General features: G+C 42.0%; 1 protein-coding gene across 1 annotated transcript; it reads left to right on the top strand.

Moving 5' to 3' along the window:
* The first annotated feature begins 7,627 nt into the window (after nt 1-7,627).
* LOC134358789 (alpha-centractin) lies at nt 7,628-63,019 on the top strand. The gene is made up of 11 exons (XM_063071282.1): nt 7,628-7,745; nt 21,088-21,152; nt 30,847-30,922; nt 32,158-32,283; nt 33,911-34,035; nt 35,931-36,147; nt 43,600-43,692; nt 44,457-44,631; nt 55,161-55,222; nt 56,341-56,381; nt 61,177-63,019. Exons 1-11 carry the CDS (start codon nt 7,698-7,700, stop codon nt 61,277-61,279), a joined length of 1,131 nt encoding a protein of 376 aa, XP_062927352.1. The 5' UTR covers nt 7,628-7,697; the 3' UTR covers nt 61,280-63,019.
* The last annotated feature ends 2,538 nt before the right edge of the window (nt 63,020-65,557 follow it).

Here is a 65,557-nt window from a genome sequence, read left to right as displayed (position 1 = left end):
CTGCTCATTAATGTAAATACCTAATCAGGCAATCATGTGGCAGCAACTCAATGCATTAAAGCACGCAGACATTGTCAAAAAATTTGGTTGTTGCTCACACCAAACATCAAAATGGAGGAAGGAATGTGCCCTAAATTATTTGACCTTGGAGTAATTATTGGTGCCTGACAGGGTGGTTTGCATATCTCAGAAAGTGCTGATATCCTGGGATTTTCATGCACAACAGTCTCTAGAGTTTACAGGGAATGGTGTGAAAAGCATTAAAAAAAATCCAGTGAGTGCCATTTTGTGGGTGAAAGTGCCTTCTTATTGAGAGACATCAGAGGACTATTTCCAGACTGGTTCAAATTGATAGTATTGAATTGAATTGACTTTATTTCTTACATCCTTCATATACATGAGGAGTAAAAATTTTTACATTACATCTTCCTCTAAATGTGCAATCTAAGTAATTTGTAATAAATAGAACAGTCAATGTAGTATAGAGTAAACTATGCGTTACCACAGAGGTGTTCAGAAGAGCATCTCTGAATGCATGGAATGTCGAATCTTGCCGTGTGTGGGCTACAGCAGCAGGCGGTGCCTAATAGACTGGTCACCAAGTATAAATAACTTCACTATAAGTCAGAACAAGGTAAAAATAATTTACCTTGAGAATAGATCATTGTATAATTAAGAACAAGGTAAAAATTGTTAAATTTGAATATAACTGTGACCTCATTTACAATGATTTGATTTTATTGTTTGCTTCAATAATATTTCCAGTAATTTATTTAACAACTTTATTATCTTTTGAGTAAAAAGGTTCCACTTGACTTTCCTTCTTACCTACTAATTTTTAACTCACTAACCTGTTATTTGAACCCCTTGCCATGTGAAATCAATTGCTGAATAGTTAAGCTTCTTAATAATTCTGCAAAATTTAATAAACACATTCTTTGAAAGGAAAACAAGTTCAGACTCTGGAAATTTCTTTAAATGTTTAAGTATGTTGAAAAATATCAATCTTATTGTTTGCCTTTGTACACTCTCAATGTTACTGACATTAGTGTTAAGCTTACTTATAATTAAGAAGGTGCTAGCGTGCCATGTGAGTTAATATTTGTTCTTGAGGACTAAGCAAGGGTGCTACAGTTTCCGCGCATGTTCAGGTTGTCCAGCAGAGTACTCACTGATTTGATTTGACTCATTTTACTGCTTGTTATGCTGTTTCAATGTCCATGTGGCCAAAAAGCTTATCTTTCAATGACTCCAAGCTTCGTGGTCTTGCTGTTTCCGTATTGATATTCAGGTTATCCAGATTTATTATCCACAATTGAATGCCTCATCTAGTCTGTGAAAAACCATTTAAAATACCTATTCCCGTGGACCTAAAACCAGACATTAGCCCTCCATACCCCTCCCATCCATATACTCAAGATTCAAAGATTCAAAAAACTTTTTTGTCATTCTAACAGTACATCAGCTCTGCAGGGCAGAATGAGACAGCGTTTCCCAGGAGCAGTGCAATCATAACATAACAAACGCAACACTAAATAATAAACATAACAATAAACAGTAAAACACAACAGCCACATGTCAGTTAAAATCAAGTTATAATTGTCCAGTGCAAGTTAAAAGTGTCCAAAGCAGAGTCAGGTAGAGCAGCTATTCAGCAGTCTGACTGCCTGAGGGAGAAAATCTATTCAAACTTCTCTTAAATGTTGAAATTGAACTTGTATGCACCATTTGTGCCAGCAGCTCATTCCACACTCTCACCACCCTCTGAGTGAAGAACTTTATCCTCATGTTCCCCTTAGACTTTTCACCTTTCACCCTTAACCTCTAGTTGTGGTCCCACCCAACCTTAGTGGAAAAATTCTGCTTGCATTTGTCCTATCTATATCCCTCATAATTTTGTATACCTCCATCAAATGTCCCCTCAAGCTTCTATATTCCAAGGAGTGAAGTCCTAACCTATTCAATCTTTGCATTTAACTCAGGTAGGTCCCCCAGTCCAAGCAACATCCTTGTAAATTTTCTCTGCACTCTTTCAATCTTATTTACATCTTTCATGTAGGTAGGTGACCAAAACTGCACACAACACTCCAAAAGGGGGCTCACCAACATCTGATACAACTTCAACATAACATCCCATCTCCCGTACTCAAAAATTTGATTTATGAAGGCCAATAAGTCCAAAGCTTTCTTTACAGCCCTATGTCTGTTACGCTTCTTTGAATGAATTATGTACCTGTATTCCCAGATCCCCTTGTTCTACCACGCTCCTCAGTGCCCTACCATTCACTGTGTAAGGCCTTTGTTTGGTCCCGCCGAAATGCAACACCTCACACTTAACTGCACTAAATTACATCTGCCATTTTTCAGCCCATTTATCCATCTGCTCCAGATCTCATTGCAAGCTCTGACGACCTTTCTCAAAGTCCACTACACCTCCAGTCTTGGTATTTCAACGAATTTGCTGATCTAGTTAACCACATTATCATCCAGATCGTTCATATATAGATGACAAATAACAACAGACCCAGCACCAATCCCTGCAGCACTCCTCTACTCACAGGCCTCCTGTCAGAGAGGCAACCATCTACTGCCACTTCTGACTTCTCCCACAAACCCGATATCTACCAACTTACTACCCAATTTACTACCTCATCTTTAATGCCAAGTGACCAAACCTTCTTGACCCATTTCCCATGTGGGACCTTGTCAAATGCCTTGCTGAAGTCCATGCAGACAACACCCACTGCCTTGCCTTCAACCACTTCCCTGGTAACTTCTTTGAAAAACTCTATCAGATTGGTTAGATGCTACCTGCCATACACAAAGCCATGCTGACTACTCGATCCGTGTCTTCCAAATAGAATACAGTCCAATAATTTTCCCACTACTGATGTCAGGCTTACTGGCCTATAATTTCCTGATTTCTGTTTAAAGCCTTTCTTAAACAGCAGAACGACATTGGCTATCCTCCAATCCTCTGGTACCTCAACTGTTGCTAAGAATGATTTAGATATCTTTGCTAGGATCTAGGCAAGTTCTGCACTTGCCTCCTACAGGGTCCGAGGGAACACCTTGTCAGGCCCTGGGGACTTAACCACCCCAATTTGCCTCAGCACAGCAAACACGTCCTCCTCTGTAATCTGTACAGGGTCCATGACCTTGTTGCTGGATTACCTCACTTCTCTGGACTCAGTGTCAGTCTCCTGAATAAATACAGATACAAAAAATTCATTTAAGATCTCCTCCATCTCTTTTAGCTCCACGCATAGATTACTATTCTTATCTCCCAGAGGACCAATTTTGTCCTTTGCAATCTTTTGATCTTAACATGTCTGTAGAATCCCTTAGTATTCTCCTTTATCTGCTAGGCCAACCTCATACCTTTTTTCAGCCTTCCTGATTTCTTTCTTGAGTGTTAGCTTGCATTACTTACATTCCATAAGTACTTCATTTGTTCCTACCTGCCCATACCTGCTATGCCCCTCCTTTTATTTTCTTAACCATTACCTCAGTATCTCTTGAAAACTGAGGTTTCCTAAACCTGTTATTTTTACCTTTCATTCTGACAGGCATATACAAGCTTTGTACTCTCAAAATTTCACTTTCGAAGGCCTCCCATTTCCCAAGTACTCCTTTGCCAGAAAACAATTCTGGTCATTTAATTAAAGAAAGGATGTGGAAATTTTAGAGAGGGTGCGGAAGAGATTTAGCAGGATGCTTTCTGGATTAGAGGATGTCTTTTGAGGAAAGGTTGAGTGAGCTGTGGCTTTTCTCTTTGGAAATCTACATAGTCACAGGGAGAATGTACGACCTCCTTACAGGCAGATGGAGGAATTAAATACCAACCGGTGATTGCTGGTATTCTGGAGTGATGCGTTAACTACTACACTATAGTGCCACACTGTCAATTAGTTTCCAAGCCAAGTCCCAGACCCTTGACTTGATGGGATTTCCCAACATTAAGCTATGGAAGCCACTCTTTGAACCTGCACAAGATCAGAGTGAGATACTAATGGGACCTCTGCTTGATGATGGATGGTTTACAGCTGAGGCACATGAATACGTCTTTGAAGTTCAAAGTATATGTCTTATCAAAGTACATATACAGTACCTATAAAAAGCATTCACCCCCCTCCCCTGGACGTTTTTATGTTTTATTGTTTTATAACATTAAATCTCAGTGGATTTAATTTGGCTTTTTTTTTGACATGATCAACGAAAAAAGTATCCTTTGTGTCAAAGTGAAAACAGATCTGTACAAAGTGATCTAAATTAATTATAAATATAAAACACCAAATAATTAATTGCGTTAAGTATTCACCCCTTCAAGTCAGTATTTAGTAGATGTACCTTTGGTAGCAATTACAGCCTTGAGTCTGTGTGGATAGGTCTCTATCAACTTTGCACATCTGGACACTGCAGTTTTCCCCTATTCTTCGTCACAAAGCTGCTCAAACTCTGTCAGATTGCAGGGGGATCATGAGTGAACAGCCCTTTTCAAGTCCAGCCACAAATTCTCAATTGGATTGAGGTCTGGACTCTGACTTGGCCACTCCAGGACATTAACTTTGTTGTTTTTAAGTCATTCCTGTGTAGCTTTGGCTTTATGATTGGGTTCATTGTCTTGCTGGAAAACAAATCTTCTCCCAAGTCACAGTTCTCTTACTGACTGCATCAGGTTTTCCTCCAGGATTTCCCTGTATTTTGCTGCATTCATTTTACGCTCTACTTTCACAAGCCTTCCAGGGCCTGCTGCAGTGAAGCATCCCCACAGCATGATGCAGCCACCACCATGCTTCACGGTAGGGATGGTGTGTTGTTGATGATGTGTGATGGTTGGCTTACACTAAACATAACGTTTAGTCTGATGGCCAAGAAGCTCAATTTCAGTTTCATCAGACCATAGAACCTTCTTCCAGCTGACTTCAGAGTCTCCCACATGCTTTTTGGCAAACTCTAGCTGAGATTTCATATAAGTTTTTTTCAACAGTGGCTTTCTCTTTGCCCTCTCCCATAAAGCTGTGACTGGTGAAACACCCTGGCAACAGATATTGTATACACAGTCTCTCCCATCTCAGCCACTGAAGCTTGTAACTCTTCCAGAGTTGTCATGGGTCTCTTGGCGGCCTCCCTCACTAGTCTCCTTCTTGCATGGTCACTCAGTTTTTGAAGACGGCCTGCTCTAGGCAGATTTACAGCTGTGCCATATTCTTTCCATTTCTTGATGATTGGTTTAACCGTACTCCAAGGGATTTTAAAAACGCAGACACGAAGAAATCTGCAGATGCTGGAATTTCAAGCAACACACATAAAAGTTGCTGGTGAACGCAGCAAGCCAGGCAGCATCTCTAGGAAGAGGTACAGTCGACATTTCGGTAAAACTTCCGCTAATGCCCCACCTCCCCCGGTACCCCATCCGTTATTTATTTATATACACACATTCTTTTTCTCTCTCTCCTTTTTCTCCCTCTGTCCCTCTCACTATACCCCTTGCCCATCCTCTGGGCTTCCCCCCTCCCCCTTTTCTTTCTCCCTAGGCCTCCCATCCATGATCCTCTCATTTCCCTTTTGCCAATCAACTGTCCAGCTCTTGGCTCCATCCCTCCCCCTCCTGTCTTCTCCTATCATTTTGGATCTCCCCCCCCCCACCAAATCTCTTACTTGACAAACCAAATCTCCCCAAACTCCTAATGAAATATATACAATGACCTGCCTCCTTTATAACTGCATCAATATGTGGCACCCAGTTTAGGTCCTCAGAGATATTGACACCCAGGATCTTGAAATTGCTCACTCTCTCTACTTCTGATCCCTCTATAAGGATTAGTGTGTGTTCCCTTGTCCTACCCTTCCTGAAGTCCACACTCAGCTCTTTCATCTTACTGATGTTGAGTGACAGGTTGTTGCTGCGACACCAATTAGCTAGCTGGTATATCTCACTCCTGTACACCCCCTCGTCCCCATCTGAGACTCTACCAACAATGGTTGTATCATCATCAAATTTATAGATGGCACTTGAGCTATGTCTAGCCACACAATTCTTTTCAATTATCAGCTTTCTCCAATTCTGTTGAAACATCAACAGCCTGAAATATTATCCTGTTTCTATTTCCGAAGAGGCTGACTCCTTGCCCCTTTCTCTTACTCATAAGAAAGGGGGAGTCAATAAGAACAAACAGCCTGCTGGAGGACTCAGTGGGTGGAGCAGCTTCGGGGGCTGGGGGCTGGGGGAGGACAGGACAGTCCACATTTTTATCAAGACCCTCCAACTGATTTCCACCTAAAACACCAACTATCCTTTTCAGAGCAACACACAAAGTACTGGAGGAACTCAACAGGTCATCTATGGAGGAGACATTTTTTCCCCTCCATATATGCTGCTCAACCTGCAGAGTTCGTTTGTTGCTCCAGATTCCAGCATTTTCTTTGAACAGGTTCCATGGTTCTTCTTTGTTTCCTGGCTTTCTGTGGGGAAGTCGAATCTCAGGGCTGTATACTGCAAAAATATTTTGATAATAAATGTGCTTTGAATCCTTTGAATATCCAGCCTTCTACGTATTACTCTGAAACTCTTTCTCTTCACCATTTACACATCCGACTTCAACTACTGCACAGAGTCTTGTCATCTTCGGAATTTTTCAGATGACTCTGCCATAGTTGGATGCATCAGCAAGGGAGATGAGGCTGAGTCCAGGGCTACGGTAGGAAACTTTGTCACATGGTGTGAGCAGAATTATCTGCAGCTTATGTGAAAAAGACTAAAGTGACCCCTGTTTACATCCAGGGGGTCAGTGTGGACATGGTGGAGGATTACAAATACCTGGGGATACGAATTGACAATAAACTGGACTGGTCAAAGAACACCGAGGCTGTCTACAAGTAGGAACAGAGCTGTCTCTATTTCCTGAGGAGACTGAGGTCCTTCAACATCTGCCAGACGATGCTGAGGATGTTCTACGAGTCTGTGGTGGCCAGTGCTATCATGTTTGCTGTTGTGTGCTGGGGCAGCAGGCTGAGGGTAGCCGACACCAACAGAATCAACAAACTCATTCGTAAGGCCAGTGATGTTGTGGGGATGGAACTGGACTCTCTGATGGTGGTGTCTGAAAAGAGGATGCTGTCCAAGTTGCATGCCATCTTGGTCAATGTCTCCCATCCACTACATAATGTACTGGGTGGGCACAGGAGTACATTCAGCCAAAGACTCATTCCTCGGAGATGCAGCACAGAGCGTCATAGGAAGTCATTCCTGCCTGTGACCATCAAACTTTACAACTCCTCCCTTGGAGGGCCAGACACCCTGAGCCAATAGGCTGGTCCTGGACTTACTTCATAATTTACTGGCATAATTTACAGATTACTATTTAACTATTTATGGTTTTATCACTATTTATTATTTATGGTGCAACTGTAACGAAAACCAATTTCCCCCGGGATCAATAAAGTATAACTAATACTATGAAAAGGACAGTCGATGGGTTCAGTTGAACCCTCATCTGAAGTCTCTTGCTTCTTTGGAAATGCTAATACTTTTTTTGAAAGCACAATATCGCAGCCCCCTGCAGCCCCCTGACTGCTGGCGCCGGGCAGACGGACCGTGCTTCTGACGGACAGTCAGCTGGTGATGTAATGCGCCAGCGCAGCGGCGCATGCGCGCTGGTGGCCGGGGTTAGGCACCGTCGGTGCGGGAGTGTGGGATGGAGTCGTACGATGTGATCGCTAACCAGCCGGTGGTTATCGACAACGTGAGTAATCTGCCTGTTGCATTGACTTCAGCTGCTTGCACCGCGAGGAGGAAGGGATTTAAAAACCATGGGCGACATTTATCATACCAATCAAATAAAGTAATTGTTATCCGCCTCGAAACTGCTGGTCGCTGCCATGGCAGCCGCGCCCAGACTGTCATTCATTGGAGCCGCTGGTAAAATCCCCGACCCGCGTTATTATTTTAACATCGGCTTAAGTGAATTATCAATTCATATCGATCATGACTCTTATCTCCCGTTAAACGACGGTTTAATCGTCCTATTTGTTAGTCAGCAGAAAGAATGAAAGCCTGAGGCCTATCTCCTCTATGGTGGATGAGAAGCAGGGCCCGCCCCTTAGTTGCACGCCGGTTGGCCAATTGTGGGCAGCTACGCAATGGCACGCTACGTGATTGGCTCAGGTTGGTGCCGATCGTGATGCGAGGGTTCGACTTCCGCTTGATGCACTGGTGGAAGCAAAACAATGTCAGACAGGGAGGATTGAGGGCGGTCAATATCCATTCAAAGTGGCGTGGTTCCAATGGGGAATGAGTTTATGCCGGAATAAAGGGGGTTCTGTAGTAACGTGGCACACTGACCTGTAACTTGCTGATGCCACACACATAAAAGTTGCTGGTGAACGCAGCAGGCCAGGCAGCATCTCTAAGAAGAGGTGCAGTCGACGTTTCAGGCCGAGACCGTTCGTCAGGACCTTGCTGATGCCAGGTGGCAACTTTTGGACACTTCTTCATACCTACCCTGTGAAGAGGATCCCACACCGGACCATCAGAAAACTGTCTCCAACACCATCACTGACTGCATCAACTCTGGAGAACTGCCATCCACTGCCACCAAACATATAGTTCCCTTGCCCCACACCGCTCACACGGCTTCCTCCTCTGGATCTACACTCCTGACTATCTGGGTAGTTCTATTGTCTCTGCCTGCTGGTGCCCCACTGAACGCGTGTCTTCATACCTCATCTCCAATCTATACCCCCTGGTTCAGTTCTTCCCAGCTACATCCATGACACTTCTCATGCTCTAGATCTCCTCAGTAACTTTGAATTCCCTGGCCCTGACTGCCTCAGCTTCACTGTGAATGTTCAGGCCCTATACACTTCTGTCCCTTATCAAGGTGACTCAAAGCTCTCCACTTCTTTCTCAATAAAAGAACCCACCAGTTTCCCCTCCTCCACCTGGCAGAAATGGTCCTCACCTTTAACAATGTTTTCTTTGGCCCATCCCACTTTCTCCAGACTTGAGAGGTAGCCATGGGTACACACATGGGACATAGCTATGCCTGCCTTTTCTTTAGCTATGTAGAACAATCTATGTTCCTACCCCTCCCCTGGTAATGCTCCCCAAATCTTCTGCTATATTGATGACTGCATTGGTGCTGCTTCATACACCCATGCTGAACTCATCTACTTCCTCTCTTGCTTCCACCCTGCCTTTAAATTCACTTAGTCCATTTCTGACAGCTCCCTTCCCTTTCTTGATCCCTCTCTCTCCATTGCTGGAGAAAAGCTGTCAACCAACATCTTTTATAAACCTACTGATTCCCATAGTAACCTCTTCTCATCCTATCTCCTGTAAAAATGCTGTTCTGTTTTCTCAGTTTCTTAGACTCTGCCTCAGCTGTAATAAGGATGCAGCTTTCCTTTCCAGGACATCAGAGATCCTTTAAAGAACGGGATTTCCCTTCCTCCCTATTGATGCTGCCCTCACCTGCATTACCTCCATTACCCATACACCTGCACTCACCCCATTTTTCTGCTGCCTTAACAGTGGTAGAGTGCCTTGTCTTTGCCTATCACCCCATGAGCTTCTGCATCCACACCATCCTCTGCAATTTCCGCCATCTCCAAAGGGATCCTATCGCTAAACATCTTTACTCCCCCCCCCCCACACTGTAATTCCCTTGTCCACTTGTCCCTCCCCACTAATCTCCCTCCCGGCACTTATCTCTGCAAACAGTCTCAGTGCTAGACCTGCCCATTCACTTCCTTCCTCACTTCCATTCAGGATCCAAACAGTCCTTCCAGGTGAGGTAACACCTGACCTTCGAATCTGCTGGGGTTGTCTATTTGGTCTGGCGCTCCAGATGCAACGGCCTGTTAAGTTGGTGAGACATGTAGTAAATTGGGGTCTCCTTCAGCGAGCGCCTCCATTCCATTCACCAAAAGCAGAACTTCCCAGTGACCAAACATTTTAATCCTGATTCCAGTTCCCACTCCGACATGGCCTCTCCTCAAGATGGGGCCACCCTCAGTTTGGAGAAGCAGCACCTCATATTCCGGCTGGGTAGCCTCCAACCTGATGGCGTGAATATCTATTTTTCTTTCTGGTAAGAAAAATTCCCTCCCCCTCCCCTCTTCTATTCCCCCGTCTAGCCTCACCTCTTCTCACCTGCACCTGGGTCCCCCTCCTCTTTCCCTTTCTCCTGTGGTCCACTGTCCTCTCCTATCAGATTCCTTCCTCTCCAACCCTTTACCTTTCCCACCAATCTGGCATCACCTATCACCTTCTTGCTATTCTCCTTCCTCTGCCCCCCCCGCCTTTTTTTATTCTGGCATCTTTCCCCTTCCTTTCCAGTCCTGAAGAAGGGTTTCAACTGGAAACATTGATTGTTTATCCATTTACATGGATGCTGCCTGACTTACTGAGTTCCTCCAGCACTTTGTGTGTGTGACTCTGTTTGAATGGTGTTTGAAAGCTGGTAAGGATGTAGTTGTTAGGCCAGGCTACCAGTGACACGACTGAAATTGAACTGCCACTAGGATAAGCGCACCTGGAGAGTTGGGGCTACGGGCAGTCCATATTTTTAAAGAAGGCGGGTATATAGCTAAGGGTGAAAACTTTAAAAACAACCTTTTGCGAAGTGAAGGAAAGGAGGGCAAGGAGTTGTCTGATGTGAGAAGTCTACTAAGTCCTTCAGATGTTGATTTAAGTTCTGAGCTGGTTTCGGCTATTACATCACTAGTTGATAAATGCAGAAGTGTATCTGCGAAGAGCCAAAGTTATCGTAGGCTGGGACTGTTCTCTGCAGTCAAGCCCACAGCTGATGGGGAAGAAGAATTTTTGGCTTGGGCTGAGCAGACATCTCAGTTACTGGATGAATGGCAGTGGTGAGATAATATGAAAAAACAGAGACTGTTAGAGAGTTTAAAGGGTCTGGCAGCTGATATAGTGAGGTTCCTAAAGGCAGAAAATCCATTAGCCACATCAGCTACTTACCTGCAAGCTCTGGAAGATGCTTTTGGTACCTCTGAAAGTTCAGCCGATTTATGATAAAGTTTAGGCACACATTCCAGGAGGAAGGAGAGGAGTTTGCTGTTTACTTTTTTAGGGTGGAGAAACTGCTTCACTGTTTGTGCCACAAAGGGGGCATTCATCTGTGTGAGAGAAATTGCTTGAGGATGGAGCAAGTTGTGAAGGGCGCACTGTCACATGACATGATTGCTCTCTGTATTTGAATGACCCACAAGATGCGCCTTCCTCTGTTTTTTACCGAGTTACTCAGAGAAATTAGAGAGGAGGAAAACATGACTGAGAAGCAGAACACTTCCAAAAGCCAAATAGTGTCTTCAGTGGTGGCCTCTGCTGCTAAAGTGACCCCTGATGTCACAGAGATAGAGCTTTTGAGGAATGAGGTGAAACCGTTTGAGCTGAGCTGACTGGATGGATGTCTGCTCATGTTTCAGCTAAATGTGATGTGTCCTTTGGGAAACCTGACCTACCTGTATGAGGAACGCTGCTGAAAAGGGTCTTTTGACTGGCGAGATGACCAGTATTTTCTGTTACAACTGTGGAGAAGCTGGACATTTCAAGCGAGACTGTGAGGGACAGGAATACCTTTGGAAAGAAGTTAGCAGTTAATCAGAGAAGAAAAGAATCAAAACTACGGAGGGACCCAATAAAGGAACGGGCTGGCATCTTGGAAAGAACACGTTCCAATCAGTGTATCAAGGGAAATACCAAAGTGCAAAACACTATTCCTGAAGGTTTGTGGGACCAAGCTCTGATGTATCCATACAGATTGAAGGTATCTGTGCTGGAGCCATAGTTGACACAGGTTCTCAAGTTACTTTATAAATCCTTTTACAACCAGTATTTGATGCATTTGCCGCTAACACCACTCAATGCCTTAGAGATTTAGGGGCTTAGTACTGACAAGTACCTGTACAATGGTAACTCGTCGTTGAAACTGGAGTTTTTGGAAGCAGATGTTACTGAGACTATTGATAGACCAATGTTGGTCTGTCTGGATCTAATGGAAAAAGTTGAAGCCTCCATTCCTGTGGGAACAAATACTTGCGTTATGAGAAGGAGAGAAATGGAGAGAATTTTTTGAAAACCTTGTCCATTCACCCAGTGTTCAAAGCTGCTTTTGAGAAGGTGCCAATTACTCCTAAGCAAATTTATGGGCATAAGTAGAACTGTGTGGTATACCCAGTCTAAACCTGTCATGTTATGTCCTGGAGGAGTAACTGAGTGACAGAGGGCACCCCTTTCCGAGGGAGGTCTCACTGGTTAGCACCAGTGGAGGTTGAAGATGTTCAGCAGCACCTGCTTACACTGAAGGAGGCTGAGTTCAGACAGGTGGCGGGGGATCCGAGTGGCCGGAAGGTTTGAGTGATTGACAGGAGGAGGCATCCCCTGGTACACAGGAACAGTCACAAGGAGTAGCTGAAGATGAGATGAGGAGATCTCAGAGAGTCAGGAAACACCCAAGTAGGCTGGGGTATGATGCACCGGATAAACAAAATGTTGCACCCATCCCATTAGGAGTTATGTTATCTCCAAGTACTAGTGGATTGGTGGTCCTGAAATCACAAAATGAGTTCCAAAGTCATGAGGATATGACTGTTTTTGGTGGGAGAAGATTATAATGTCCTGGGTAAGATTTCTACTGCTATGCTGTGAGGTATAGTAGTCATAGTCATACTTTATTGATCCTGAGGGAAATTGGTTTTCGTTACAGTTGCACCATAAATAATTAAATAGTAATATGTAAATTATGCCAGGAAATAAGTCCAGGACCAGCCTATTGGCTCAGGGTGTCTGACCCTCCAAGGGAGGAGTTGTAAAGTTTGATGGCCACAGGCAGGAATGACTTCCTATGACGCTCTGTGTTGCATCTTGGTGGAATGAGTCTCTGGCTGAATGTACTCCTGTGCCCAACCAGTCCATTATGTAGTGGATGGGAGACATTGTCCAAGATGCATGCAACTTAGACAGCATCCTCTTTTCAGACACCACCGTCAGAGAGTCCAGTTCCATCCCCACAACATCACTGGCCTTACGAATGAGTTTGTTGATTTTGTTGGTGTCTGCTACCCTCAGCCTGCTGCCCCAGCACACAACAGCAAACATGGTAGCACTGGCCACCACAGACTCGTAGAACATCCTCAGCATCGTCCGACAGATGTTAAAGGACCTCAGTCTCCTCAGGAAATAGAGACAGCTCTGACCCTTCTTATAGACAGCCTCAGTGTTCTTTGACCAGTCCAGTTTATTGTCAATTTGTATTTTTATTTTAGCAGTTTTCTGTAAAGCAGTGTATTCTGCTGGTAAGAGTGTTTTGGCTTCGGCTAAAGATAAGGAGTCATGTTGTCCAACTTAGGAATGCTGTATCAGCCGACCAGAATTGTCTTGGTACGTGTTGTAACTTTCTGCCCAGTAGAAGAATCAGGGGAGCTGGGTGGGATCGGATTTCTGAAGGACAGTGGTCTGGTTTGGGGTCTGGGCAGGAGACTGCTGAGCGAGGCACAAGGGAAGATGCCACAGAATGCTATTTAAAGGAGAGACCCCATTATAAGAAGTGCTTTGTGCAGATGAATGGCTCCGAGAGGAAGTGCCATTACTCCTGAGAGAGCCAGTTTGCTCTAGATGGTCTTCGAGGGAAGTTTGAACTGTGGCTGGTGTATTTCATGCAGACCGTGGGTCTGTGTGTGAGTAATGCAATACCCCCGACTACTCCAAAAATGAGCTCTAACATTTATGTGCACATTAACTGGTTTAACTGTAATGGGCCCTTTTAATTTTCTTTTCCTTTTCTGTAACTGCTATGGTTGAAGATTTATTAAATATATTTCCCTTGTAATTTTATGCCAGTGTATAACCTGTTAATTTTCTGGCGAACGGTAACTCTGCATGGAGCAGTACTAACACAGCATCCGCTGTATTCAATGTTCCTTGATGGGAACGTCCCAGCGTTCTTGTTCGGTTGAACCCCAAAGCATACCAACCCTAGACGTATATTGCTTTAGAAAGGAGGCCTTCTCACTGCTGAGTCATGTGGCTATTAGCAGAGTTGGCTAATGAGCCAGGTTTGTATACGAGCCCTTTTGAAGCAGGCAGGAACTAACAACTGTAGCAGTGAGATACTGAAAGGGTCTTTGAATACTCCTGCCGGTTGGTTTGCATGGATACAAAGCAACCACCTAGTCTGCCTTTGGTTTCTCCAATGTAGAGAAGACCACATTATAAACATCAAATCAGAATCAGGTTTATTATCACTAAGGTATGTGGTGAAATTTGTTATTTTGCGGCAGCAGTACAGTGCAATTCTTAAAATATACCATAAAAGATGTTGTGTCCCAACTCTCTATTTGATGTGCAAGCCAGAGTATTACAATATGGAGAGCAGGTTGTTGCCCCTGTAGCAGTCTCTCCCTCTCCATGCAGTTGATCAATCCAAAGGAACGGCAAAGACCAATACAGTTTGGCGTTAGCAGCATCACAGGAGTTGCCAGTCAGCAACTCAACGTTGGGCTGCTTTAGGGACTCCAGCTCCATAGTTTGCCTTGGGGTTTACTCCCAAAGCCCTGAATGGGTACAGCCACGAGACAGTGGAGGTTTGAGATCAAAGGTTTTCATTCTCCAAGATGAGCTGCCAACCATGGGTGATGAGCCCCATCGACCTGAAACGACTGATTTTAAAGAGCCAGTAACCTACCTTTGTCCCTTCCTCTGTCACTAGAAACAATTCTGTCAGGTTTAACGTTTAATAGCCAAGGCCAGGAACTGGACTTGATTGTCTGAGGCTATTTGAGATGCATGCTTTTGGGAGCTTATCTCCACTACCTCCCCTGACTAGGACAACCTTAAGGAACCAAGAAATAAATAAATGTGTATATATATGAAAACATAAATAAGCAGTGCAAAGAAGAGAGCAAAAATAGTGATGTAGTGTTCATTGTCTACTGGAAATCTAGTGACAGAGGGGAAGAAGCTGTTTCTAAAATGTTGAATGTGTGTTTTCAGACTCCTGTACCTCCTCTCTGATGCTCACTACACTAGAGGTGCAAGTGAAGTGCTGCTTCACCTGATTGATGGGAAGGGAAGACAAGGAGTTACGAAGGAAGTAACCAATTCAAAATGCTGAATGGGAGGAGAGAAGAGCAGTGTTTTTCACGTTCTGGTGAAAGGTCTCTGACCTGCACCTTGTCCTACTGACAGTTTCCAGCATTTTCTGCCGTAATAGTAGTTAACGGAAGTTTACTTAATCCTAGTAAAATGTTAACTGTTTTTCTCTACAGAAGTTAACTTAAGAAAAAAAGAAATACAAGAAGAATTATAAGGCCCTTCAAATGGTTTTCATCACCAATTTCATGGCTGATGTTTTCTCTCTGAAGTCCCCTGTCCCTGATCCCCTTGATGTCCAAGATTATTGAACACAGCTCTGAATATTCTCACTGACTGAGTATCCATAGCCCTCTGCAGAAGTGTATTCCAAACATTTACAATCATTTGCATAAAGGAATTTCTACTCTCCCTAGTCTAAACCCCCACTCCAGATTCAGGCTACCTTCTTCAGCATCAGAGTCAGGTTTAATATCACTGGCATATGTCGTGAAATGTGTTGACTTTGCAGCAGCAGTACAATGTAAAACATAACTTTAAAACAGTGAATTACAGTAAATATATATATAAATTAAATAAGTACTGCAAAAATAAAAAAAAATAGTGAGGTAGAGTTCATGGGTTCAGTGTCCATTCAGAAATTGGATGGCAGAGGGGAAGAAGCTGTTCCTGAATTGTTGAGTGTGTGCCTTAAGGCTTCTGTACCTCTTTCCTGGTGGTAGCAATGAGAAGAGGGCATGTCCTGGGTGATAGGGGTCCTTAATGATGGATGCTACCTTTTAGAGGCTTTGCTCCTTGATACTGGATATTACAGAGGCTAGTGGACATGCTGGAGCTGACTGTTTACAACTCTCTGCATATTCTTTTAATCCTGTGCAGTAAACACACCCCCATACCAAACATTGATGCAACCAGTTAGAGTACTCTCCATGGTATATCTGTAGAAATTTGCGAATGTTTTTGGTGACATACCAAATCTCCTCAAACTCCTAATGAAATGTTTAACTTTATGTCAATTTTAAGGCCCTGAGCAGCAATACTTGTGCATATAGAAGTATATAATTAATCAAAAAGTGCAACTTCTGAAAATCTGAAATAAACACAATGTATAGAAAATGTTCAGCAAGTTGGAAAGCATTTATAGTGTGCAATTTAAACATGAGTTATTGTTTCATTTGATGTTATTAAATGTTAACTATTCTGTCCACGCATTCTGCCTTGTCTGTTTTTGTTTATAACTAATCATCTCTCTGTTATGCAATGTTATCGTTACACATTTTTCAATTTTTCGTTCATCGCAGATCAGTTTTAGGGTTTTAAACCAAGGTGTAAATGCCAGCTATGAGAAATGTATAATGTAGCAGCTTTTACTTTAATACTCATGTTTATATCTAGTCTTGTAATCTTTCTGTTGTAAATTTGAAGCTTCTTCTGTTTGGGACAGTTATCTGATGTATATTAATATCCACTGGGAATTCAGGTCAAAATGATCAGATTTATTTCATGCAGAATATTATTTATTGAAATTTTTGTATAGAGATACATCAGACCCTTCTGGCCCAATGAGTTCTCACCATGTGAGAGAAAACTGCAGAATCTAGAGGAAACCCACAGTCATGGGGAGAACGTACAAGTTCCTTACAGACTGCGGTGGGGTTGAACCTGGGTCGCTGGCACTGTAATAGCTCGTGAAATAATGCAAATAGTGTAGAATAAAAAAATCTAGAGAAATTGTTTTATTATAGAGCACTGATGAGAGTGTACCTGGAGTAATGAAAACCATTTCATCATCATCATTGTGTGCCATGTCGTATGACATGGGTGATCATGGTCTCATGAGCATGATTCTTCTTGCCAAATTTTTCTACAGCAGTGGTATGCCATTGTTGCCTTCTGGGCAGTGTCTTTACAAGACATGTCACCCCAGCCATAATCAATACTCTTCAAAGATTGTTTGTCTGGCGCAGTGGTAGCATAACCAGGACTTCTGATATGCATCGGCTGCTCCCATTGCTTCATGTGACCCTGATTGGGGGGCGGGGAGGTGGGGTGCTGAGGAGGTGCTACACCAGTGTGACCTGCAGACTAGCAGAGGGAAGGAATGCCTTACATCTCCTTAAGTAGAGATGCATCTCCACCCCGCCTCCCAGGAAACAGTTTGGCCATCATATTGAAGGAAGGATATATCTATATAAGTGAAGGTCTAGTAAAAGTTCATTAGGTTGAATCTTGGGAAGCAGGCATTGATGTATGAAGAAAGGAAGGGCTGATTGGTTTGTACTTGTTAGTTTAGCAGAATAAAAGGTGATCACACTGAAAGATCCCAAGGATGGATGGATTCTGAATGGATGTTTTCTCTAGTTCTAACTTCCCTTGTGGGGGGTTGGGGTGATGGAGTTTAATTTCGTAGCAGTTAACTGCATAAGATGGGGGTGAGGAATATCTTCTGAAAGTCATGAATATTTGGAACCCACCCCAGAATTCAAAGCAGAGTAGTTGAGGAGTACAGCGAGAGAGCAGGATAGTGATAATGGGGCCAAGGTGTATTGGTCATGAAGTTATGGAATGGTGGAGATGGCTCAAGATCTGACTGGCTTTCTCCTCCTGTTTCTTAGGTTCTTATTTTTGTTGGTGTGAACTAAGGTTATAATACTACATAGTTGACATTGGCTTGAATGACCTTTTGCCCTAAAATATCATTCATGTTACCATTTCTGCTTTCTTGGTTCAGGAAAAAAAAGTGAAGCATGTTCTTATACACCTTGTTTTCCTTTCACTTGTTCAAAGTTTGTGTTACAGACCCTTAAAATAGACCTCGCAGCTCAGCCAGAATAAGTGTGACTGAGGAAATGATTGTGTCTCTATATAGCACAAACCTCAAAGAACAAGGATTGCTGCCGTTTGGAAGCATGCAGTAAATGTTTTTCACCCCGCCTACAGTAAATTAACTGAGTTTGGTATATAAAGAATGTTGTTTGAGATAATTATTTCTAAAATTGCAAATTAATAACTTGTTGGCAGATGTACAGTGGCATCACATCTATATTCAAGAATGCAAATTAGTATAATTGGTTCTTGACTGCTTTTTCATAAAGTGCTAGTATATCATTTTTCTTAAATTTAAAAAGAATATTTTGGCTCTTTATACCTTGGCAATCCCCCCCCCCTCCCCAGCCGCACATTGTTCACTGATCTATAGTTTCATTCAACAGCAACAATCCTTTTATGAGCATCATTCTGGTTGAACATTTTAGATTAGGGAACTGATAATCCATAATCTTCCCCAAGATTCATTAACAACAAGATAGCTAGAACATAATCCTAGAATCATTTCCGATTCCTGACTCTGTTCATATAGTTATGAATGGTAATGTTATAATCCATACTAAATATTTTTTAAAAACACAGAAAATGTATTACAGAATAGGTATTGTTTGATATTCTGGGTACAAATCAACCAAGAGCCAAAAGAAGGGCTTCCCAACAGATCGCTCAGATAATAGTAAGGCTCTGTGGCATAAAAAAAAGGTTGGGAATTCCTGACCTAAAGCTTTATTCCCAAGTATTGTACGTGGTACAGACAAGATCAGTTTCTTAATTACAAGGAATGAATGCATCGTTTGGGGGTTTCAAAGCGCATAGTAAAGTTACAGTCACCATTACTTAAAGTGGGCAAATATAGTAGCTAGTATATGCAAACCTGAAGCCCAAACAGCACAAGATCGACGGATCTGTATGTGAAACTGTTCATTGAAGAGGATTGCTGGACAGCACTTGAGAATCAGTTGTTTCTTGAGCTATGTCTTGGGGATACTATAAATATGATTAGCAACAGGTGAGGCCTTAGCCACACGCACAAAATGCTGGAGGAACTCAGCAGGTCAGGCAGCATCTATGGAAATGAATAGATAGTTGGTGTTTCGAGCCAAGACCCTAATCTTAGTTTAAGTTAAGCCTTAGCCATCAAGAATTTAATACAGTGCTTTCCTGAAGTACAGTTCAGACTGCTCTTATCATAGTGTGGGCAGATGGAAATACTTCAGTCCATACACAATGAAGATGCTGATCTTGTGCTTCTATAGGTTCAAGCTCCCAGAAGTAATATAAGGATTCATAACGCAGAAAGAGGGGATACTGAACTTTAGGAGATGCTCACCCTGAAATGTTGTCTCCTTATTAATTTTCATAGCTGCTGCCTGACCTGCTGAGTTCTTCCAGCATTTTGTGCATGTTGCTCTGGATTTCCAGTACCTGCAGAATTTATTGTGACTAGAAGAGTTTTAAATTTCTATGTTGTAAAACCAAAGCCTCAGCTGCATGTCAAGGTTGGCATTATTTGAAGAAAAGCAGGGAAGAGTCCTAAGACATTTATTCCTCAACTAACATTGCTAAGACATTAGTTATATGGCTGTTAATGTAACTTGGCTGATTTATTTCCTAACATTGCCATAGCGACTGTATCTGAAGACTTTTTTGGCTGTGAACTTGGGCTGAGCTAAGTGCCAAGTAAATCCCTTGGCTCCGCTGAACTGCACTAACTGACTAAATGCACAGCCAGTTTTGGTCCCTTAGTTTTGATGCATTATCGTGATGCCTGGTGAGAGAACTGCTATTTCTTCTTCCCCTCATTGCTAGGTAGATTGTAGATCTGGGTTAACGCATTATCAGCCTGACAGTTGTGATGCTTCAGTGGCATTCTGATATGTCCTGCGGTGACTTACCTGTTAAGAATGAATGAAGGTTTAAGTTCCCAGGACCTGCTAGCAGCTGGTATTCACATACTGCTCGTGAATTAGCAATTTAATTCTCCAGCAGGAGTAAAAAAAATTCAGAGAAATTGATACCCTCCCCCTCCTGCCCCTCATTCTCCATTTTCCTTTATTTAAGTAACACAAATATTTACGGCAGTAAATTTGTCCTGTTGTTTTACTACTTGAAGATTGGAATAATCTTCATCAGTCGTGATTTCACTGTGGGGTGTCAGGTCATCAATATGAAACATTAATTTTCCCAAGGGTTCCCTGACATGAGTATTTTGAACATTTTAATTTTAACCGTGGATCTTGTTATTAAGATGTTTTATATAGTTTATTTCGTGATTGCCAAATGGGCCAGTATTTGTCCTTGCAGCATCTGCCACAAGACAATCTAAGCATAAATAATAGTTTTTAAATTGTAATTAGAGAACCAGTATAATTATTTACTGCAGAACTGAAGAATTTACTATTTTGCTATGTGATTTCTTCTGTTATATTGCTGTCACTTGACTAGCAAACAGTAGGTTTGAGAGCAGACCTACTAAAACGGTAGTATTTTAATGTTAAGATTCACCTTGGAGTTTAATTTCCCATTTGGGGATTAATTTCCTACACTTAGTTCATAAGTTAACACATTTGTGTTTGCTCCTTGTGTGTTCTATTTTAGTGCTGTTGTTAATTAGTGTGATAAAAATAACATACAAAGGAAATTAACTCCATAATGTGCAACTCTCATGACATTACTCCTAACATTACCACTGGTGGTGTCCAAATGATAACCGTCAGAATGTTCCCTGTGCATGGTTTATATTGGATTATCACTCTTGTAACTGTCCTTTCATGAAATAAGTGCAATGGGCTGAATTTTGAAGTTATAATGATAGTGAAACTGGTATCAATTTCTGAAGTTTATTTAAGTGTAATTTATACATGGAAATCCGGAAGTTCCTGTTGTTAATTCCTTGTTCTTGCCATAATGAAATTTTTGTAAAGTCTTTGAAATCTGATAGGGCTTGGCAGAAGGTACAAGTGGATGATGCTTCCCCTGGCTGGGGTGTCCAGAGTGAGGAATCATAGTCTGAGGATATGGAATAAGATATTTAGGACTGAGGCACAATTTTTTTCAAAAAAGATTGGAAGATTTTCATCAGTCATTGGCTTTGAGTCAATCTTGGAATTGTATGTTTTAATGTGTGTTCATACTTTCTATTCCAGGGTTCTGGAGTTGTTAAAGCTGGGTTTGCAGGTGATCAGATTCCAAAGTACTGCTTCCCTAATTAGTAAGTACTTTTCTATTGCAGATTATATTTTTAAAATAGTTTAAATCTGAATTCTGTGAACAATATGGAATGAGCAGGGAAGTTGGGCAGTGGGAGATGGTTGATGTACATTATCTGTGCTTGAAATGTTCTTCACATTCAATGCACCATTTCTGATGACAAAACCTGTAAATCTCACCAGTTGATTTTCACAGATTAATAATAGTTTTTTTGCACATTTTGTAACAACAAAAGAACTTCAGTTAGAAGTTATCTTTATGGATTTTAATTCTTTGTTGTGTATACCAGAAATATTAGAATTTAAAGTTTAATTTTGTGTTTTTCATTTCATTAAGTCATACAAGTTACCACTAATAAAACAAACAGTTAATAAAACAAACAGGAGGACTCCTGCTGTGATTCAAGGGACCAAAGTCAATCTCCTACAGTGTTTTTTTTATCAAGGGAAAAGTTTTGGTCATAATGCCTGCTTAGGATCATTATGCAGTTTGAAATTAAATGATGAATCTAGGGTTAGAGTGGATTATCATACAGTCCATTGTCAAATAAAATTGAGCTTTTCCTTCAGCCCGTAGATGGGGCAGAAGGTGCCCCACTAAATGAACCGCCTGTAGTTTGTGACTGTATGTTGTGACTCAGTGATGGCCCTGAGGTTTTCTATTACATTGTGAATTGTAAGATGGTGGCTTCCAGTAGCCAGTGCAGTTCCCACCCCCAGGAATCTTTGGCTACATCCTTACCTCCTCTCTTTGCCTAATGATCTCTTCTTGAGGTGGAGTTTGGAATTGAGTGTTTTGGGAGTCTGATATCAGGCATGTGAATGATGTATCCTGCCCAATGTAGCAGCTGCCTGTAACTGGGGCCTCAGTGCTGAGGATGTTAGCCTGGGAGAGGACACTGACTGATTACTCTTCCTGTGAAATTTGAGAATTTTGTGCTGATCTTTCCAGCACTTTAAGGTACTTGCGGTAGGTAGTCCAGATCACAAGTAGTCAGTTTTAGACTGGAATCTATTATATAGGAAAACTTGATTTGTTTCAATGACGCAATTGAAGTTATTGCTGTTTGTGACTTCTGTAAATTGTGTTTCACTACCCTGCAACATTTTTTGTCATGCTGAGAAATAGATTGGGGGGGAATTTCTAACATCTTTACAAATAAGAGGAAGTGCTGGAAATCCAAGCAACACACACAAAATGCTGGAGGAGCTCAGCAGGCAAGGCAGCTTCTATGGAAAGGAGTAAACAGTGGACAGTTCGGGCCGAGACCCTTCATCAGGAATGTACTTTTTTCCATAAATGCTGCCTGGCCTGCTGAGTTTCTCCAGCATTTTGTGTGTGTTTCTAACATCTTTCTTCAGTGGGAGCCCATAGATATTTCTGCTGTAGATTGCATTTTACTTAGTACTACCATTCCTATATATATAAAACAAAGCACTGTGCTTGTTTGTCGAACTGGAAAGGATTGAAGTTTTCATTCCATTTGTAGACAAAGCACTGTAGACAATAGTTGAATATTTACTCTGGCTTTTGTACACTGGAAAATGATTTGTGACCCAGAACACAAGTACTAAGGAAAGAATGTTCTTTTCAAAATATTTTACCTATGAATCTTATGTGGTTTGAGTTAAGCTAACTGAAGTAATAAAATGCTTTGCTGCACTGATAGTCAGTGCATTTTTGGTTTGCAGGTATTTTAATAACAGAACAAAAACTTTAATGGGTTCCTGAATCCTCACTACGATTCAGTATGTTAGTGCACATTGCTAGCCATTTCGTAAAATACAAAATATATATAAAATATTCAAGCAATTTCAAAGCTGCAAGCCATAGACCAACTCCTTTGACAAATGGGAAGTTTTTAAAATATACTGTTGTAGCGATGTGCTACACACAGCGCTAGAATAACCACACGGAGTCGGTGAGTTAGAGTTGCGATGAAAGAGATTTATTCAAACTTCGCGGCCCGCTTTAAAGCCTTCCCGTTCCCGCCCTCCCTGGGCGGGACTACTGTGGGGAATACATATTCCCAGACCCTTTCTGCGCGCGGGATTTCCCCCCTGCTGGTGAAGATGGCCTGGCGCCCTTTTTGCTGCTGGCCCTCTGCCTGCGCGCGCTGTTTCGTGAGCCGGTTCGTGGGTGCCAGAAAGTGGGTCGCCACATAACCCCCCCCCCCCAGAACCGGCGGTACCTCCCCCAATGTCCACAGTCTGGATCGGCCTCTGTTTGGGAGGTCTGCCCCTGCGCCGCGGTGCCTGAGCCTGGACCGGTTGCGCCAAGTCCACATGGGCCGGTTTGAGTCGGTCCACCGTGAAAACCTCCTCTCGCCCCCCAATGTCCAGCACGAACGTGGACCCGTTGTTCCTGATCACCTTAAACGGCCCCTCGTCGGGCCGCTGTAGCGGTGCCTGGTGTCCGCCCCGTCGTACAAAAAGAAACTTACAGTTCTGCAGGTCTTTGGGTACGCAGGTCGGGCTCTGTCCATGCTGTGAAGTGGGTATGGGGGCCAGGTTACCGAGCCTCTCCCGTAGTCTGTCCAGAACTGCTGTGGTTCTTCCTCTTGCCCCCTTGGGGCTGGTATGAACTCTCCTGGGACGACCAGGGGTGCGCCGTACACCAACTCGGCCGACGAGGTGTGTAGATCCTCTTTGGGCGCCGTGCGGATTCCGAGCAGGACCCAGGGAAGTTCGTCCACCCAGTTAGGCCCCTCCAGGCGGGCCATGAGAGCCGATTTCAGGTGACGGTGGAAGCGCTCCACTAGTCCGTTCGACTGTGGGTGGTAGGCAGTTGTGTGGTAGGCAGTTGTGTGGTGTAGCTGTGTTCCTAAAAGTCTGGCCATAGCTGACCACAGGCTGGAGGTGAACTGGGCGCCCCTGTCGGAGGTAATGTGGGCCGGTACCCCGAAGCGGGCTACCCAGGTTGCGATCAGTGCTCGGGCGCAGGATTCGGAGGTGGTGTCGGTGAGTGGGACTGCCTCTGGCCATCTGGTGAACCGGTCTATCATAGTTAGGAGGTACTGCGCTCCTCGTGACACTGGCAGGGGCCCCACGATATCCACATGGATGTGGTCGAACCTCCGGCGGGTGGGTTCGAACCGCTGCGGTGGAGCCTTGGTGTGCCGCTGCACCTTGGCCATTTGGCACTGCATACACGTTTTGGCCCATTCACTGACCTGTTTACGAAGTCCATGCCACACGAACCTGTTGGAGACCAGCCGGACAGTTGTCCTGATGGAGGGGTGCACTAAGTTGTGAATGGATTCGAACACCCGCCGGCGCCAGGCTGCTGGGACGACGGGGCGGGGTTGGCCAGTAGCTACGTCACATAGTAGGGTCCTCTCACCTGGGCCTACGGGGAGGTCTTGGAGCTGCAAACCGGAGACTGCAGTCCTGTAACTGGGGATCTCAGCGTCTGCCTGCTGTGCCTCTGCCAGCGCTGCACAGTCCACCCCCTGGGACAGGGCCTGTATGGTAGGTCTGGAAAGTGCGTCTGCCACGACATTGTTCTTTCCAGAGACATACCGGATGTCCGTCGTGTACTCGGAGATGTAGGACAGATGTTGCTGCTGGCGGGACGACCAGGGGTCGAACACCTTAGTGAATACAAAGGTAAGTGGTTTGTGGTCGGTGAACGCGGTGAAGGGTCTACCTTCTAAGAAGTACCTGAAATGCTGGATTGCCAGGTATAGTGCCAATAGCTCCCGGTCGAAAGCACTGTATTTGAGTTCAGGTGGTCATAGGTGTTTGCTGAAGAACGCCAGGGGTTGCCAGCGACCCTCGATGAGTTGTTCCAGCACTCCACCGACTGCTGTGTTGGATGCGTCCACTGTGAGGGCAGTAGAAACGTCCGTTCTGGGGTGCACTAGCATTCGCGGCGTTTGCCAAGGCTTCTTTGGTTTTAACGAAAGCGGCTGCGGCCTCTTCGTTCCAGGTAATGTCCTTGCCCTTACCCGACATTAGAGTGAACAAGGGGCGCATGGTTCGGGCTGCTGAGGGGAGGAAACGGTGGTAGAAATTCACCATACCCACGAATTCCTGCAAGCCTTTGATTGTGTTGGGTCGGGGGAAGTGGCGGACCGTGTCTACCTTGGCGGGCAGCGGGGTTGCCCCGTCTTTAGTAATCCTGTGGCCCAGGAAGTCGATGGTGTCGAGTCCGAACTGTCATTTGGCTGGATTGATTGTAAGGCCGAATTCACTCAGGCGGGAGTAGAGCTGGCGGAGGTGGGACAGATGCTCCTGCCGACTACTGCTGGCTATGAGGATGTCGTCCAAATAGATGAATGCAAAGTCCAGGTCGCGTCCCACCGCGTCCATTAGCCGCTGGAAAGTCTGTGCGGCATTCTTTAGACCAAACGGCATTCGGAGGAATTCGAAAAGTCCGAATGGGGTGATAAGTGCTGTTTTGGGGATGTCGTCTGGATGTACAGGGATTTGATGGTATCCCCGGACGAGGTCTACCTTGGAAAAGATCCTTGCGCCGTGTAGGTTTGCTGCGAAGTCTTGAATGTGCGGCACAGGGTAGCGGTCTGGCGTTGTAGCCTCGTTCAGTCTGCGGTAGTCACCGCATGGTCTCCAGCCCCCCCGTTGCCTTGGGCACCATGTGAAGGGGGGAGGCCCATGGGCTGTCGGACCGTCGTATGATCCCTAATTCCTCCATCTTCTTGAACAACTCCTTCTCCAGTCGGAGCTTGTCCGGGGGAAGCCTTCGAGCACGGGCGTGGAGGGGTGGTCCCTGGGTCGGGATGTGGTGCTGTACTCCGTGTCTGGGCATGACTGCCGTGAACTGCGGTGTCAGTACTGATGGGAAATCCACCAGGACCCTGGTGAATTCATTGTCGGACAGTGTGATGGAGTCCAGGTGTGGGGCTGGCAACTGTGCTTCACCCAGGGAGAACATTTGAAAAGTCTTGGCGTGGACTAATCACTTCCCTTGCAAGTCGACCAGCAGGCTGTGGGCTCGTAGAAAATCTGCCCCCAGCAGTGGTTGGGCCACGGCGGCCAGTGTGAAGTCCCACGTGAACCGGCTGGAGCTGAACTGTAGCCACACCGTGCGGGTGCCGTAGGTTCGTATTGTGCTGCCATTAGCGGCCCTCAGGGTGGGTCCCGGTTCTCTGTTGCAGGTGTCGTAACTCGTTGGAGGTAAGACGCTGATCTCCGCTCCGGTGTCGACCAAAAAGCGGCGTCCCGACTGCTTGTCCTGATGGCCAGCCGCCGTAGCCATCAGCGGCGGCTGGCCCTGGCGTTTCCCGGGAATTTGCAGGGCGGTCTGCAGCGGCGGGCCTCCGTGCCCCACCGCTGGTGGTAGAAGCACCATTGTTCGTTGGGCTCCTCACTCCTGTCGCCGGGTTTTGTAGGCTCTGCTGCCGGGCCTGGTCTGGTCTGTCGTTGGGCACGCGGCTTGGTGATCTGTGCGACGGATGCCCCTCTCTCTTTCCTGGCATTCCACAGCACATCTGCTCGGGCCGCCACCTCCCGGGGGTTGCTGAAATCTGCATCGGACAGCAGCAGGCATATGTCCTCGGGCAGTTGCTCTAGGAACGCCTGCTCAAACATGAGGCAGGGTTTGTGTCCTTCAGCCAGGGCCAGCATCTCGTTCATTTATGCTGACGGCGGCCTGTCTCCCAAACCATCCAGGTGCATTAAGCGGCGTGCTGGTTCGCGCCGTGAGAGTCCGAAAGTCCTTATGAGCATGGCTTTGAATGCTGTGTATTTGCCGTCCTCCGGGGGCGACTGTATAAACTCCTCAACTTGTGCAGCAGTCTCCTGGTCGAGGGAGCTCAGCACGTAGTAGTAGCGAGTGGACTCCGAGGTTATCTGCCGAATGTGGAATTGTGCTTCTGCTTGTTCGAACCATAAATGGGGTCGCAGCGTCCAGAAGCTTGGCAGTTTTAACGAAACTGCGTGAACAGATGCAGCGTCGGTCATCTCTGGTCCAAATATCGTTTGGGCCGTCGGGGTCACCAATTGTAGCGATGTGCTACACACAGCGCTGGAATAACCACACGGAGTCGGTGAGTTAGAGTTGCGATGAAAGAGATTTATTCAAACTTCGCGGCCCGCTTTAAAGCCTTCCCGTTCCCGCCCTCCCTGGGCGGGACTACTGTGGGGAATGCATATTCCCAGACCCTTTCTGCGCGCGGGATTTTCCCCCTGCTGGTGAAGATGGCCTGGCGCCCTTTTTGCTGCCGGCCCTCTGCCTGCGCGCGCTGTTTCGTGAGCCGGTTCGTGGGTGCCAGAAAGTGGGTCGCCACACTGTCTTAATTCAAAATCATTTAATTTCACGGATTTTAGAATCTTTCTTGGCATGAACCTGATGCTTGCTGTACCTTTAAGAGTACTTGTCCTGGACATGAGCAGTTTCAGATTGGCTCATTGGAATCATTTTTGTCTTTTGAATATTAGCTCATGTTCTCTTTTAGGAATTGAGAGTATAATCTAAACTAACATTTCACAGCTCAGTTTCCAGATGTGACAGTAAGCTCTGTCTAAATAATAGCACCCTCAATTAGGTAGACCCTAATGGATTCTGTGATATTTGCACAACTTCAAATGGCCTACTCCTCCTCCTATTTCCAATGTTCTGATTAAAAAGCAGGAAATGGCTCTTTATCTCATTGTGTTTGGGTCATTACTTGGACACTGACGTCAATAATGGTGATCATAAAATAACCTGATTGCCACATGGGAAAGAAAATCACCCGTCTTTACTTGGGTGGTCCTATGCACGTCTTTTACAGCATAATTGCCTTAGTCAACCGTAAAGGCAGTTATGGATGAACAGTGATTTAGCATTGCTGGTAAGGCTAGCTTTGGTGTAATTATTTTTGTAAAGTTGATTTAGAAATGCAGGTTGATGTTATTGGAGACTAATAAAACATGGAGGATTCAATTCTCCTATTTTACCAAGATGAGGAAAGACTTCTTCACACAGAGAGTGGTGAATCTGTGGAATTCTCTGCCACAGGAAACAGTTGAGGCCAGTTCATTGGCTATATTTAAGAGGGAGTTAGATATGGCCCTTGTGGCTAAAGGGATCAGGGGGTATGGAGGGAAGGCAGGTACAGGGTTCTGAGTTGGATGATCAGCCATGATCATACTGAATGGTGGTGCAGGCTCGAAGGCCGAATGGCCTACTCCTGCACCTATTTTCTATGTTTCTATGTTTCTATTTTCCAATGAGCAGTTAGTCCCTTGCCCCATAAAATTGCAACTCTTACCTCTTGAATTAGTTCTTCAACATCCATTTGAAGTTACTGTTGAAACTATTTCCATCACCATTTCATTTGGTGCTTTCAAGATCATTGTGAATTACAATATAGGGTTCTACAGCAAGTCAAAACGTTACATAGAACATAGAACAGTACAGCACAGGAACAGGCTCTTCAGCCCAAAGTGTTGTGCTGAACTAACTAAATTAGTAATCAGATGGCAAACTAAACTAATCCCCTCTACCTACACGATGTCCATATCCTTCCATTTCCCTCACATTCATGTGCCCATCTAAACATTTCTTAAATGTCTTTAATGTATTTGCCTCTACCTTCACTCCAGGCAGTGCCTTCCACATACTCCATTTAAAAAAAGCTTGCCCCTTATATCTCTTCTGAAATTACTCCCTCTCACCTTAAATGCGTGCCCTCTGGTATTTTTTCAGCATTGAGAAGAAAGATACTGTCTTGTCTACTCTATCTGTGCCTCACATAATCTTATAAACCTCCATCTGATCTCCCCTTAGATAATGAAAGTCTGAATACAAGCAACACACATCAAAGTTGCTGGTGAACGCAGCAGGCCAGGCAGCATCTATAGGAAGAGGCGCAGTCGACGTTTCAGGCCGAGACCCTTCGTCAGGACTAACTGAAGGAAGAGTGAGTAAGGGATTTGAAAGCTGGAGGGGGAGGGGGAGATGCAAAATGACAGGAGAAGACAGGAGGGGGAGGGATCCTCCCCCTCCTGTCTTCTCCTATCATTTTGCATCTCCCCCTCCCCCTCCAGCTTTCAAATCCCTTACTCACTCTTCCTTCAGTTAGTCCTGACGAAGGGTCTCGGCCTGAAACGTCGACTGCGCCTCTTCCTATAGATGCTGCCTGGCCTGCTGCGTTCACCAGCAACTTTGATGTGTGTTGCTTGAATTTCCAGCATCTGCAGAATTCCTGTTGAAAGTCTGAATACAGTGGATTTTGGTTAATTGGGGCATATTGAAACCAGTACATTTTGGCCCAATTCACTGAAGTTTCATGGAAATAGTAAAAAAGGTATAAAAAGATAAACTGCTGTTTAACCGAGTAGCAAATTATATGTTTAAGTGAAATATAGAACAAATTAGAACACTTATCAAAACTACTACAGTACCATAAAACTGGGTAATAGTTTTCAAAGCTCAATAGCTCAATAGCTCTTAATAGTTATCAAAGGAGGAATTAACCCACTGTACATTGCTGTGTTCTTTTGATTGACAGTAAATTTACAAAATCAGCGCAGACACCTAGTGCAGAAAATGGACAGCCTTCTCATCCATTCTTTATTTTCATTGTAGCACTCAAGATGATTGTCAATACCTTCAAATTCTTTATAGTTCCTAACTTGTTGAGCAAAACAGTTCTGAATTGTCTTGTTGCTTATTTCTCACCAACTATCAATGACAAAAATCACTTCTTTTTGAACACAAACACGCGTAACTGATGTTATTTAAAAACTCTTCACTCTAAGCATGGTGTAATGTCTAACGGCCACACAATGCACATGACTGACACTAGTTAGAAACTGTTTAGTAACAGTCTCCTGCTCCAATTAAGTGGCATATAAACAAAGGGAATTCTGGCTATATTCTCAATTAATGTTTGATCTTAAAAACTTGTCCCAAATAGGTGTCTGCCCTGCTTAGTTGATGGTCCAATTAACCAAAATGTACTGTGTTGTAGAAGTTGCTTATATGCTATTTAACTCTAAATCCTGGTCTATCAACAAGAATACGGAAGAACAGTGCTAGATTTAAAAAAATGAAGATTTTAGTGTGGTAAATATATATTAACCATAAGAATGTATTCACTAATTCACCAAATCAGCAGTAATCTGATTTCCATAGACATGTTACTAAATATTGATCAATATTGCACCATTAATCTTTGCTGATACTGGATATTCACTTTTGTTTTCCAGGTGATATACTGTATATATTTGTGTAGGTGATCAAAACTTTCATCTTAGTTGTTTGGAGTTAATGGCTGGTTATTTGCAAATTGTATCTTTCAGGCTTTTCTTCCTGTGAAACCATTTTTGTGTGCATGTAGATAAAATTCTCATCAGAGGCCACTGACTTTTGTTTGCTTTGCTCTGTTTCTCCTGTGGAGAAATTAAAAAAACTGTTAAATGCTTTCCCTTGGATGTCAGTCCCAGCTTCCAGATCAGTAAAACTTTGGTGGCCTGGAGTGATGTAATGTTCATGTTTTTTAAATAGTTACTGATTCTTAAATACTGTATATTTTTGGATGCAAATTGTGTACAAGCCTTATAAAATTCATCTATGTATGATGGTATGACATGTCATACATAGCAGAATTTGCACTAGCTCATGAGCATTTATGTCATCAATGAGTCTATGATACTTCTTTATCTTTGTTACTGTAACTTCAGGAATGTTAAAAAAAGTCAAGTTTTTTAAAAATTCAAGTTATCTTTGAAATATTTCTTGCATAGTGTGGGAAGACCTAAGCATGTACGTGTTATGGCTGGTGCCCTGGAAGGAGACATTTTCATTGGACCAAAGGCTGAGGTACTTCTGTGTAATTTATTTCATTTTGCTCAAATAGTCTGCTTTCTGAAGTCCGTGTGTCAAGGAGTACTCTTCCTATTCTGTGTAAGCAAAAGCATTCCTAGGCCAGGTCCCTTAATGAAAAAGGAATTACAATGCCTTGATGATATTAATTTAATATTCTGTCTAATTGTGGTTTTGAACACCAAAACACCAATAAGATTAAATAAATGGGATTTAGATGAGACAGCAAGATAAACTTAATTCATATGTGAGTGAGTGAGAGAGAGAGGGGGGTAGGTAGGGGGAGGAAGATATAGATATTGAGACAGAGAACCAAAATGTTTGATGCATTGTGCGTATAAATCCTGTGTTTGAGAGTGGAAGAGATATATGAAGAGAGGTGGATATAAAAGAGTTTGAGGTGTGTGTGTGTGTGTGTGTGTGTGTGTGTGTGTGTGTGTGTATGGGGGGGGCAGGGAGAGAGATGAAGGGTAGATATGGAGCTCCACGATGCAGTCTGGAGGAGCGGGTGATCAAAGGTGTTCTGGCTTCTGAGCCTATTGATGAAGCTGGGTCTTTTACCATAGTAAAAGAACATTTGTGAATATTTGACTTGGGACCTTTGGGACCTTCCTGTTTGTGAAACTGCTGATGGTTGGTGTACAGTGGCATCAGTGTCAAATGGCATCAAATGTTTCATCAATATCACTTTGCATGATTGGGGCCTTGATCTCTTAATAACTAAAGTTATAACTGGAAGTTTATAGCCTACTTTAGTTTGGTTTAACAGTCTGATTATAGCTGGGACAATGCTGAGAAATTTGGATTGTTAATTCTCCTCCATGTACATCCTTTCTGTATTCTTTGCATTGTTGATGCCTGTGTCCTGAGTCCTGATAAATCTTTCCCCAACTCCAGGCCACTACTCAACATGATTCCTCCATGATCTCCATTTCTTGGGCTCCTCACCTTTCTCTCACTCCCCTGGAGTGTTTCTGGCTTTAAACATCACTGTCTATGAGCAGATTAGACAGATGCATGAAGGAAAATACAATTTTACTCAAGGATCTAAATGAGGAGTGAAAGTGGAGCTGAAGAGAACCTTGTTAAGATGAGCATTAAGCACTATGGAGAAAACAAAAACATGGCAAACTATAACCACAGTCATAATTTTCTCATTCCATTCTAGTTTAAATACTGTTGGAAAAGAAAATAAGTCATGTTTTTATTTAAATTCTTCGTTAATTAAATAGGAACACAGGGGCCTATTGACCATCAGGTATCCAATGGAACATGGAATTGTAAAAGACTGGAATGATATGGAACGGATTTGGCAGTATGTATATTCCAAAGACCAACTCCAGACTTTCTCAGAAGAGGTGAGTTCGATATTCTCTTAGGCTAGTTATTATAGTTTTTATACAATTTGTGTGTGTGGGGGGGGGGGGAATGATGTGGGGATAAGCAAGTTTATTCTGAATCTTGAAATGTTACTTGCTAATGTTGCTTGCAAAGTACATATTTTTAATTTGAGTTCTTAGCATGCTGGAATGTTGAAATTTATAAACATTTGGTTGGATAAATAACATCTCACCAGATTATGCTCGGGTTTGTTCCCACCTTCCAAAGACGTACTGGTTGGTAGCTTAATTGGTCTATGTACATTGTCCTGTAATTAGGCAAGGGTTAAATAGATGGGTTGTTGTGTAGTGTAGCTTTTGGTTCTGAGTGTTATCTCTAAAGTAACAATATAATTAATTAATTTATTATTAGCGGTCTTTGTGTGGCTTATCTATCTTCTCAAAGTTTGATGAATTTTGCATGTGGACACAAATATGTTACTCTCAGGTTGTTTTTCTACTGGGGATTGGCACAATGTTTCCCTTTAAATTGCCATTTTCTCAGTACTTTTTTGAAATTTTTAACTTTGCTTGGAGAAGAGTCCATTATTGTTAGTTGGCTTTTGGCACCCAACCCAAGTTGTCGTAGTCATAGTCATACTTTATTGATCCCGGGGGAAATTGGTTTTTGTTACACTTGCACCATAAATAATAAATAGTGATAGAACCATAAATAGTTAAATAGTAATATGTAAATTATGCCAGTAAATTATGAAATAGAGAGTCATATGAGGGCAGTAGGTATTGGCAACTTTGAATGCTTCATGTCCAATTATGTGCTTCACAGTTGCATATGTTTCAATGGTTATTGTTGGATAAAAATGGGAACTGGAAAGCCAGACTAGATTTCTTTATTAATTCCACCCCCTTGTGTGTCCTGTATCTGTCCCACTCGGTTACATGTGTGACTTGTATATTTGCTGTCTTTGCTTTTGTACTACCCCACCCCCACACCTCTCTCTAATGCACCTTCTTAACTCGTGAGCTCAACTGCATACTTCAAAGAATCTTTTCTTGAATATGGAGTTTTTTTTAATAGCCCTCTTCAGAGTAACATGTAGACATTCAGCTGGAAGTTTATGTGCTGTTAAACCTGGCATGTGGAGAATCAGGTGCAGACAGACGAATACTAATTAATTAGTACCTTTAATAATTAGCTAAATTGGAATGTAACTTAATCATTTACTTATATATAAAACTAAAATATCTCTATCTCCCACTCAAAGCTGCCAAAAACATTTTCCCCACCTAATTCTCTGCTTGGTAGTACAATTGTCTTGTACTTCCTGTGCAAGTCACGCCAACCTGTATGTTCCTTTTGCAATTGTTCAGTGTCTTTAAAAAGTAACTTGATCGTAATTAGTAGATTGAATGAAGTATAGTTGATAGCACTTTGCCTGCAAGAATAATCATTTACAGAGTGGAATCCCCCCCCCCCAGTGAAAGGTATTTAGAACGTCAATTGAATGTTACTTCAATTTTTAACAAGATCATCCAGCAGCTCTTCATTTTAGCAGTTTAATTCATACTATATTAATAGAGCATGTAAAAATACATTTTTAATTGAAGAGACACTGACATGTATTTTGCATTAAATCTTTCCCAGCATCCTGTACTCCTCACAGAGGCTCCTTTGAATCCAAGAAAAAACCGTGAACGAGCTGCTGAGGTTTTCTTCGAGACTTTCAATGTGCCTGCTTTGTTCATCTCAATGCAAGCTGTACTTAGTCTGTTAGTATTTTATATTATGTAGTATACTAAATATTGAAATACAGCCTTTATGGTTTTGTTTTGCTTTCTGTATCATATCATTTGGGGTTTTTATTCATTCCTTGTGTTGGGCAGTGGTACACTCATCATTTTCTTCTTGTACAGCACAATCATTGCCTGACCTTATGGTTATTTCTTGTAAATTATTCATTCAAGGATAGGATGAGCTGATTCGTCTCCCCATACTTCTGCATTGCAAACTAATACTGCCCTCTATTTTGTTACCATTAGCACAGATAAAGCAACTTAATGCTGAAAACAGATTGAACCTGAGCTTTGATATCTTGTATATCAGTTCTTTTAATTAAACTCCATTACAGACTAGCATTAGCATAGAGCAGTATTGCATTGAAAGATGCCCTTCAGGCCATGAGCTGACCTGAACTAAATTCATCTTCCTTCACAAGCTCCAAATGCTTCCATTCCCTGCCCGTTTAATTGTCTGTCTAAATGCAGCTTAAATATTTTTATCATATTTGCTTTTACTACTTTCTTAAATCTGACATTTCCACCTTGGGAGAAACTGTCTCACCATCTACCAGTTGTAAAAAGTTGAGTTTTTTTTTGTAGAATCTGTGCATGATCTTTTGAGTTTTAAATTTGGTTGGCTTTACAATAGGTCAATTACAGATTGTCACATGAATTAAAGATTAAAATAATGTTCAAACATTCATTTATCATGTACTTAATGCCAAAACTTGTCATTAAGCATGTATGATTTAGTGGACTAAAAAACTAAGATGAGATTTAGGCAGTTCTCAGGTTCTCTTCCTGAGAACTGTTCATAACCGGGAAATGAACAGAAATGCCTGTGGTAGATGCAGTAAGTAAAGCTGACAGTCAGTCTCAATGACTCAAGAAGTAAGACTAGTAAGTAAACGGTGCCTGACTTGATCCTGTCCTCAAATGCTGTGCCCAATCTGATCTTCAAGAAACTAAGCTATTTGACTTCTCGAACTTGATTAGTGAGTTGTAGTGTATTCTGCGATTGCTCCACATCCTGTAATAACTTAGATATTCACCATTAATTCCAAATTCATTTGGGGATTTAGGATCCCAAAGGATGGTATACTGTCACTGTATCACTGTATCATTAACCTGCTCAATACCTAATGGAACTTGAAGCTCCAAATTTCTTACCCTGAAAAGAGCACTTTCTAGATGAATCAAGTTGGCATTCAACAGCACAGAATCTTTTCATTCTTCATTTGATAGTTCTAGCAAGGAAGTGGAAGGCTTCCCAGTTTAGAAATTTTTAAGGTTCCTAGGTAGAAATATGCAGTCAAAGGGAAAAAAGAAGTGGCAAGAGTTAATCAAGTTTTATCTGAATCTTCTCCAGGATCTAATCCAGGCAGGGGAAGGGCAGACGTTATCTTACAAGGTGAGGTTGAACAAGTTAGGAGTTCTCTCTTTGGAGTGAAGGAGGATGAGCGGTGAGTTGATTGAGATGTATAGGTTTATGAGAGCCATAGTTAGAGTGGACAGCCAGCACCCTTTTCCCAGAGTGGCAATGGCTAATAACAGAGGGTGTCCATTTAAGGTGAGTGGAGGAAAGTATAGGGGAGATGTCAGAGGTAGTTTTTTTACACAGAGGGGTAAGTTCCTGGAATGCGCTAACAGAGGTGGTGGTAGCGGCTAAGAGTATTATGGGCTGTGTAGGAGGGGAGGTGTAGATTGATTGAACAGTAGGTTTTTTGTAGTTCGGCATACAACTGTACTGTACTGTGCTGAACTATTTTACGTGGTTTTACTATTTCAAATTGTGATTATTGAAGGGCTCCAAGAAAGAAAAAAAAACACACTTCCTACTTATCTTTACTTTTCTTGCCAATGTGTTTTTCTTTACTTTTCTGAAGGTATGCCACAGGTAGGACTACGGGTGTGGTGTTAGATTCAGGTGATGGAGTCACACATGCAGTTCCTATCTACGAAGGATTTGCAATGCCACATTCCATCATGAGGATTGACATTGCTGGACGCGATGTGTCTCGCTATTTGCGCCTCTTCCTTCGAAAGGAAGGATATGATTTTCACACATCTTCAGAGTTTGAGATCGTGAAAACAATCAAAGAGGTAAAACTTGCATTTTTATTATATACATAAATCTGTTTAGTTCAATGGTTCAATTTAATGTCAGAGAATGTATACAGCATGCAACCTGAGATCCTTACTCTTCATAGACATCCATGAAAGAGAGAAGGGAAAAAACCCAAAGAATGAATGACAGAAAAACGTTTGAACCCCGTAGCCCCCTCCCCAGGAGAGACTTCCGGTAGCGCTCATGGAGTGAAGTCGCGTTCTTGACTCGCTCCATTACCTCTGAGTTTTTTCTCTCTATGGTCAGCTATACTTTAATTAACTATTAAGGCATCAATTTTTACAATACTTTGAATTAAACTGAATTCTCTGACAATTGGATGATATTGAGATCGGCTATGTCTAAGAACGGGAAAGACGGCAAGGATGGTAAACCTCCGGTTAAACCGAAAGCTACGGATCTCCCTCCGACTGAATCACCGGTGACTTTGAAAGCGATATCGGAGTTAATTCAGAGGGAAATTTCAACCTCTGTTAGGGAGATGATTCGTACAGAAATTATGGGCTTTGTTAAAGACCTGATTCATACGGAAATCTCAACTAAGTTCCAGAAAATTGCCGATTTAATTGATAAGATGCAAACATGTATTGCGGAACATCAGTCGGCTATATCTGATCTTCAAAAATCCGCGCAACAAAGTGAGCTTAAGATGGGGAAAGTCGAAGAAACAATTAATGTAATGAAGAAGAAACTTGACTTTTTGACTTTTAAAAACTCTGACTTGGAATCTAGAATGCGACGGCAGAATTTACGAATGATTGGCGTCAGGGAAGCCGTGGAAGCTAACAACCCTATGAAATATTTCTCCCAACTTTTAAAAGATGCATTCCCTACTGTATTTCCTGACCAACCACCGCTACTGGATCGTGTTCACAGAATCCCATCATACTCGTCTAGGTCAGATAGACCGAGGCATGTTATCTTACGTTTTCATTACTTTCAAGACAAGGAGAGACTGTTTCGATTCGCTCGATCTAAAGGTTTCATTGATTTTTCGGATCTTAAGTTCCGATTCGTGGAAGATTTCAGTAAACCAATCTGGGACCAACGGGTCCGTTACAGATCCGTGATGTCGGAATTCTATAAGATGGATTTAAGACCAGCGCTGCTGTACCCTGCACGTCTAAGGATTCGCATGTTAGATGGAGCCCTTCGTTTTTTTGATTCTCTATCGGATGCCCAGAGTTATCTGGATCAACTTTCATCTTCAACATCTTAATTGCCTTTTTTTTAAATTTTCTCCGTTGATCGGAGGCTGTGAATTGGTTGGTTTTAACTTTTCTGTGCCCTATTTGGGCAGAAAAGTTTACTTTCGATTTCTTAATATGGCTGCTAAACTTTCTTTTTAACTGCGTCATTTCTTTCTTTTCCCAGGGGATTCTGAGTGGTTACTTCCCTTTTGTCATCTTACGTATTTCCTGTGCGGCCTTAAATTTTGTAGTTTTTTTTAAATTTTATTCTGTTTTGCTTTTTATAATCATTTTATGTTAATAATCCTATTTTTTTTTTGTTGCTGTGTCTATTCATGAGTTTGAGGTTTATTGTGGTTTTTTTTTAATATATACTTTCCGGCTTTTGTTCTGTTCTGTGTGTATTTTAATTGAGCTAACTTTTTTTTACTTTTTTTTTACTGTTTTACAATTAGCTGACCCTTTTCATATTTATACCTTTTTTTTAGGGAGCGTATACCGGAAGTCATGGGGGTAGTTTTAGCGCTTGCTTCTTTCTGGCGGGTCTGCTTTAGATTTCGCCTTGGGGTCTTGGGGTGGGGGGTGGTGGGAGGGGCTTCACGTTTTAGTTTGTTTCTCTTTGGGCTATATACATTATTGAAGTATTGGTTGCGTCCTTTTCCCCGGTATCTTTTGTATGTTCTGTTTCCTCTCCGGGTTTGTGGGTCGCGCCTATTGTCAATCCTCCTTGTTATGGGTTGACTTTAGGATTTATGGAGTCTATTATTAATTTTGTCTCCTGGAATACTAATGGTCTTAATCATCCTATTAAAAGGAAAAAAGTTTTTAAAGTGTTCCGGAGACTTAAAGCACAAATTTTATTTTTACAAGAGACCCATGTACGGAGGGGGGACAGACTACGTTTTTTCAAATTCTGGAAGGGACAACAATTTCATTCGAACTCCAATGCTAAGATTCGAGGCGTCTCTATTTTTATAGACTCCTCAGTTACTTTTATACAACAGGATATTATCTCTGATCCGAATGGTAGATTTTTACTGGTTAGTGGTTTACTATTTAATAAAAAAGTAGTTTTGGTTAATGTTTATGCTCCTAATATGGATTGTCCGGAATTTTATAAATCATTGTTTGATCAGTTTCCGAATTTGAACGAGTTTTCATTGATTTGGGGCGGAGATCTTAATACCTGTTTATCTCCAGCTTTGGACCGTTCGGCTCCTTTACGGACTTTACCTAATAAATCTGCAAATTTGATTAATTTTTTCCTTTCTGATTCTGGGTCGACGGACATTTGGCGTTTTCTGCATCCTCAGGAAAAAGATTTTTCCTTCTTTTCACATGTTCATCATTCCTATTCAAGAATTGACTATTTTTTCATTGATTCTCGTCTCATTCCTTCAGTGATTAAATGTGATTATGATTCTATAACCATTTCGGATCATGCTCCACTTAAGCTTTCTATTAAAATTATGGCCAATATACCAAACAATAGACAATGGCGTTTTAATTCGCTGTTGCTTCAGGACTCGGACTTTGTTAATTTTATGAATGAACAGATTGAGCTTTTTTTTACAATTAACCATACAGAAGATATTTCGGTTAACACTCTTTGGGACACTTTTAAAGCCTATATTCGGGGTCAGATTATTTCGTATTCCGTTGCTTTGAGGAAGAAACAGAAGCAGGAGGAGATGGCAATTGTGGACAAGATTAAAGAAATTGATAAGAAATATGTTATGGCTCCTTCTGAGGAGCTATACAAACAAAGAACTGAACTTCAAATGGAACACAGTTTACTACTCTCGTCCTCGATTGTAAACCAATTAAAGAAAACAAGAAGTGATTTTTATGTTCACAGTGATAAAATTGGCAAGCTGCTGGCTAATCAATTGAAATCTAATTATGTTAAATCTCAAATCAATCAGATTTATAACCAAAATGATCGATTGATATTGGATCATGTGGGGATTAATCAAACCTTTTGTGATTTTTATTCTTCTTTATATCAATCAGAGTCTCCTCGAGATTCTAAATATATGAATGATTTTTTAGATAAGTTAGACTTCCCTCAGATTTCACAGGATATGTCTTCTTTATTAGATACTTCCATTACAATGGATGAGATTAAGAATGTTATTTTTTCTATGAATCTGGGGAAAGCTCCTGGCCCTGATGGGTTTACCGTTGAATTTTATAAATGTTTTGCTTCTTTATTGATTCCTTGGCTCTATAAGGTTTTTGAGGCTTCTTTGAAACTTGGTAAACTTCCGGAATCTTTTAATAGAGCATCAATTTCTTTAATACTAAAGAAGGATAAAGACCCTGCTCAATGTGCATCTTATAGACCAATATCTTTATTAAATGTTGATTCTAAAGTTTTTTCCAAGTTATTAGCAAATAGACTAGAAAAAGTACTTCCTTCTATTATTTCGGAAGACCAAACGGGTTTTATTAAAGGTCGTTACTCTTTTTATAATATTCGTACATTGTTAAATATCGTTTATACTCCCTCACAAAATGTTCCTGAGTGTGTTATTTCTTTAGATGCCGAGAAAGCTTTTGATAGAGTAGAATGGCCTTATTTATTTAAGGTGCTTGAAATGTTTAATTTTAGCTTGAAATTTATATCCTGGATTAAACTGTTATATCACTCCCCTGTAGCCTCGGTTCGTACTAACTCCTTAAACTCACCTTTTTTTCCTCTCTTTCGTGGTACTCGACAAGGCTGTCCTCTTAGTCCCCTATTATTTGATATTGCATTAGAACCTCTTGCAATTGCTATTCGAGAATCTTCAAATATTACTGGGATAACTCGGGGATTAAAGTCCCATAAATTATCACTCTATGCTGATGATTTACTTTTATATATTTCTAATCCTGAGAGATCCATTCCTGCTGTTTTAGAGTTATTAGCACAATTTGGTCTTTTCTCAGGTTATAAATTAAATCTTAGTAAGAGTGAACTTTTTCCGATTAATAAACATCTTCCCTTATATTATAAATTTCCATTTAAATTGATTAATAATTACTTTTCATATCTTGGGATTAAAATTACTTGTAAACATAAAGATTTATTTAAGACTAACTTTTTACCATTAATAGACCATATTACTCAACTTTCATCTAAATGGTTTCCCTTATATTTAACTTTGATTGGTCGTATTAATGCAGTTAAGATGTTTTTTTTGCCAAAATTTTTATATGTGTTTCAGGCATTACCAATTTTCGTTCCTAAATCTTTTTTTGATAAAGTTGACTCTAAAATTTCTTCATTTATTTGGCAGAATAAGAATCCGAGACTGGGTAAAATACATTTACAGAAAGCTAAGAGAGATGGAGGTTTAGCATTACCTAACTTTAGATTTTATTATTGGGCTATTAATATTCGACATATGAAATTTTGGTTACTTGACCGGGACATACTATCTATTCCTAAATGGGTAGCATTGGAATTACAATCTGTTCAGGGTTATACACTTGGTTCTATTTTAGGTTCCTCTCTTCCTTTTGATTCGAAACGCCTTAAGCAGGTCTCTAACCCGATAGTTAAATATGCTTTGCGCATTTGGTTTCAATTCAGAAAATTTTTTGATCTTAATCAATTCGGGTTAGCGATTCCTATTTTAGGTAACATATTTTTTCCTCCCTCTTTTACGGATCGCGCTTTTCAAACTTGGAAGACTAAGGGTATTTTACGGTTTTTGGATTTATTTTTAGATGGTTCCCTTATGTCTTTTGAACAATTATCTAATAAATATAACTTATCAAGAATACATTTTTTTAGATATTTACAAGTTAGAAATTTCCTAAGTACTATACTTTCTTCCTTTCCAATGCTTCCTCCTATATATATTTTAGATTCGATAATTAACCTTAATCCATGTCAGAAAGGTGCATCGGCTATGATTTATAATATTATTATGAAACTTAGGAAAGCTCCATTTGATAAGATTAGGGTAGATTGGGAACAGGAATTGGGGCTTACCATTTCTGTGGATGATTGGGGGCAGATTTTACAATTAGTTAATACTTCCTCTATTTGTGCTAAACATTCCCTAATTCAATTTAAAGTGGTTCATAGAGCACATATGTCCAAAGATAAGTTAGCGCGTTTTTACTCGCATATTAATCCTTTCTGTGATAGATGTTCGGGGCAGATAGCCTCTTTAACTCATATGTTTTGGTCTTGCCCTACTTTGGAAACTTTTTGGAGAGATATTTTCAATATTATTTCTAAGGTATTAAATATAGATATCTCTCCTCACCCTATTACTGCTATCTTTGGACTACCTAAAATTTCTAGTAATCTTTCCCCTTCAGCCCGTAGAATGATTGCATTTCTTACTTTAATGGCGAAAAGATGTATTTTACAACATTGGAAAGAGCTTAATGCTCCAACTACCTTTTTTTGGTTTTCTCAGACGATTTTATGTTTGAATCTGGAGAAAATTAGAAGTAACCTTTATGATTCTTCATTTAAATTTGAACAGATTTGGGGACCTTTTATTCGATATTTTCATTTAATGTAATATTTACCCTTCTTGTTTTTTTTTCACTGTTTTAATGGAGGTCGGGATTGAGGACGTGATTTTAAGTTTAACTCTGTTTGGTTTCAAGTTAGCCCATTGCTTTGCTTTGCTTTTAGGTAGTTGCACGGTGGGTTTTTTTTTGGGGGGTTTTTTTTCTTTTTTCTTTTTTTTTCCATTGATATATATAAAATCTAGTATACTATTATGTTATCTTGGTTTCTTATGCTTAAATTACATTGTTTGTAGTATTTTCTTTTTGGTATTGTTATCTTTTGGAATTTTATTGTACTTTAACATTGTATTAATGTTTATATGGCTTACCTTTTTTGTATACTTACTCAATAAAAAGATTTAAAAAGAAAGAAAGAAAGCCCCCTCCCCAATCCCACGCACAAGCAGCAGCAAAACATCAGCCCTTCCCCTCCCCCAACTTGTTCCAGCAAAAAGCATTCATTCCCCACCACCTACCAAGCAATGGCAAGCCCCCAGAGACTATGATCTATAGACCATCAAAAACCACATCCATCCTAACACCTTAACGTCTCAACAAACCCTCTCTCTCACTAAGGAGGGAGGGAGAGAGATATTGCTCTTGCCACAGCGAGAGGAGAATCCGGCAGCTCGCTGTTCCGATGTTACAGGCTGCAGTGTTGCTTATTTTGAGATCCTCCGACTCGAGAATCAGCAGACTCACTATCGGGGAAGAGAGAGAGAGAGAAACATTCTCTTGAGTGTAGAGGTTTCTGACAGCTGCACCCATTGTCTCGATGTTTGGATCTCCTACAGTGCTTCAGTTGGCAACATCAGCAAGGAATTGTGTTGTCCACAGGGCTGCACAAGGCCGCACCCTGCTGATGGACATCTTCCATGCCGCTCTTGGGTTACTGAAACACAGGCCACTCGGTGAGTTCCGATGAGCAGGAACCCACCGTCCATGAAGAACACAGTTTGAGCACAGCTATAGATCACGTGCTTTGACATGACCCCAGCCACCTTGAAAAGAAAAAAGTACATGAGAACAGAGAAGATTTAAACTCAAACCTGCCTAGGGCTGCAATAACCTCTGGCGCCATCTTTAACTCCTTAGTTTTATTGCCAAGATAACTATTATGGTTAATTTGAATGAAATGTTGGAAGTACATTTTCAGAATTTAAAAAATAATTTATTTAGAGATACAGCACAGTAATAGGTCCTTCCGGCCCAACAAGTCCATGATACCCATGTGACCAATTAGCCCACTAACCCATATATCTTTGAAATGTGGGAGGAAACCAGAGCACCTAGAGGAAACGCACATGGTCACAGGGAGAATGTGCAACTCCTTACAGACAGTGGCGGGAATTGAGCTCCAAGCATTGATGCGATAATAGAATTGAACTAACTGTTAAGCTACCGTGTGACCCAATTGTGCATGTTTTCACTTAAAAAAAAATCATAATGGATCTTTAACATAGCATAAACAAATAATAGTGAACTTAGCCTCCGGTTTGCAAATGCTTGGTTAAGAGTTTCAGAATGTTACTTCAGAAAAAGAAACCAGTTAGCTACCCAGTTAATTTCCTTATTGCAAAACCTAACAACATGTTAAAGAATATTTCATCATGTTGTTGTTCTTTCATTGAGAATCAATGCTTAAAACTGTTGCTTTAATTTTGAATGTGCATTTGATTACTCCCGGAAATGACTGTGGCAAATTTCTCTCCACAGCGTGCCTGTTATCTGTCAATAAATCCACAAAAAGATGAGACTCTAGAGACAGAGAAAGCCCAATACATTCTGCCTGATGGAAGCACAATTGAAGTAAGGCACCATTTTCAGATGTGATTGCTGATCTTGTTTGCTGAAGTTAAATCAAAACAGAAAAGTGACATGGTTTCTACAGCTGATTTCTGAGGCAGATATCTGGGAGTAATTTAAACTGAAGCAGTAGGATATTGCAGTAAAGGTTGTATTTTGTTTTGCATAGATGATGCACAGGGCCTTTTGTGTGCTTATTATGACCTTACATTCTTAATCAGCTCTCCTCCGGACCCTTTGATATGGAGGAATTGTGACCAGAAGATTGGAATCATAGTATCATATTTAAATACCGTGATCTGATTCCCCTTCCAGTTTGTCTTCAATTCTCAGCATAATTGGGTATTTTTACCTTCCCCATCACCAAACTAATTATTTTATGTGAATGTACATGACCATTGTCACATCAGACATTGCTTTTTCAGGTTTGCATGTATTTATCAAAGTGCCCAGGGATTATTATCTACATTCCTTATGTAATTAAGTTCCACGGAGCACTTACAGTACAAATATGAAGTTTGCATCCATGTTGTCCTTCTGATTAGATTATTGGATCTTGCCAGAAATATTTTGTTGTAAATTTTTCCAGATGTAAATCGACGAATGCATTTCTTCCAATATAATCAGTTTCTGGAAACATTTATGTCTCAAATAAAGAGACGTAGCTAACTTCATTCTGACCAGAGTTAATGTCTAGAGAAATACTTCATCTTTATTCTTGCCGTGTCCTGTGTATGCCAAAAATATTAGCGGATATTTCTTTGCAGATAGGACCTGCGCGCTTTCGGGCTCCAGAGCTTCTCTTTCGGCCTGACCTGATTGGCGAAGAATGTGAAGGAATCCATGAAGTTTTGGTATTTGCAATCCAGAAGTCTGACATGGACCTGAGGCGAACACTTTTCTCTAACATAGTTTTGTCAGGAGGATCAACTTTGTTCAAAGGTATGTGGTAGATCTGAGTGGTCTCTGTGTTAACATGCCATGTAGCAAAATTAATCTGTACTGATATCACAACCATTCTTGACCCCCCCCCCCCCGCAAATTAAAATGCTGTATGGTCTCATTGTTATCTGCAGGGGGCTTGAAGTCACACAAATACAGTGCAGAAGTCTTAGACATATGTAAAAAAAAAAGAAATGAAAAGTTTCTAAATGTCAAAACATCACTATAAAGAACAGTAAACAGTAAAAAAACAACAAATCGAATCAATGTTTGGTGTGACCACCCTTTTGCCTTTGAAACTGCATCAATTCTCATAGGTACACTTGCGTGCAGTTTTATAAGAAAATCGGTTGGTAGTTGTTTCAAGCATCTTGGAGAACTTGCCACAGTTCTTTTGTAAACTTTGGCTGTCTCACTTGTTCCTGTCTCTCCAGGTAACCCCAGACAGCCTTGATGATATTGAGATCAGGGCTCAATAGACAATAGGTGCAGGAGTAGGCCATTCAGCCCTTTGAGCCAGCACCGCCATTCACTGTGATCATGGCTGATCATCCACAATCAGTATCCAGTTCCTGCCTTATCCCCATAACCTTTGATTCCGCTATCTTTAAGAGCTCTATCCATCTCTTCCTTCAAAGTATCCAGAAACTTGGCCTCCACAGCCTTCTGGGGCAGAGCATTCCATATATCCATCACACTCTGGGTGAAAGTTTTTCCTCAACTCCATTCTAAATGGCCTACCCCTTATTTTTAAACTGTGGCCTCTGAGTCTGGACTCACCCATCAGCAGGAACATGCTTCCTGCCTCTAGCGTGTCCAATCCCTTAATCATCTTATATGTTTCAATAAGATCCCCTCTCGGCCTTCTAAATTCCAGAGTATACAAGCCCAGTGGCTCCAATCTTTCGACATATGACAGTCCCGCCATCCCGGGAATTAACCTTGTGAACCTACGCTGCACTCTCTCAATAGCAAGAATGTCCTTCCTCAAATTTGGAGACCAAAACTGCACACAATACTGCAGGTGTGGTCTCACCAGGGCCCTGTACAGCTGCAGAAGGACCTCTTTGCTCTTATACTCAATTCCCCTTGTTATGAAGGCCAGCATGCCATTAGCTTTCTTCACTGCCTGCTGTACTTGCATGCTTGCTTTCAGTGACTGATGTACAAGAACACCTAGATCTCGTTGTACTTACCCTTTTCCTAACTTGACTCCATTTAGATAATAATCTGCCTTCCTGTTTTTACCACCAAAGTGGATAATCTCGCATTTATCCACATTAAACTGCATCTGCCATGCATCTGCCTATTCACCCAGCCTGTCCAAGTCACCCTGCACTCTCATAACATCCTCCTCACATTTCACACTGCCACCCAGCTTTGTGTTATCCGCAAATTTGCTAATGTTACTTTTAATTCCCTCATCTGAATCATTAATATATATTGTAAACAGCTGCAGTCCCAGCACTGAACCCTGCGGTACCCCACTGGTCACCGCCTGCCATTCCGAAAGGGACCCGTTAATCGCTACTCTTTGTTTTCTGTCAGCCAGCCAATTTTCAATCCGTGTCAGTACTCTGCCCCCAATACCATGTGCCCTAATTTTGCCCACTAATCTCCTATGTTGGACTTTATCAAAGGCTTTCTGAAAGTCCAGGTACACTACATCCACTGGCTCTCCCTTGTCCATTTTCATAGTTACATCCTCAAAAAATTCCGGAAGATTAGTCAAGCACGATTTCCCCTTCATAAATCCATGCTGACTTGGACCTATCCTGTTACTGCTATCCAGATGTGTCATAATTTCATCTTTTATAATTGACTCCAGCATCTTTCCCCACCACTGACGTCAGGCTAACCGGTCTATAATTCCCTGTTTTCTCTCTTCCTCCCTTCTTGAAGAGAGGGACAACATTAGCCACCCTCCAATCCACAGGAACTGATCCTGAATCTATAGAACATTGGAAAATGATTACCAATGCATCCACGATTTCTAAAGCCACCTCCTTAAGTACCCTGCGATGCAGACCATCAGGTCCCGAGGGCTTATCAGCCTTCAGACCCAACAACCTATCGAACACCATTTCCTGCCTAATATAAATTTCCTTCAGTTCATCCATTACCCTAGGTCCTTTGGCCACTGTTATATCTGGGAGATTGTTTTGTGTCTTCCCTAGTGAAGACAGATCCAAAGTACCTGTTCAACTCGTCTGCCATTTCCTTGTTCCCCTTAATAAATTCACCTGCTTCTGTCTTCAAGGGCCCAATTTTGGTCTTAACTATTTTTTTCCTTTTCACATACCTAAAGAAGCTTTTACTATCCTCCTATGTATTCTTGGCTAGTTTACCTTCGTACCTCATTTTTTCTCCATATATTGCCTTTTTAGTTACCTTCTGTTGCTCTTTAAAAGTTTCCCAATCCTCCGGCTTCCCACTCATCTTTGCTATGTTATACTTCTTCTCTTTTATTTTTATACTGTCCATTACTTCCCTTGTCAGCTACAGCCTCCCCTTACTCCCCGTAGGATCTTTCTTCCTCTTTGGAATGAACTGATCCCGCACCTTCCGCATTATTCCCAGAAACACTCGCCATTGCTGTTCCACTGTCATCCCTGCTAGGGTATTGTTCCATTGAACTTTGGCCAGCTCCTCCCTCATAACACCATAGTTCCCTCTGTTCAACTGTAATGCTGACACTTCCAATTTTCCCTTCTCCCTCTCAAATTGTAGATTAAAACTTATCATATTATGGTCACTACCTCCTAATGGCTCCTTTACCTCGAGGTCCCTGATCAAATCCGGTTCATTGCACAACACTAAATCTAGAATTGCGTTCTCTCTGATAGGATCCAGTACAAGCTGTTCTAAGAATCCATCTCGGAGGGACTCCACAAACTCCCTTTCTTGGGGTCCAGTACCAACCTGATTCCTCCAGTCTACCTGCATGTTGAAATCCCCCATAACAACTGTAGCATTACCTTTGTGACATGCCAATTTTAACTCTTGATTCAACTTATACCCTACATCCACACTACTGTTTGGGCCCTGTGGGTAACTCCCATCAGGGTCTTTTTACCCTTAGAATTTCTCAGTTCTATCCATACTGACTCTACATCTCCTGATTCTATGTCTCCCCTCGCAAGGGACCGAATATCATTCCTCACCAACAGAGCCACCCCATCCCCTCTGCCCATCAGTCTGTCCTTTCGATAGGACGTATACCCTTGAATATTCATTTCCCAGACCCTGTCCACTGGAAGCCATGTCTTTGTTATTCCCACAACATCATACTTACCAATTTCCAACTGTGCCTCAAGCTGATCCACTTTATTTCTTATACTCCGTGCATTCATATACAATACTTTTAATTCATTACTCCCCTCACCTCCCATATCAATTCCTATTTCACTTGGCCATACTGTACGATCCCTTCTTGAGCTTTCTGCTCTGTTGATTCTGCTGTCTTTCTTAACTTTTCTTATTCTCACTTTCCCTTTATCGCCATCCTTATATTTCCAGTTCGTCCCCTCCCCCCCACTTCTTAGTTTAAACACACCCGTGTTGCTGTGGCAAACCTGCCTGCCAGAATGCTGGTGCCCCGCCTATTAAGGTGCAACCCGTCCCTTTTGTACAATTCATCCTTACCCCGAAACATACCCCAGTGGTCCAAGAATGTAAATCCTTGCTTCCTGCACCAGTTCCTCAGCCACACATTCAGATCCATTATCTCCCTGTTCTTGTCCACTCCAGCACGAGGAACTGGAAGCAAACCGGAGATAACCACCCTGGAAGTCCTGCTTTTCAGCCTTCTTCCGAGTTCTCTGAAGTCACGCTGTAGAATGTCTTTCCTCTTCTTCCCCATGTCATTTGTGCCGACATGCACCACCACTTCCGGATGTTCACCTTCACTCTTGAGGATTCCCTGCAATCGGTCCGTGACATCCTGGATCCCGGCACCAGGGAGGCAACACACCATCCTTAAATCTCACCTGTTGCCACAGAAACCCCTTTCTGTACCTCTCACTATGGAGTCCCCTACTACCACGGCTCTGCCTGACGTCTGTCTCTTCGGCTTTGCTTCAGCGCCAATTGTTGACTCGCAGACCTGACCGCCTCTCAGGCTGGCATCATCTTCTGTCCCGAAGCTTCCAAGAGGGAGAACCTTTTTACGAGCGGCACATCTCCCGGGTCTCCTGTACTTCAAGCATCCTTTCCTTGCTCCTCGTCGTCCCCTTCTCTTTTCCAGTATCCTCGGTGTAACGACCTCACTGTAGGTCCTGTCCAGAAAACACTCGTTTTCCCGGATGAACCTAAGGTCATCCAGTTTCCTCTCTAGTGCTGCAACACGGTCCTTCAGGAGCTGAATCTGGACACATTTTCCACAGGTGTAGGATCCAGAGGCACTATCAGTGTCCCTGAGCTCCCACATCATGCACGCAGCACACTGAATCAGCCTAGCGGTCATCTCTTCACCACTTCTCAACCTCTCCAACTGTGGCGTAGTCTCCTCTCTCAGCCTCCTCGCCGAAGACTCTCGAGCCAAAGACTCGCACTTCTCTCGCAAGGCACTTCCCTCGACAAGGCCGCTCCCCGACAGGCCGCTCCCTTGCTTATATCAGCTGATAATTTGAGTTATCTCCTTCACCTGCCGCGCCTCCTCAGACCTGGAAGGTCTGTTTTCCTCGCTGCTCATGACCAGCTTTTTAAATCAGCCGCTCCTGGCTCTGTGGAGCCCATACCATTGTTGCAGAACTCTTTGTTCATCTCTTCTCTGAAGATAGTTCTTTATGACCTTGGCCTTTTATTAGTGTTCTCTAGCTCTTATATAGACAAACTATCACCTGTTTGAGCCAAAAATTCAAAATTTTGGCTCATCAGTCTTGAGCACTTGCTGCCACTTTTCAGCACCCCAGTCCTTGTGTTTTTGCACATAGGTGAGTCTCTTGGCTTTGTTTCCACTTGGCTTTTTGGCAGCAACTCTTCCACGAATACCACTATTGACAAGGTTTCTTGGGACTGTAGAGGAGTGTAGGTGGTTTCTACCTGGAGCAGTGGTTTCTACGAGTTCAGAGCTGATAGCAGGTCTCGACTTCCGATTCAGAAGGGACGTCAGTTTGATGTCTCTCTCAGCTGCTGCACTCAGTTTCTGTGGCCGACCACTGCATTTCCGTCCTCAACTTTGCCCGTTTCGTTGTGCTTCTTCAGAAGAGTTGGACAGCACATCTTGAAACTCTTGTCTGTCACAAAATTTCTGCTTGAGGGAAACCTTGCTGATGCAGGATAACCACATGGTGTTTTCTTGCTGTGCTCACTCTAGCCGTGATGATTTGATCTGCCACACCCTCATCTTTTAGTTTGGTTCCTTCTACCAGTTTAGTTCATTCAACTCGCTATGTTTTTGATCATTTGTTACTAGATTAGATTAGAGTATGAGGACACTCAGTCCTCGTTTATTGTCATTTAGAAATGCATGCATTAAAAAATGATACAACGTTCCTCCAGAATGATATCACAAGAAAACACAGGACAAACCAAGACTAAAACTTACAAAACTACATAATTATAACATATAGTTACAACAGTGCAAAGCAATACCATAATTTGATAAAGAGGAGACCATGGGCACGGTAAAAAAAAAAAGCCTCAAAGTCCCGATAGCCTCATCATCTCACACAGGTGGTAGAAGGGAGAAATTCTCCCTGCCATGAACCTCCAAGTGCCGCAAACTTGCAGATGCAGCGCCATTGGAAGCACCCGACTGCAGCGGACTCTGAGTCCGTCTGAAAACTTCGAGCCTCCGACACAGCCTCTCCGAGCACCATCATCTGCCAAGCGCTTTGACCCCGCCCCGGCCGCCGAGCAACAAGCAAAGCCGAGGACTCGGGGCCTTCTCCTCCAGAGATTTCGGATCACACAGTAACAGCAGCAGCGAAGCAGGCATTTCAGAAGTTTCACCAGATGTTCCTCCATGCTCTCACGTCCGTCTCCATCAAATCAGGATTGTGCACGGCACCCTCCTTGACAAAAGCAGACATCACCACCGGAGTGGCCGCTGCGCGCTGCGTCACGCCACCATCTTCTCCTCCTGTCACTTATCTTTATTTAATCATGCACTGGGCTATATATCTAAAAGGTAAACAAGTTTTTATTTGAAAAGTGATCTATTAATATGTTACTCTCTTTAACAAAATACAAAAAAATTCTCTAACATTTAATTTTTTAGAAAATGAAAATCTAAAATTTACTCTTTTCTACTGACACACCAATGCAGAAGACAAATAAACCATCTAGAATGAAATTTATATTAGAAAATCTGGAGTGCCTAAGACTTTTGCACAGTACTGTGATTGATAGAAGCACAGCTTGCAACAGTAGGGAGTTCCTATCTAGCATTGCAACAGAATGATGGTGCACACACAAACTGCTGGAGGAACTCAGCAGGCCAGGCAACATCTCTGGAAGTAAACAGTCGATGGCTGGGGCCGAGATCCTTCATCAGGACTGGATAGGAAGGGGAGAAGAAAGGTGGGGGGAGGGGAGGAAGAAGTAGGCGAAATTGGGAGGGGGGAGGAGGTGAAGGGCTGGAGGAGGGGGAATCTGATAGGAGAGGACAAAAGACAATGGAAGAAAGGGAAGGAAGAGGAGCACCAGAGGGAGCTGATGGGTAGGTAAGAAAATAAGGTGAGAGAGGGAAACAGGAATGGGAAATGGTAAAGGAGGAGGTGGGGGGGGGGTGCAATTTCCTGTCCCAGTCCCTATTGAATGGTGCTTAAGTGTTCTCTGGGAAAGAATAACCTCTTCCTCCCTGGAATTGTGTATACAATGCTAAGTTTAAACAGTAGAAATGAAAATTCTGTACAAGCTTTGAGCAGAAACTTAAAAATCTCACAGTGCTGATGACTGTAGTCAAAGTGCAAGCAAATAAGTAACATTTCATAACATAGAAGGCGAGGTTTTGCTTATGGCACCTAGAAGGCTTACTGATTTGTGTCTGAGGCTCTGTTTGTGATCTTGCTAATTTTTGGTATGGATTTATTGCTGCTTTTGGTTTCAGAACAATCTGTTAGCTGACAAGCCATCCTAGTAGTCATGATGAAGGAAAATTCTCACAAAGCATGTATAAATCAGGGGCTCATCATGTGACAAACCACACCCAGAGAATTGCACATTGCACTTTCATCGCAACTAGAGCAATGTTGAATAAAAAGTCAGGTGTGATTGTTATATAAAGCACTCTCTACATCTGGTTTTCTTTGGTTCTTGAAGAGGGTTCATTTAGATTTTCTTTTGTCTCAGTTAGGCTGCCTCAGGTGATAGCAATAGTGGAAAAAAATGTTAGCTCAAGCTGTAATTTCTCTCTTGTCTGGGAGGAAGCCAAGTTGTGCGGACAAGAAGAGGAAACTGTGGAAATACTGTTCAATATCAGCAGACAGTGGGAATTTTAATATTTGTAAGAACTAATAACAGATCAACTCCTCAGCTTGTTATCATTTGAACTGCAAATTAAATCCTCAAAGCATTTCTTTAGTGAAAGGATGAAGAAATAAAGGTGCTTGATTTTGCCAGCACTGTGCCTTTTCTTTACACTGCTGTCTTTTGTCCCAACCAGAAAATTTACAGGCTTTTTTTAAGATAGGGGTATTTAGGTAATTTATTGTATTTGTGCCATTATTCATGCTTCAGTATTCACAACCATGTTGGTAAATTGGTGTATTAGTGTAACATGTACTGAGGTGTAGTGGGAAAGCTTGTCTTGCAAGCCATTCACACAGATCAACAGTGATTGAGGTAGTGCAGAGTAAAACAATAACAGTGCAGAATAAAGTGTGTGTCAGATTTCATTGCGCCAAGTATAATATCTGAGCAAATGAATGGTGTTGCCAATTATTGCACCAGCAGAGGCTTAGAAAGGAGATAGGTGGCAAGAAACGTTATCCCGTGGCAGAGGTGTCTAGAATGGGAGGCCATAGCAAATGGGACAGACGAGATCTGACCCGAAGACTGGTTGTCATCTGGAGGGTGGAGGCAGGTAAGAAGCATCTGGATGAGCACCTGAATTACTGAAATGTGGCTGGCTACGGACGTGGGCCCCCATTATATGTACAGGGACCTTGTGAATATTTTTTGGTTTTACCATCTTGTGTAGCTGATTGTTCCAGGTATTTTTACAGTTAATGTGGCTTAATTCCTGACAGGTGTAAAATGTTGCTCACTGCGTTAAGTTAACCCTGCCTTTAGTTGCTTACAATCATTCCTTTTAAGTCCTGGTTGTTATGTCTTTGTTTCTTTGTGCTTTATTTTTGATGCAGTTTAAATTTTCTTATATCTTAATGAGGTTTTCTTTATTTTTCCAGATTATAAAGTTGAGCTGCCACATGGCTTGCTCATTAATCACAACCACTTGTTGTGAAATTTAAGCACAATTATAGCTAAAAGTTTTAAGGAACCGGCTATTAATAGTTATCATCTTTGACAGTTGTTACAGGGAATGAATTCGCCTTGAATGTATTTACATAAAATATAGCACTCTGAGCAAAATGTAAAGATATTTTGTAATTAGTATAGGTCTTGCTGAAGGGACGAGTGTTGTTTTTTCGAGACGAAAATCTCCCATTTTGTCTTGAATAGTCAGAAAGAGTACACCTTTATAAATGTCAGTTATCAGTTTCAATAAAATTAGTGAACAGAAAATCCTGCTAATGCCACTGATCTTGTCTATTCCCAAGTGTCCCCTGTGAAAGTTGTTCATGAGGAAGAGATTGTTTACTTCCAATAGTGAAGGGCAGAGATGTAGGATACAATGAGAGGAAATATAATTAAATTGTAGCTATTCCAGCATAAACATAAAATATGAAAAGATTTACATGGAGATTGTCTTAATGAGATTTATTACCCTTAAGAAGTATGATTCTGATTTTTCTACCATAATAGATCTAACTTTGGCATATTCACCAAAGTAGCTAATACAGGTTAATGATGCAAAAATTAGGCAAAGGTAGTACTTGTGCATAAATCTGCTGTTATCTCATTCTTTCCACTGTGCTGCTAGCACGTTGATGCAACAAGCAAATCAGCACTAGTTTATTATTGTCACATGTACTGAGATACAGTGAAAAACTTGTCTTGCATACTGTTCCTACAGATCAAATCATTACACAATACATTGAGGTAATACAGGGTAATACAATAATAGAATGCACAACTAGTTACCTTACCTACTGTTTAGCACTAGAATTGGGATATTGTGGAACTGAGCAATTGCTCTTCAGTTGCACAACAATGCTTCCCATTGCAGACTCCAAAAAAATGAAAGATTTGTCTGTTTTCTTGAGGGTGTCTTTTTGAGATATATCGTGAAAAGGAATAAAGTAAACAAAATAAACAGAAAATGCTGGTAACATCAATAGGTCCGGTAGCATCTGTGGAAAGAAACAATGAACATTTAAGTCTGAAACCATGCCAGATATCCAGCATTTGGACTTCTAATTTTCATCAGTAAAATTAATTCAAAACGTCTTTTGAAGGCTCTACTTGCCTCTACTTCTATCTTTGAAAATGTTTGCTATTTCTGGTTGCAGTGAGGTATTAGAAAGTGTATAATTCCTTTGTCTGTGTATGCTTTGGGACACTGCAAGCTGTTCTTCCCCCCCCCCCCCCCCCGCCGGCCTTTTCCCATTTCTGTTTTCAGTTATATTAACCTTCTAGACTTCGGACTCTGGCCCTTCACATTGAAGGAATCCTCTTCTAGAAGAACCATTATAAGCTGTGTCCAATAATGAAAGATCCAATAGTATAGTTTGCAAATAGACAACGAGGACACTTTCCCAGTGTCTTGGCTAGTACATATTCCAGGACCGACATCACTGGGACCAGAGTAACAGGTCATTATCACCAAGCTATGTGCATATTAGTTGCTGCATTTCCTGCACTGAAGTAGTAGCCAAATTTAAACCACTTTGGGATGTTTTGAGGTATTAAACCACGTTCTATCAATACAGTGCTTTCTATAAATTGGTTACAATTATATTAGTTACAATCTTTCTTTAGATCTTCAGGAGTTGGACTTGATCAAACTGATTGGTAATATCTGTGAATCTAGTAGTATAGCACTGGACAGTGGTTTTTTTGTTTCCTATAGTAATAAATTCATTTGTTCATTATGTCCTCTGTAGTAAAGTCAAATGTGTAGCAGCACAGACAAAGCACTTCAACCCATTTTATGAGAATCAAAGTAAGAGTTGATCACACAGTTAAAACGAAGACAGGTTTCATTTGCGTGACAAAAAGTAACTTGCTCAATTTATGACTATGTTTCTTTTAGAATTTAGGATGTATTCAGCTGTTCTGAATTATTGATATTTTGTGTCTATAGTTTTCTACTTTAAATTTTCAACATAGATCTTTGATTTATCAGTCACTGTACACCAGGTGTTTGAAAAATCTACTGATGTTTCACTTGTGAGACTTGGTGCCTCATTTGACCTTTCCTGAAAACTATTTAACATTTTTAATTCTCTATTGAATTGCAGGATTTGGTGATAGACTGTTGAGTGAAGTAAAGAAATTGGCACCAAAAGATATAAAAATAAAGGTACAGTTACTGTTCTTGTTAGTACTTGATTCAGTCTCGGGTAAGCTCAAGAAACTGGTATGTGGAGTGCATGGCTCAGATTTTATTAATCCTTGCTGTAAAAGAACAGCCCAACTTCACATAGATTCAGTCTTGGTTCCTCTTTTAATGTCCTGTTGAAAATCATGCTGCTCAAACATATACCGCCTACATGTCAATCATACACGTCACTGCTATGAACTATAACGTATTTTCAACATGATAATTTTGTTTAACGAACAATTAGTGTCGATTTTATCTGTTTCAAATGTGACTGTGCTAACCTTTTGAAGATTAGGCTTAATTATCTCTTTATACAATAGTTCATGATCTCTTCCATCTTTGATTATTCCCTTAACTTACATTGCATACATCTATTATCATAATTGTATGTACTTTCATCCAAGAGTGTTTCTTAGGCATTAAACTCACTCTGAAAGTAGAGGACAGATCAGATCTTGCCTCAAACCTATACAAAGTTGTCTTCTTTATTTTGGTATGAAGTTTAAAGACATTTTATGATTTAATTGTCAGTTAAGGATGCACAACATGCAATGCCCATGTGCTGTTTGTCTTGACCCCCCCCCCCATGTACATGCATGTTTTCTCCCACCTGCCCCACTTCCCCCCTTTGTCTGAACATGAGAACAGGCTGAAGGGCACAGCGTTGTTTCACTTGAATTCATGTTGCCTTTGGTGGCATTACATGAATATCACACAGCTGATTCACCACCTGCCCATTTACGGACTGGAGTTAGGGTGAGGAGGCAACAAACCCAAATGTTTCCCCTTTACATTAATAAGTAGAAATGACTTTCTTTGCCATAATGACATTAGAAATAAAGTTTTTTAAGCATTTTACTTCTAGAGTTTTATAACGTCCAATAGTACAGCGTTACACAAGTGTAAGTGGCGGTGAAGTTTCCTGACACTGTAGTAAAGATTGATAGAATAGTTTACTGCATTTTATTGCAAATATGATTTGGAGAGCTATAGTAGGTCATTGCTAAATTTTTTTGGCAAAGTCCCTTCAGCGTGTAAAATGTTGCAGAATGAGATCTTGAAGTACAATGAAATGGTTTATTCTTTGTGTTTTATAGATTTCTGCTCCTCAGGAGAGACTATACTCAACATGGATAGGGTATGTACACATTGGTAGATCATGACATCCACTGTCTCTGCTTAAAGTGAGCAAAGTGCAGCTTGGTAATCTTGCTGGTACAAAGGCATGGTTCACTGAGCTGCCTTGTGAACAGTAAAGGCTGTTAGACATTGTTTAATAGTATCAGAGCAGCAGGACCCGTTTGTGGGAGAATATCGTGTGGATTCTCAAACACCTTCACTGCCATCATCAATTTTCAGACTACTACCTTTTATCATCATGGAAGTAATCGCAAAATATATTTTAGCTTTTCATTAGGTACTATATAAACAGCTATCAAAGTTCAAAGTATATTTATTATAAAAGTATATAAATTTATATGTTACAAAGAGAACAGTCACCTTTCTAAGTTAGTGAGAGTTGACGTGTTATTTTGAATCCCAAATATAGATTGGGTTGGGAGATTTTTAAATTGGTTTTTGTCCACCTTCTCCTCCCCATCCTGTCCACCTGGTTTTACCATAAAACATAGGAGCAGAATTAGGCCATTTGGCCAATAGTGTCTGCTCCATCATTTCATCATGGCTGATCCATTTTCCCTCTCAGCCCCAATCTCCTGCCTTTTCTTCATATTCTTTCAAGCCCTGACTTTTCCTCATATTCCTTCAAGCCTTGACTAAACAAGAATCTTATCAACCTCTGCCTTAAATATACCTAATGACTTGGCCTCCACAGTTACATGTGGCATCGAATTCCATAGAACATTAAAGTACAACACAGGCACTTCGGGCCACAATTTATTCATTGAGATACAGCATGGAATAGGCCCTTCCAACCCTATGAGCCGCACTGCCCAGCCAGCAACCCCCGATTCAACCCTAGCCTAATCGTGGAACAGTTACAATGAAAAATTAACCTACTAACCAGTATATCTTTGGAATTTGGGAGGAACCCCATGCAGTCACAGGGAGAATATACAAACTCCTTATAGACTGGTGGGAATTTAACCAGGGTTGCCGGTACTGCTAAACGTTGTGCTAACCAATACACTACTGTGTCGCTTTTGTTGTGGTGACCGTTTAAATTACCGTACCATCAATGTAACACTTTCCTATCACCTAGTCCTCCATTTTTCTAACAGGTACATGCCTATCTAACTGCCTCTTAAATGTTCCTAATGCCTCTACCACCACCCTTGGCAGTGCATTCCATGTACCTGTCATCCACTGTATTAAAAAAACAAACTAACTTACCTCTGACATTCTCCCCCATACTTTCCTCCACTCAGCTTAAAATTCTGCCCCCTCGTATTAGCCATTTCTACCCTGGGTTTTATGTCTCTGGTTTTGATGGAGACAGAGCAATGGGCTGTGTGACCACTTACTCCCTGTAGGACGTCCCAGTCATTTACTGATAATACTGAATAAGGCCTAGGTGTCTGTGGTTTAGTCTCGGTTTAAATTTCAACTTTAAACAAAAGAGGAACTGGGAATATTAGGTAAAAGCCTTAAATGTCATGACACCTTCTGCTGGAACGAATGTATTTTCTGTCAGGGGCACTCAATAGTTAGTGATGGTGGGGGTGGGGGAGAGACAGGAGATTCTGTGGTCACATGGTTACAAAAGGGACTCCAGAGTGATGTGTTGCCTCCCAGGTGCCAGGTCCAGGATGTCAGAGGGAAGCTGAGCAGCTAGAAGTCTTCGTGCACATTGGTACAAATGATGCAGGTAGAGAAAGGGGTGAGGTCCTGTGGACTGAATATTGAGAGCTTGGTAGTGGTCTCATTCCATGCCACGTGGTAGTATGGGTGACTGTAGGAGGATATGGCAAATGAAGGTGTGGCTGAAAAATCAGTGTAGAGGGCAGGGATTTAGATATATGGACCCTTGGGCTCTGTTCTGGGGCAGAGGTGACCTGTACAAGAGGAACAGTTACATCTGAACTGGAGGCACGGGGTGCAGCAATATCCTGGCAGGCAGGATTTACTAGGCTGGGTTTAAACCAGATTGTTAGGATCTGGGATCCCAAGTGAGGAAAATGAAAGGCTGCAAAGTGAAGCAGAAGTCAGTGTCAGCAAGTTGAATAAGCATGATAGGTAGGGGAATGGCCAAGAGAGAGGAAAGCCTGTTGAATTCATTTCAGTACAAGAAAACTTAAGGTGTGTATGGTTATGTACTGGGACTGGGAAGAGTGCAGAAAAAATTTACAAGGATGTTGCCAAGACTCAAGGGACAGGGACAAGGTCAAGATCTCAATTCCCCAGCCCTGATTGCCTCATTTTCACCATGTATGTCTACTCCCTATACATTTCTATCCCCAGCAAGAAGGCCCTCGAGCTCTCTGCTTCTTTCTCAACAAAAGAACCTACCCATTCCTGAGGTTATCATGACTATATACCTCTTCCCACCCTCTCTTTTCTCAGTTCCTTTGTCTCCCCTGTATCTTTTTCCAGGATGAGATGTTTGTTCCCAGGATATCAGAGAGGTCTGTCTTCTTCAAAGAAAGGGGTCTTCCTTCCTCCACCATTAATACTGCCCTCACCTGTATCTCCTCCATTTCCTCGACATCTGCGCTCGCCCCATCTTCCTGCTGCCTTAACGCAGATAGAGTTCCTCTTGCACTATCCTACCACTCCATGAGCCTCCACTCCAACAATTCATTCTCCGTAACTTCCACCATCTCCAAAGGGATCCTACCACCAAACACATCCTTACCTCCCTCTCACTGTCTGCTTTCTGCAGGATTGCTCTCGCTGTGATTCCCTTGTCCTTTTGGCCCTCTCCACTGATCTTCCCTCCTGGCACTCACACACCAGCAACCAAAGTGCTACAGATGCCCATTCACCTCTTTCCTCACCTCCATTTAGGACCCCAAACCGTCCTTCCAGGTGAGGCAACATTTCACCTGCAGATCTGCTGGGGTTGTCTACTGTGACCGGTGCTCCCGATGTGGCCTCCTCTACATTGGTGAGACCCATCATAAATTGGGAGACCGCTTTGTCTAGCATCACCACTCCATTGGACAAAAATGGAATTTCTCTGGTCAACCATTTTAATTCCTATTCCCATTCCCGTACTGACATGTTAGGGCCTCTTGTGTCATGAACTGCCTGTGTCAGGGTGGAGGAGCAACACCTCATGTTGTATTTGGATAGCCTCCAGCCTGATGACAAGGACGTTGATTTCTCCTAGTGGTAATTTTTTTCCCCTTCCCCTTCCTCCTTCTTCTATTCCCCACTCCATCCTCTTAACTCTTCTCACCCGTCTATCGCCTCCCCTGGTGCCCCCCCTTCCCTTTTTCCCATGGTCCAATCTCCTCTCCTATCGGATTCTCGGTTACCATGGACCAGTTGGGTGAAGGGCCTACTTCCATGCCCCTGACTCAATTTCTATTCACTTTTTCCACCAAGCAGAGATTACTTGCTGGTATTTTTGTAATTTATTTATTTGCAATGTACTGCTACAGATTTCACATCGTTTAGGTCAGTGATAATAAATCTGATTCTGAGTAGAACTGACCTCAGTGGAGGAGATGAGCGTGTGTGTGTGTGTGCGTGCGTATTGATAGGAATGGAGTTGGAAGATTGCAGTCCCACCATCTCTGACCAGATCCTGTCAGCAGTGTCCGGGATTGTAGGTGGATTAAAAATAGTGAGGAGATAATGCACTACTATCACAGGATGTCATTCATGACTTTGGTGACGGCTGTTTTATTGCTGTGCAGGGTGGTAATCTGACAAGTGGGGTTCAGCTCATTGGAGGAAAAGTAGGCATTCATTTGGGCAGCAGTGCATATCTGGAAAGGAAAAGGGTGATGCAGGCAGAGTGACGATTGGCAGTGCAGTAGGGGATAGTAAACTTGCAGTAGGGTTTGGTGAATTCTGTGCTCTGTACCACAATGTAGAGAGATACAGGGAGCTGAGCTTGTCGAAGAGAGGTGAACGGTTTCTACCAGGCATTGAAACAGACTCAACTAGCCTGAGCTAAAACTAGCCTAGCAGTGGCTTCATAAAACTCCAGGATAGAAGGTTGCCATTGTACATTGTGGTAGAAGCAGAACTGTGCGCAGCTCACATAGGGCATAGGTGCTGAAGCCTGAATCTGCAAGGGCATTACCTCCATAGAGCATGCAGGGTAGAAATAGTGGGAGAAAGTAGATAAGAAATAGTATAAGAACAATGAAAACTTTGGATTTGGGAGCAGTCGTTTCAGGACGAGTGACTCCCTTGTTCTGAAGGTGAATCCTGGACCCTGTTTGAATTCTTTCCGTCTACATTAAGGAAGGAGGGACTGTGAGGAGTATATGATGATGGTGGTAGAGACTCAAATGAATGCTTTTAACTACGGAAAAATGGTGAGTGGTTAGATCTCATTGCAACCCATTGTATGTTGAAAGGCCTCGATAGAGTGGATATGGAGAGGATGTTTCCTCTGGTGGTGGAGTCTAAGACCAGAGGATACAGCTTTGGAATAGAGGGACATCCATTTAGAACGGAGTTGAGGGATTTCTTTAACCAGACAGTGGTGAATGGGTAGAATTTGTTGCCACAGGCAGCTGTGAGGCCAAGTTATTGGGTGTATTTAAGGCAGAGATTGATAGATTTTTGATTGGTCAGGAGAAAGCAGGAGTTTGGGGCTGAGAGGGAAATGGATCAGCCATGATGAATGACAGACTAGACTTGATGAGCCAAATGGCCTAATTCTGCTCCTATATCTTATGGTCTTATAATTAGCAACTAAAAATAAAGATTCAAAATTGTAATACAAAGAAATGAGTAATTAATATACAGTCAAGAATATATTTGTGTTCATTCAATGTTTTGATTGTTTCCAGTGGTTCTATTCTGGCATCACTTGATACATTTAAGAAAATGTGGGTGTCGAAAAAGGAGTACGAGGAAGATGGGGCCAGAGCGATCCACAGGAAGACATTCTAAAGTACTTGGCAGAATCTGTCCAGACAAACTCACTATGATGTAACCTTTCTTGTCTGGGTATGGTGTATGCCTGTGAGAAGGTGAATGTGTGTACATGAGATTAGATGAGATAAAAGGACTGGGTTTTGGAACGCATACGATCAAAGTATGAGAGTTTTATCCATTTTAGCTATTTTCTATTTCCCCCTTCCACTACCTTCTCCGTTTACATTGTCATTCACAGCTAATACATTAATACATTGTCCAGCCTTTTACACAAAAATGTGCCTAGCATATTTGGACACATCCACTTTCTTAATTTTATTGGAAGCTTTGATAAGAGAATCGAGCAAATGGTGGAAGAGATGAGGGCTCCAGAGTTCGACGTGTGTCTGTTGAAATGTGGTATGAATGGAAATTTTTAACAGGCCTTTGTTTCTATTGCTTTTGAGACTGGTAAAGGATTTATAACCTATTGAGCATAGACAAATTGCACGCCCTGATGTCCCTGAATTTTTAAAAAAAATATATCAGCATAGCTCTGTATGAAAAGTGTATATATATCCCAGCGCTTTCTCTTCGTCTCCCATAACACTAACATATACTGCGTGTGTGCCCACTAGATGAGGTATGTACACCTGCTGGATACAAGCGTTTTGTGCTATTTAACCAAGTGTTCATGGGGGGAATGGCCCAGCAGGAAAAATCCATTGGGAGAGGGAAAAAAAACCCACGCGTTTAAGTGGCATGTAATATAATTTAAATTATTTGTTCTTCTGTAAATGTCGTAGGGTAAGCCAACACAGATTGCCACATGCAAACATTGTTGTCCGTAACAGGCAAGAAGTAAATGCAATGGGTCTTGAGGCTGATCGCTGATTAAATGTTGCTCAGATTGCCACCACACTTACTTTCTACATCACTCTCGTTTGGAAACTAACAGTATAAGGAAAGGAACACAAATGGTGGTTCTGTCTGAATTGGAGTATTTATTTATCACCACGGTCACTGCAGGTGGCAGATGGGGAGGTCAGAGTACGGCGATGAGTGGGACATTGCAATTTACTTTTTCCAGAATCAGGAACTAAATTCACACCTGGGCCAGAGCACCTTCCAGTTGAAAACACTCATAATGTTTAGCATGATAGGAACAAAATAGTGTTTAATTTTAGACTGAGAAGAAAAGCCTTGTAAACTGCCGTGCCACTCGAATCCACAGGAGTAGTAATCCATGACGTTATAAGTGCCAGCCTTTTTTTTTGTTTAAATGTGCAGTTGTTAAAGTTGACTGCAAAGAAGGGAACTGCTGAATGCTATTGACAGGTTCTGCTCAGAGTAAACATAGTCAAACTTAATTCTATAGCATTCATTGGAATGGTAATAAATGTTTAGATTTTTTTGACCTAAGCACATATGTCTTGGCAAGTGACCAAATTTGACTGAAGACCACTGGCATTAGTTTGTCATGACTGCTGTAGATCTAGGTCCCTGTATGATGGTAAACAGTTTTAATCGGTCCATTCCAACTAGCTTTTACTATATTATCATCCAATGTTTTACCATGCAGAAGTATTGCGAACTGTGCTGCCAGGTGATGCCACGGACTGGAAAATGTTAATAAAACTCTTCAAAGAGACCTGCATTGTTTCTTTTGTCAATGAGGTGAAGACAAAAACGTAAAGGAGAAGCTGAGAGGTTACACATAATTACTAGAAATATGAAGAGCTTTACAATGTTTCTATACATAACATTAAGAATGCATAAATAAGTTTGGCAGCATATTCAAAACATAACCTATGTTCAATTTTAGAGTTACCAACACAAAATGCTGGAGGAACTCAGTCGGTCAGGTAGCATCTACAGAGAGGAATAAAGAGTCATGGTTTCAGGCCGAGCTCTTTCATCAATCCTAAAAGATTACTGAAGGGCTGTGCTTTGGATGAGATATTAATCCAGTCATAATTGATTCAAATGATCGTAACTATATATGTGTTGTGTGCTGTTGGTACTGTGTTTTAGACCTTGACCTGGAGGAAAGCTGTTTCGTTTCTCCGTTTTCATGTATGGTTAAATGACAAACTTGAACTGGAAATTCTGGCTACAGCATTTCATTAAAATTGGATTGTTTCCTCTGGAGCGTCACAACCTGAGGAGCAGATAGTCTTTTTCGAAGGTGGAAATATCAGATACCAGAGCGTATAGCTTCAAGGATGAAGGAGCAGATAGTGTTGAGGAAGCAAGGAGTTTGCAGAAGGACTTGGATTAGGTGAATGGGCAAAGAAATGGCAGCTACAATACAGAGTCAGGAAGTATATGGATGTGCACTTTGATAGAAGGAATAAAGACATAGACTATTTTCTAAACAGGGAGCAAATTCAGAAATCAAAGGTGCAAAAGGACTTGGGAGTCCTTCTGCAGGATTCCCCTAAAGGTTAACTTGCAGGTTGAGTTGGGGGTAAGAAAGGCAAATGCAATATTAGCATTCATTTTGAAAAGACTAGCATATGAAAGGAAGGATGCAATGCTGAGGCTTTAATAAGGCATTGGTCAGATTGCACTTGGAGTACTGTGAGCAGTTTTGGGTTTCTTATGTGAGAAAGGATGTGCTGGTATTAAAGAGAGTGCAGTGGAGATTCACGAGAATGATCCCGGGAATGAAAGGGTAATGTATTCGGAGCATTTGATGCTCTGGAACTGTACTTGTACATTAGAAGACTGGGGGGTGGGGTGGAATCTCATTGATACCTATTGAATATTGAAAGGCCTAGATAGGGTAGATATGGAGAGGATATTTCCTATAGTGGGGAAGACTGGGACTAGAGGGCTCAGCCTCAGAAAAGAAGAGTGTTCATTTAGAACAGAGATGAGGAACTTCATTAGCCAGAGGGTGGTGAATCTGGAATACATTGCCACAGATGGATGTGGAGGTCAATTCATTTAAAGCGGAGGAGGATTGGTTCTTGATTAGTCAGCATGCTAGAGGTTATGGGGAGAAGGCAGGAGAATGGAGTTGAAAGGGGTAATAAATCAGCCACGATGGAATGATGGAGCAGTCTTATGGGTCTCATAGCCTAATTCTGCTCCTGTGTCCTTTGGTCTGACAGAAAGTTTAAAGATATGCTGAACAAGTTGAGTTTTACAGACTAGTAGATGCCTGGAAATATGCTGCCAGAGGAAGTTAAAGAATTAGATATGATAGCAATGTATAGGAGGCTTTTAGAAACACATAAACAGGCAAGGAATAGGGGGATTTGGATGTGTAGGGAGATAGGATTAGTTTGGCAACATGGGCCACAAGTCTTGCTTGTAGCACAGGGCACATTTCTACTGCACCTGTGGGCTGTAAGGGTTACTGCATGTCTGCTACAAATGGTGTTGCCTTGCTGGGAACCCAGTGCAAACTTCCACCCTCCCTCCCCATTGCTGTGACACTCCCACAGCGATAAAATTGTCCAGCTCAGTGTTCAAGGCAGCAATGAAGGTCCTCCATCTCTGGGGGGTGTTCACGTCTTCCTTCATTGTGTCAGTAGCTTCCTTTCTGTTTACTATCAGAAATGCAAATCCGGGTGGAGACTCAGGAATACTGTTATACTCAGATATAGAAGGATTCTTCATTGCTGTTTCCTTACCAGTTTTGGTTGACCAGTCAGGGTTGTTAGCCCTGAGCTGAACCCCCGAACCTGGAGGAGTGGTGGGCCACTCTTAGTCTGGCCTCTACCCTTTGACCTGTTTGGTATGGGTGACCTAACCCTACCAATAGCCAAAGCATAAAGCCCTGACTCCAGCCAACATAGCTCAATGGGAACTCCTCACTAAAACAAGAACAATTTCAGTACAATCAGGACACCAGCAGAGGGCAGTGGTTTGCTGGTCCCTGGCCTAGTAACGTGCAACGCCAGTAGATCAGAACATAACGCAGATACAGGACATTTGGATCATGATGTTATGCTGACCTTTTAACCTACTCTAAGATCAATCTAACACTTACCTTGCACACAGCCCTCTATTTTTCTATCATCCATGTGCCTAAGACTCTCTTAATGTCCCTAATGTATCTACCTCTACCACCACCCTCGCAGCATGTTCCACGTACACTCCACTCTTTGCAAAAATTTTCCTGTAACAACACCCCTCTCTGCATAATTTTCTCTAATCACTGTAAAATGAGTCCTTCCAGGTGAGGTGACACTTCACCTGTGAGTCAGCTGGTGTGATATACTGCGTCCGGTGCTCCCGGTGCGGCCTTTATTTAATGGTGAGACCCCACACAGACTGGGAGACTATTTCACTGAACACCTA

This window comes from Mobula hypostoma, chromosome 19, assembly GCF_963921235.1.
Source record: "Mobula hypostoma chromosome 19, sMobHyp1.1, whole genome shotgun sequence".
Lineage (NCBI taxonomy): Eukaryota > Metazoa > Chordata > Chondrichthyes > Myliobatiformes > Myliobatidae > Mobula > Mobula hypostoma.
This window is presented reverse-complemented; position numbering and strand designations above follow the sequence as displayed.

Bases quoted from the DNA above. Each gene is read 5' to 3' on its own strand.
- LOC134358789 (XM_063071282.1), top strand. From the start codon at position 7,698: ATGGAGTCGTACGATGTGATCGCTAACCAGCCGGTGGTTATCGACAAC. The intron at 7,746-21,087 runs GTGAGTAATCTG...TTTCTATTCCAG, and splicing joins AGCCGGTGGTTATCGACAAC to GGTTCTGGAGTTGTTAAAGC. The intron at 56,382-61,176 runs GTATGTACACAT...GATTGTTTCCAG, and splicing joins CTATACTCAACATGGATAGG to TGGTTCTATTCTGGCATCAC.